We start from the raw sequence: 72,089 nt of genomic DNA, 5'->3' as shown, positions 1-72,089 counted from the left end.
GTTGGGGATTCATCCATATACTAGTAGAAAAGGTGACTTAATTGGTATCTTTTCCTGATTAGCAAGATATCAGGTTTATGCCAAAGTTTTCTTCTTTTCAAATTTATTGGGTATTACAACTCTGTTTATACTATTCATAACAGAGGTTTTCAAGGAAAGTGTGAGATATATTGAAAGGCATATGTCATAGCCTATTTGTTTATTCGAGGATTTAACTCAACTCAAATAAGAATGTAACAAGTAAATAGTGGATCTACCATCAAAGAGATCTCACAAAGTAACATCTGTCAAAGGATTCAGAAATAATGTTCATCTACAGACTTGAGGAATTACTTCACCGGAAGAAGTTCAAGAAATTGTTCAAGCCTCAGTGATATAAATCAAGATTGTGGATTTAATCAGGTGTCAGAGATCTTATCAGGGTATCAAACAATTACAAGGATTTAATCTGAAGGAAATCAAGTTATCAAAGTCAGACATGAAGAAACGTCACGGAAGTTAGTCACTCATGAACCAGAGAGTACATCGAGTGTCAACATTGAAGTGGTGGAATTGATTCATAATTTTCAGAAGAATGGTTGTTATTCAAGAGTAGTATTAATTCTCTATTAATTAATTAAGTCATATAATTTAATTAAGAAAATAAATTATATCTGCAAAGATTAATTTATTGATTAATTGAATTAATTGATTAATTAATTCTGAATTAATATTATGAATTTTCAGAATTGAATTTGAATTTATATTAAATATTAATTCATTATGACAATCAATTGAACCATTATGACAATCAATTGTCATACCGAAAGTCATACTAATTCAAATTGATTGTCATACCGAAAGTTCTACCAGCTATGGGATTGTCTTGCTAGTTCAACAGATTGTCATGCCTATTGCCATGCCAGTTCAAGCAATTATCATACCGATTGGCATGCCAGTTCAAGCAATTGTCATACCGATTGTCATGTCAGTTCAAGCAATTATCATACCGATTGTCTTGCCAGTTCAAGTGGATTCTGTTGATTGATTTATTTTAAGACGAGAGCAGCAAACATTCAATATACACATTCAATACTTAACCAACTCAAGAACAGAACAGAAGCAGCCGCCCAAAACATTTCATCTCTCTGCTGAATTCAAGATCATTAATTTATAGCTATTAAGTTAAATCCAAACCACTAGAAATCATTCTCTTGTTCTTGTGTAACTATCTAGCGGATCAAAATCCCTAGAACTTAATCTCAAATTGCTTCTAGCATTTGATCTTTTTTATTGCAAAAATAGAAAAAGTTCATGTCGAATTTATTCTAAATTTGTGATAATCTATTTGAGATTAATCCCTTATAAACGATACCGTTGTTGTAACACCTTTCAAGTTTAATAATAGTTTTATTTAACTTGAATTTTGTTTCAATTTTTTATTCTGCATTAAATTCAATTAAAAGGTAGAGTTTATATTCAACCCCCCTTCTACAAACATATTGGGACCTAACAATTGGTATCAGAGCATTCTGATTAACGAACAAATCAAGATCCTAGACTTTTGTGATTTTTCAACTCCTTGAATTTTTATTTCTTCAAAAATTTATAATGACTTCACAAAAAGTTGGAACCGTTAAAATTCCACTATTTGATAAAGAAAATTTTATTATGTGGAAGAAGAAGATGCTCTTGTTTTTACAAGTTGCAAATCCCAAATATCTGGACGTGTTAAAGAAGGGTCCAAAAATTCCGATGGTTATTGAACCAGAGGTTATAGAAGATAATGTTGTAATTACCAAAGCTAGAACCTATGCAAAAGAGCCTGAGGATTTTACTCCTGCTAAAAAGGAAGAAGCCTTCTTGGATGCCAGCCTTCAATTAATTTTAGTTGATTCCCTTGATCCCTTGATGAACATACATGTGATGAACTGTAAAAATTCCAAACACATCTGGGAAACTATTGAGGTGATTAATGAAGGAACAGAGGAAGTTAGGGAGAACAAGTTAGAGATCCTAACCTCTGAGTATGAACATTTTAAATCCAATCCGGGAGAAGGAATTATTGAAGTGTTTGAGAGGTACAATGCATTGATCAACAACCTGAACATAAATGGAAAATATTATTCATTCAGGGAGGTCAACAAAAACTTCCTTTTAACACTGCCAACTCATCTTGAACATAGAATCACTGCCATAAGAGAAGCGAGAGATCTGAGTGAGATTTCTTTGGAAAGGCTCTATGGTGTATTAAAAACCTATGAGTTGGAGCAGATTCAGCAGAAGGAATTCTACGGGAAAGTTAGAGTGGTCAGCACGTCTACTGCTCTAGTAGCTGAAGGTCAACAACAACAACAACAATCTCAACAGTCAGAGAGAATGGTACAGTCTTCCAAGGCTGAGGAAAATATAGCAGAATATGATCCTCCTACTACAAATCAATCCGGTGATGATTTTTACTCCTTGGAAGAACTGGAGCAATTGGAAGATGAGTCAATGGCCCAGATTGTCAAGAGATTCTCCAATGTCAGATTCAAGAGGAATCCCAAGTTCAAGTACAAGTCCAACTACAACAGATTCCAGAAAGGTGGATCTTCATCCTCTAACACCAGCAGTGGTGGATACAAAACAGGGATGGTTGATCGGAGCACCATTCGATGCTTTAACTGCAATGAGTTGGGACACTTTGCCACAGAATGCAGGAAGCCAAAGCAAGAAAGGAAGAACTCTTATGATTCAAATCAGAAGAGTAAATCTGAAAGGGATTATCTGGCAAAGGGAAGAAGCTGGGATGATACTGATAGTGAAGATGAAGAAGATGGGAATCTTGCTCTTATGGCTATTGATGGAAATACCTCATCGTCAAGAAAAGAGGTAAAATTTACTGATCCTGAATTAGTTTATCATCTAGGAGGTTCCTTAGATTGTGCTCATCGTGATAATGAACTGTTAAGTCAACAGATCAAAGACCTTGAGAAAGAGGTCAATGAATTAATACTTGTGCACATTAATCAAGACAAGTTAAAAGAACAAGTATCTTTTCTAGAGAATAGAGTTAACTGTTATAGACAACTCGAAACTATTCTCAAAGACAAGATCACCGGTCTTAAGACTAAGGTTAAAGCTTACTTTAATTCTTGTTTGAAGGCTAAAGAGTTCTACAACAAGCAAGCTGTTAATCAAACATCTGGAATAGGTTTTGATTACAATGCTGCTATTGGAGAATTAGGCATAAACTCCCCTCCTCATGTCTGTGCTAAAGGTAGGGAAGTACCACATGTGCTTAAGGGTGTTGATAAATCCCTCTATAAAGGATCAATTGCTGAACCATTTGATGAGACCTCCTTTATTATTAAAGAAGAAATACGTGATGAAGATCTTGCTAATGAGAAGGTTGTTTCCAAGTCAAGTGTGTCAAAAGTTCCAGTCAAAATTGTGAAAGCAACTGAGACTAACTCAGACACACACGAGTTGGATAACAAAAATGCCATGTCTACCATGCATAATTTGCCTGTTGTTAATCCCTCTCATAAAGTATGTGGTGTTCCTAATTGTATGTCTTGTGCTTTCAATTTGATGTATGCTTATTTTAATGGTAAGTATGTTTCTAGTGATAAGACTACTCCTCGTCAGCATATGAATAATAGGAAGCATGATAGGTCTAAGACTGCTAGTCCTCCTAAGGCTAGAAAGGAGACATTTGTGCCTAAGCCTAAACAGAAATTTGTTAAGGCTGTTTACAAGGTCAAATGTCCAGTCATTGAGAAAGTTGAGAACATGAAAATTAAGAATGTTGTTTTGCCTGACAAAGGCCAATTCTAAAAGTATGTCGGACCCAACCAAGCTTGGGTTCCGAAGAAGGTCTAATCCATTTGTAGTGCTGGGCAGTAAACAGGTGGAACCGGTAGTGTGGATTCTTGACAGCGGATCGTCAAGACATATGACCGGAGATAGAGCCCTGCTATCAAATATGGTTGAGAAAGCTGGCCCAGTGGTTACCTTTGGAGATAACAGCAAAGGTTTAACTGAGGGATATGGCTGTTTGCAAGCTGGAAATGTTTTCATTGATAATGTTATATATTGGTCTACAAACAAACCTGTGCACTCGAACAGTTTTAGGAGAAATTCAAACTTCTTTCTACATTAGTGATTTCTTATTTTATTAAAATCTTTTGAAATCACTATTGTACATCATTTCTCTCAAAAGATTAAATGTATAATTTTCATTCATTATAGATCTTAAGTACATTTTATCTCTATATTGCCATATGTTCTATGATACAGGTTCAGTCTCCAATGGCTTTCTTTCATTGACAGTCATGAGGTTGAAAACCCACAACTTCTATCCCAGACTGTAAAGACAAACATAGAAACAGAATCAACTAACACTCTCTTACCACTAAAATGAAGTATGAATGAGCGTGAGGGAGATAGTGCCTTAGTGCACCACATAAGGAAGGTTCTGAAGTCAACCCAACAGCTCTGTCTCCTACAAAGATGAGTAGTATTTAAACCGAGACAACTGCTAGCCCCCATACATCTTCTGAAAAAGATGTAATGGCTGAAAAGGCACAAAAAAAATTACTAGATTCATCCTCTCAACAGGGTGCGTCTATTGAAATTTGCTTGTCGGCCAGGGTATCCGATGTAGTGTCACCACCTCAAACATAAACAATTCTTGATGCACAAGGAAAGGTTACACACACAAAGGAGGATTTGACGGAAATAAGAGTTTCGACCATCTTAAGGTCAGATTCGATTGTTCAAGGTTCTTTAATGGACCAATTGCCTTTATAGGTGTTAGGAGAGGATACTGATCCAAAAGCCATATGTCAGTGGTCAGTGTCTTCCTCCCCAGGCTTAAATCTCCTGGATGCATCTGCGGATAGTGGATCTGACATAGGGCCAGATCGGCAACTTGTTGACAATGATTCAGATATTACCTGATGAGTCACAAGGAAATGTCTTCACAGACATTAGAAGGGAACTTTGATCTTTATGCTAAATTCGTTGGATTATTGTTTATCTTCCCAGAGTTCAATTCTGGAACCCAAAAGGGAAACTAGCAACTTATAGATTATGACTCCGATTCATCTGACGATTTTAACAAGGATGAGGATTTGCGAACTTCCATTGCACCACCTGTGACCTCCTTAAGGATGGCTAAGGTGATTTTCCTTGCAGGTACAACTGAATTTTGGAGCTATGAGAGGAGTGATACACTTATGACAATGAGTGTAAACACGAGTGGAGAGAAGAGTGAAACACATGTGAGGTACACTAAACAGAATCGCACACTCACAGTGAGGAAGAAAGAGAAACTACTTGTTATTTCTTCTCCAACCAAGTGAAATATGAGAACTCCTTCAGACAACAGCATACATTCCTTCTCTAAGGGGGAGATAAAAGCTTAAGTAATAGTTTGGAGGATTCCTCAACTAAGGGGGAGAAATAGCAGGGAGGAAAGAAAAAGGTAAAGCATATGTACACTACACCACACCATTGTTGTTTATAACTATGGATCCTATTGTACGGGAGAGGTGGTAAACACAAGGTGATTTCCTAGTAATCGGAAGAAGTGGTTTGGTTCATCACTATTCTTCATAAGGGAAGAAGTTGTTTTCCAAAAGGGGAGTACCATTGGTTTTTATCTGCGGATCCTATTGTACGGGAGATGTGGTAAACGAAGGTGATCTCCTTTAAACAGTTGATTTTCATAGGGGGAGAAGCAAGAGAAATATGAGCTTCTCAACAGGAAATGTGGTTGTACAAAAGAAGTTGCTGATAATTACTTCAGGACTGAGAAGTATTATCTGGCAGAGATTTGAAGAACCAATGAAATGAAGATGAAACTACTTGAAGATATGTTCAGTCTAGAGGAACATCTATTTAGAATCTGGAAAATGTTAAATATAATCCAGAATTTTTCAGCTATTTACTTTGCATTTCTGTTTACATCTTTTTCTTATTTATTAGTTGAGTTATCCTCTAGGCATTTGTTGTTATTGTCTAACAAACAAATAGGGGGAGATTGAAAGGCATATGTCATAGCCTATTTGTTTATTCGAGGATTTAACTCAACTCAAATAAGAATGTAACAAGTAAATAGTGGATCTACCATCAAAGAGATCTCACAAAGTAACATTCGTCAAAGGATTCGGAAACAATGTTCATCTACAGACTTGAGGAATTACTTCACTGGAAGAAGTTCAAGAAATTGTTCAAGCCTCAGTGATATGAATCAAGATTGTGGATTTAATCAAGTGACAGAGATCTTGTCATGGTATCAAACAATTACAGGGATTTAATCTGAAGAAAATCAAGTTATCAAAGTCAGACATGAAGAAACGTCACGGAAGTTAGTCACTCATGAACCAGCCAGTACATCGAGTGTCAACATTGAAGTGGTGGAATTGATTCATAATTTTCAGAAGATTTTCAGAAGAATGGTTATTGTTCAAGAGTAGTATTAATTCTCTATTAATTAATTAAGTCATATAATTTAATTAAGAAAATAAATTATATCTGCAAAGATTAATTTATTGATTAATTGAATTAATTGATTAATTAATTCTGAATTAATATTATGAATTTTCAGAATTGATTTTGAATTTATATTCAATATTAATTCAGCATGACAATCAATTGAACCAGTATGACAATCAATTGTCATACCGAAAGTCATACTAATTCAAATTGATTGTCATACTGAAAGTTCTACTAGCTATGTGATTGTCTTGCTAGTTCAACAGATTGTCATGCCGATTGTCATGCCAGTTCAAGCAATTGTCATACCGATTGTCATGCCAGTCCATGCAATTGTCATACCGATTGTCATGCCAGTTCAAGCAATTGTCATACCGATTGTCTTGCCAGTTCAAGTGGATTCTGTTGATTGATTTATTTTAAGACGAGAGCAGCAAACATTCAATACACACATTCAATACTTAACCAACTGAAGAACAGAACAGAAGCAGCCGCCCAAAACATTTCATCTCTCTGCTGAATCCAAGATCATTAATTTCTAGCTGTTAAAGTTAAATCCAAACCATTAGAAATCATTCTCTTGTTCTTGTGTAACTATCTAGCGGTTCAAAATCCCTAGACCTTAATCTCAAATGGCTTTTAGCATTTGATCTTTTTTATTGCAAAAATAGAAAAAGTTCATGTCGAATTTATTCTAAATTTGTGATAATCTATTTGAGATTAATCCCTTGTAAACGATACCATTGTTGTAACACCTTTCAAGTTTAATAATAGTTTTATTTAACTTGAATTTTGTTTCACTTTTTTATTCCGCATTAAATTCAATTAAAAGGTAGAGTTTGTATTCAACCCCCCCTTTTACAAACATATTGGGACCTAATATATATATATATATATATATATATATATATATATATATCGGGATTTAATGAAGTATCTCGTAACTTCATTTCTTTTGAATTATATTTTAAAGATTGATTCTATTCAAGTCTTATCTTGTAGTCTCATCTATGTGGTGAACTTTTGAAACTGATTATACCCTGAACGGTGGTAGTTCAAGTAGTATTCGGAAAAGATATAAGTATATTGGAGTATCTTGTAACTTCATTTTTTCAACTTATATCTAGTTAATGATTATCTTATGCATGACAAGGATTTTTGGAAAAACGTTGGGACAAGGTTAGATATACGAGATCACCTTGCAATGATATTTTTATAGAGTTATAAACTGGAACTCTGTGTATATTATGCATGGAAGATGATTTCCAAGATTTTCAAAAGTATATATACATTTATACTGAATATTTTGTGACTTGGTCGCGATAAGATATCAAACTTGGTTCATTTCTTCTTGACCAAGACTTTCGTGAGTACTATTAGAATGCTCATATATTGTTAATTATTATACATGTTATTTCGGTGGGCTTGTTGCTCACCCTTGCTTTATTCTTTCATCACACAACAACAGCTAGACAAGATGAACAGAACCAAGCTCCCAATTCGTAAGCGGATAGGAAATGTTCCGCAGTTTCCTGTAGGCGTTGATGCCGTTGTAGCTGAGGTAGGAACTACCAATAGGCTAGGCTTTCAACTTTTGATGTACCAGACTTATGTATATTTATGAATTGTAATAATGGCAAAGAATATGTAAATTTATTCAGAAACCCTTTTGGGTTGTAATAACTTTTAATTTATGGATTCAAGGACTTGTGCTTATTTCAATTTCATCTCTGAGACTATAACGTGTTGTGGTGTGTGTTATTGTGGGGCACATCATGAGGTTATTTATTTAATTAAGTTAAGTGATATTTATGGAAAGAAAGACCGTGACGACCTGGATTCCTGACCCCGGATCTGGGGGTGTTACATAGTTGTTGGGAACAAACTTGGCTCCATCATAGATAAGATCCTTAGGTGCCATATCTGTAAGAAATTAAGTGAAAAGTTATGTGTACGAAAGGTGTTTGATAAAATGCCTGTAAGAGAGTCCGTCAGAAAATAGAGAGAGAGAGAGAGAGAGAGAGAGAGAGAGAGAGAGAGAGAGAGAGAGAGAGAGAGAGAGAGTAAAAGACATAGATACAGTAAGAGTAGGTAAAAGATTGTGAAATCTTTTAACTCTAATATATATACTCTTTCCACTCAATGGCTCTTTTTGGAAGTAAAACAGACATTTGACACCTGTCACGCAGTAAATAGTCAAAATAGTGGTTAGTGGGCACGGGAAATGTGCAGTAATTGTTGCTCACATGGTGTTTTCAAAACAAACACGCAACCCATAAACCAAATGATTATCACTGTTTTTATCTCACTTAATCATTTTCTGATAAATATGACTGTTATAGTAAATACCACAAATAAGTCAAGTAGATAAATAATGCCACGTAAGCATCAGAGTTTCCATCAGGATTTGCATCAGAACTTGACTATTATCAGAATTTAACGGTCATCAGAATATGGCTCATGTACTCAAAAAATGAATGACTATTTTTGTGGTTCTTCACACAAATACTGACTGGTTTCTTCAGAGTTTAATCATCAGAAATTTCATCAGAACTTGTCCTCATAATTTATGCAAATAATACTTAACTGTTTGTCTGAAACAACTTAATCACCACAATAATTTTCATCATTCATATGGAGTGAGAGTGTGTGTATTTGCAAAATATCAGATAAAGATTAAAGTCTAATAAACTTCAGTATATCTTAGAAATAAGGCATAACTAAGAAAAGTGCTTAAAATCTGTCTTTAATTTTGAAGTCTACTATAAAATAAATTTGTGCAAGAATCCACCTCAACTGTTTGTGCTCATTTTATGCATCTTTTGAAATTCTTAAGACAAGGGCTTCTCAGTGTAAATGAGTTACACCTGCCATCAGAATTTATGCTGTTATTAGAATATTTCTCCAATAATCAGAGAATGTGAAAAGTCACCAAGAAAAATTTGCTTTTCTAATGCATATTACTTAATACCAGCAATGCACTTGGGTCTTCCCTTTCACATATTTACTCTAGATCTCAAAGGAGTACCTGATTTCAATTTTTTTCAGCTCTTTATATATCATTTTTTATATCATTTTCTTCAGATAAGTGAGGCTTATCAAGCATGTAGTTCATCCTTAAGATTTACTGACATCAGAATTTGAAAGATAAGAAGCAAGAATCTAGTTTGTGACTTAGTAATAAGATACACAAAGTAGATTTGACTAAGCTCAAAATCAGAATTTGCTTGTGTTTGGAATTTCCACATAAACAACTAATTCAAACATGGGATATATAGTATATTAAAGACTACTACGCCAGCATCTAACAAATAATCCTCATTGGAACCCATTTTATACCAATAATAGATTTGTTCTTTGGTCTTGGCACTAGGGTCCAAACTTTATTTCTTTCAAATTTATTTAACTCCTCCTACATTGCTTGCACCCAATCAGCATCTTGAAGAGCTTCTTCCACTTTCTTTGGTTCAGTCTGAGATATAAAGGAATGATAGAGACATTCATTTGATGTTGTAGTTCTAGTTCTGACACCTGCTTCAGGATCTCCAATTATTAAGTCAGGTGTGTGTGCTTTAGTCCACTTCCTTGCAGATGGAAGTTGATCTCTAGAACTGGATTCTCCCCCACGATTCAAGCTGTCTCCATCAGCATTTTCTGATGCTCCCCCTGAAGTTATGCTCTCTAAGATTCCAGAATTTGAGTTGGATCCTTCAGGAATTGAAGAATCAGAGTTTTCAGAATTATCAGAATTTGGTTTATCAGCACTTGATGAATTTGAACTTGAAGAGCCAGTGGCTGGTTCTGATGCTTCTTGATAGTCTTAAGATGTGGTATGATCATCAGCTTGCTCCCCCTGAATAGGTGCATTTTCCCTTGGAGCAGTTACCACAGTTTCAATGACATCAGAATTTAACCCGTCAGAACTTACCGGATCAAGATTTATGTCATCAGAACTTACAGAATCAGAATTTACATCTTCATTTTCAAATCTCAGCTGATCATGATCATTGAAATCTTCAGGTCCAGTAATCTTTTTATCATCAAAGGATACATTGATAGATTTCATGCCAACCCTTGTTCTTAAATTGTAGACTCTGAAGGCTTTTGTGGAAAGTGGATATCCAACAAAAATTTCTTCATCAGCTTTTAAATCAAATTTTGACAGCTGTTCAGGATGAGTCTTAAGAATAAAACACTTGCATCCAGATACATGAAAGTATTTCAGATTTGGCTTCTTTTTCTTCACCATTTCATATGGTATTTTTCCATGCTTGTTGATCAGAGTTGAATTCTGTGTAAAACAAAAAGTCTGCACAGCTTCAGCCCAAAAATAGGTTGATAGTTTTGCTTCATCAAGCATAGTTCGTGCAGCTTCAATAAGAGTCATGTTCTTTCTTTCTACAACTCCATTCTGCTGTGGGGTTCCAGGTGCAGAAAATTCCTGCTTAATTCCATACTCTTTGCAGAACTCTTCCATGATTGAATTCTTGAACTCAGTGCCATTATCACTTCTTATTATTTTAACAGAATCTTTGACTAACTTATCCAGCTGTCTGACATGATCAGTTAGAGTAGATGCAGTTTCATTCTTCTTGTGCAAGAAATACACCCAAGTGTATCTTGTGAACTCATCCACTATAACCATAGCATATTTCTTCTTTGCAATAGACATGACATTAACTAGACCAAATAGATCAACATACAGTAAGAGATAAGGCTCAAGAATTGAGGATTCAGTTTTGCTCTTGAATGAAGATTTTCTTTGTTTTTCCTTTTGACATGAGTCACAAAGACCATTAGGAGCAAATATTGATTTTGGCAGTCCTCTCACAAGATCTTTCTTTACTAGCTCATTTATGTTGTTGAAATTTAAATGAGAGAGTCTCTTGTGCCAATTCCAACTTTCTTCAATTGATGCTCTGCTTAACAGACAGATTGCAGAACCATCAGAATTTATTGAAAGTCTAGCTTCATATATGTTACCATGTCTGTAACCTTTCAGAACCACTTTGCCTGTAGAATTACTTACAACTTCACAGTGTTCTTCAAAGAAATCCACATGATAACCTCTGTCACAGATTTGACTCACACTTAGCAGATTGTGTTTAAGTCCTGAGACAAGAGCTACTGTTTCAATTTTGACATTCCCAAGATTGATATTGCCATATCCCAGAGTCTTTCCCATGTTTCCATCTCCATAAGAAACTCCTGGGCCAGCTTTCTCCATAAAGTCTGATAGCAGGGCTTTATTTCCAGTCATATGACTTGAACATCCACTGTCCAGAACTAGGATGTTTTTCCTATTGCCCTGCAATCACAAAGACTACTATTGGTTAGTTTTAAGGACCCAGACTTGCTTGGATCCTTTGGCCTTTTTAAGTTTGTTAGCATTTGCAGCAAATTTAATTTCAGAGTTTATGCTAACATGCTGTTTATCAGACTTTGCATCAGACTTTACACTAGAAGGAATTACACTAAATTTCTTTAAAAAAGGTTTTATTTGATAATAATCATAGTAAAAACTATGATATTCCTTACAAGTATAAATAGAATGCCATAAACTACCACAATGAAAATAAAGATTTTGTGGTTTAAACCTAACAGACTGACTTTTAACTCCTGATCTAGGAGGTAAAGAGTTTATATCTTTATTTTTCCTGCAAAAAGAAGCAAGATGGTTAGAGTTTCCATAATTATAGCATTTCTTTCTAGGAGCATTATGAACAGGCATATAATTATTGCTTTTATTCACACCTTCCTTTCCATTCCTATTTTTCCTAGCTTCATTAACCTTGTTCATATTTTTAATCTTTTTTAGCTTATACTTAAGCTGCTTCTTTGTCATCAAACCTATGTTTACTGAAGCCGGTTTGTCCTGTTTTAATTTGTCAGAATTTGACTTTTCTTTGACTTCTGTCTTAGAATCTTTCATCTTTTCAGAATCAGACATAACAGTTTTTGCTACAAACTTAACAGGATTAACTTTAGGCTTTTCAGCTTTCTTGGTAAAGTTTGGTTTAGATGACTCAATTTCCTTTTCTTCTTTATCATCTAGGTAACCTAGCCCTTCTTTCCAGTTTCCACTACTTAGTATATTCTGAGTTGTTCTGCCAGAGTTAGTCCAAGTTTTGATGATTTCTCTTTCCTTTTCTAATTCAGCTTTTAGAGATTCATTCAGTTTTAGCAATTCATTCTTAACATACACAGAATCATCTCTTTCTTTCTGAGTTTGATGAAGAAAAACTAACTCCTTTTCTAAGTAGTCATTTCTGTTTCTAAGAGCAAGATTTTCAGATGTTAATCTTTCATTTGTTAAAGTCTGATCTCTAAAACTAATGAACATGGTTTTAAGATTAATCTCAACTCAGTAATATCATCTGTATGAAAAGCAAGAGTTGAATGAGGTACCTTCAATTCAGCAGTTTCAGAACTGCTATCAGCATTTGCCATCAAAGCATAGTTCACCTCTTCTTCAGAATCTGAAGTGTCTGCCCAGTTTTTCTTCTTTGTGATAAGTGTCTGGCCTTTATCACCTTTTCCTTTCTTGTAGTCAGGAGAGATGTGGCCTCTTTCACCACAATTGTAGCATTTGACATTTGAGTTGTCTCCTCTGTCAGACTTTCCTCCTTTGCCTTCAGACTTTCTGAACCCTTTCTTTTTCAGAACTTCCACATTTCCTGGAAAACTTCTTTCCCTTTCTGATTTCTTGTAGGCTATCTTTGTGATACCCTTCACCATAAGAGCACACAGTTGAATCATCATCAGAATTTGATGATTCTGAATCAGACTGTATGATGAGAGCCTTTCCTTTGCCCCTCTTTGAGACAACCACTTTAGGAGATTCCTCCTCAGCTTTAAGAGCAACTGTCTTTGACTTCCTTCCTTGCCTTTGGCTCCTTTGATCCATCTCAAGTTCATGAGTCTTGAGCATACCATAAATTTCATCAAGAGTAGTTTCAGTAAGGTCATAGTTGTCTCTTATGGTAGTAGACTTCAAATCCCAATTTTTAGGAAGAGCTAAATGGAATTTTAGATTTGAATCTTCAAGATCATATTCCTTGTCCACCAGTGATAGATCATTCAAGAGTTTGGTAAACCTGTCATATAAATCAGTTAATGATTCATCAGCTTTTGAATCAAAGTGCTCATACTCCTGAGTGAGTATTGTCTTCCTGTTCTTTTTGATGGCTTCAGTTCCCTGGCATCTTGTCTCCAAAGCATCCCATATCTCCTTTACAGTCTTGCATCCAATTACCCTGTTTGACATGACATTGTCAATTGCACTATGCAGCAGATGCCTTACCCTTGCATCATTAGCAATAGATGAGATGTCTTCAGTTGTGTAATCACCTTTCTCCTTTGGTATCATCTTTGTTGGTTGATCAACAACTGCAACAGAAAGCTTGGTAGGCTTATATGGTCCATCATTAATTCTATCAAGGTGTTCTGGATCTGTGGCTTCCAGAAACATAACCATCTTTACCTTCCATATAGGATACGCAGATGCTCTCAGTATGGGAACCCTAATGGTTTCATATCGACTGTGTGTTTGATTGTTTTGAGTGTCTTGAGTTTTGGTGGGCTTAGGTGGAGTTTGTGTTTCTTCAGACATGATTGTAAACCGGATCTCACTGTTTGTATATCAACAGAGTAGCTCTGATACCACTTGTTAGGTCACACAACACTATAGAAGGGGGTTGAATATAGTGTTTATACAATCAAATCGATTTAGAACACAAGTATGTAACAGTAATCAAGTTTATTCAATATAATAAGCTCTGTTACAAAGTAGATTAAACTACTCTCTCAGTGATGAACAATATCACTAAGAGCTGCTAGGGTTACAATAAATAATCTTCCTCGTGAATGATAACACTTATAGTGTAAACCCTAAGCTGTGTTTATATAGTACACAGTTACAAGATATCTTCTAATTGATATGGAATATAATTCTGTCTCCTAAAATATATCAATCAGATATTATCTTCTACAAGTCTTCTAGTCTTCCAACTCTAAAGCATATTTTCCAGTGTTTTAGTCATGATCCTCTCCTGTAAATCAGCTGCATTCCTTATTTGAAGTACCCGCACTTAAGTCCTGATATAAATCCTGACGGCCTTAAGTTCTGATATAAGTTCCGACTTCAGTAAGTTCTGATTTCCAGTAAGTCCTGATAAGTCCTGATATTAAGATCTGAAACTAAACATATCAGATTAGTTATGATATCACAAATATATCTAACACTTTGGCCACAAGAGATAAAAAAAAAATTCTTTCTAGGTTTATAATGTTTGCTTTAAACCATAAAGTTCAAGACATTCATTTACGTAATGGTATAGATAGAACAAAGATAGGAAATTATAAACAGGTGTCCAAAATTCTATTTGGCTCACTTATTATAAAGAATAAGGTACCTGTAAGTCTTAGAATCACTCCATTTATGTTGGGGAGATTCAGGACTTACCCTTACCCTATGTCTGATATGAGGTCTAATGTTCAAACTAGTACAGTTATGGCTCATGTGCCTGTGGAAGAACAAACACATGAACACCAACAGGGGCCTTCCCAAACTAAGACCCTTCCTTCTTTACCATTAGAAGCTAGGAAACCAACCACTTCATCCTCTTAAAAGGGTGAGGTGAGTAAAAAGAAGAGAAAACAAACACCCTTGACTATTATCAATGAGAGTGGTGAGGATCAAATACCAATAGAGTCCAACCTGGTCAAAAAACCAAAGAAGGTAAAGAAATCTGAGTTGACCACTCAATTAGCTACCTTTACATCCTCTCAAAAGGATGTAGTTGAAAAAAAGGGATTAAAACAGACTCTAGAGGCATCCTCTCAACAGGGTTTCTCTATTAAACAAAGCACTCTCCCTAGTGCATCTTGTAAAGAGTCTGCACCACAACTTGAACATATTCAAGTTTATGAAAGAAGGAATAAGGATGACACACAAATTGAGAGCACATCTTTTGAAGCTCTCTCATCTACTCAGGGGGGGCTGCCAACACTCAATTCTCATATCACAAATCTTATCTCTTAAATTTCTTCTACATATAATGAAATACTTGAATCCAATTCTCAAGTATTATCAAAATCAAGTGACACAGTTCAAGAGACTATGCTCACCACCCAGGAACCATATTCAGTTAGGGAGAGGCTACACTCTGGGGTAGACCTTGATGACACCAAAAAAAACACAGGGGTTTCATCAGTTTTTATTGAAGACCCTGTGGTTGTAACAAATGCGCCTTCATGTACAAATCAATCTTCACAGATTGAACGGTTTGAGGGTAATACTCCTGAGGGAGAGCTATCTAACTCCTCTACAATTCAATTGGAGGTTCCTTATATAGGGACAACTCCCCTCAAAACCTTGGTTGAGATTGCTTTGCCAATTGAAGCTAGGAGTCCAATTGTCAATGATCCGATCATTGGGGAGACAAGTCAAGCACATTCAGGTGCCAGTTCTTTGCAAGAAGAAAAAGGATTTGAGGTCATGGTACATGACAATAACCTAGTCAAATCCCCTCAAATTCAAATGGAGGTTCCCATTACTGGTGAACAACCTACTGTTACAACCACAGTTTCTACTGTGTGTTCAACTGTGATTCCAATCATATGGTTACCTGTCTCTTCACAACCCTCTACCTCAAACAAAACAGATATACCATCTACCTCTAACCATACACAACAACCCTCTCACCTCATCTCACAGTAGATACAGGATGCTCAAACTCATCCAATAACCATGAATGATCTTCTAGTGGACCAACTCTCTGGCCTTGCCAATATTACCCAATAGTTGCTTACAACTGATATGTCCAATCAGGATTATCAGGCTATCTTGCTTTCTTATAAAACAGATGTTAAAGAAAAGCAACAAAAGATTGTCAATGAAGCTGAGCAAGATGTAAATGTTGACGCTCAGTTATATAAGGATTTTAGCTTGGAGATGGATGAGGTTTTGGCTAGGTTTAGAGAAGAGTATGTCACTATCCTAGGAAGCAATGCCAAGACTCTCACTCCATGGGAAGTTTATGATGCTGTTAAAGAAGTCTAGAAGGCACAACTCAAAGCTTTTCACCTCATTGGTAAAGCACTACAACATACTCTAAATAGTCATCAAGATAGGATCAGGAGATTGGTGAAAGATACACTAGATGACCTTGTGCCAACTCGGGTGGAAATCAAGAATAAATCTAACAAGTTTGCTGAGCAAATGGCCAGGTTTGATGTCACTGGTATGGAGCAGAGCATCAAAAACCTAAAGTAATCTTTTCTGGCTTTGCATGAAGTTATCCAAAATCAAATCATAAATAACAATGACACAAGGGTCAAATTGGATCAACTCCACCAAGCCAGATATGAACCCTCAGCTCTTTTAATGGAGGGAATCAAGGAATCCATTCAAGCCACATTTGGTGCTCCTCTCTCTTAAAGCTCACAACAACCAATATCCACATCAACAAATCTCCAAATCCAATCTCTTCAACAACAAGTCTTCAATCTTCAAGCATCAAATGATTCACTCACAGCTCAGGTCCAAGCTCTTACTACTGTAGTGCAGAGTTAACAAAATGACATCAGGACCCTAATAGACTCCCACAAGCATCTCTAAATGCAAAATTATGTCTCTTTGGGAGCTATTATGGGTGCCTTGAATGTTCCACTACCTGCTCTACCTGAGGCTGTTAGACCAGAAATTCCAACTCCTCTACTCCTGCCTACTATCAAGACTAAGGGGGAGATAGAAGCTAGAATTAAAAAATCCAAAGAAGCTGGTCTGCAATCAAAGGAAGCTGGAAAATCGACATCCCACTCTGGTCAAAGTTCTGCACAAGTAAAATTTTTTCAAGATGTTGGAAAAGAGAGACTCCAAAAAGCTGTAAAAGGACCCTGTCAAGACAAGGAGTTCAATGAGCTATTAATGGTGCTAAGAGTCTCTCTTCAAAACAACTACATAACCTAAAAGAGAGCTTTTACCAACAACATCAATTTTCTAAGAGTGGTGATAGTAAAGGTTGGGAACTTTTTGGAGAAAAGGATAGTGGCCAATGTCAATGACTGTGGTTTGGACAGATGTCTACAGGTGTCTCTCTCAAATCTTCAAACCATGAGAGCATCTGAGCTGGATGTCATAATTGACAGAGTTAATCCAGTTATTCCAGAGGACACCCAATTGCTCGATGAACTTAAGAATGCTCAGATAGTTGCTTTTCCTGAAGTCTATCTCCATCTAAGCAAGGGGGTGACCTATATCTGTCCACAAACCAAGAAGTGAAAATACTTCACAGTCACAAAAATTGTGTGAGGGGAAATCTAATATTGATTATGACAGTGGAAACTGATCTCAAGACCAAGAAGAACAAGGCAGTTGAAGATGGGGAGATGATCAGGATGTTGGGGAGATATCTACATAATGCTGAAACCATGTTGCTAACTACTCAGTTCAACACAAAAGATGACAAGGATGATGATGAGTAGAAGAATGATGAGCAAAAACCTTCTGGATCAAATTCAAGTCAATCTTCTAAAGCAATTGGCAGAAAGGTAGAAGAGAAGAAGCCGAATGAAAAGAAGAGGGATGATATAAAAAAAGGAGATGAAAGAAGGAGGAAAAAGGGTGGAGAAAAAAGGTGTCAAGAAAAATGTCCTACAAATCCAAATCTCACAAACTCAAACCACCAAACCTAGCCAAACACTATCTCAACCAAACCTACCTCAAAAGCCAAAATACTTGTATAAACAAACTGCAAACACCCTACTCAAGATACCAATCAGATCAAACCATGTCACATTAAAGAAAATCACAAACCTACCTTCATTCAAGCCTCCAACCATAACTCAATTCAAGATTGTTGGAAGAAAACCAAGGAAAATGCAAGCTGGTGCTAGGGTTATCTGGAACTTTTTTAATCAAACTGACTTTCTGCGACTAAATATGCGCATCACAGATGATGACTTTTTCCAACATTAGCTGAAAAAATTGTCAGAGTTTGGGTTGTATCTTTAGCAGAAGTCAGAATCTACTACATGGATAGCTCCTTCATTTTACTTAGCAGGACAGTAATGGAAACCTTCTCAACCACAGAATTGAAAATAGTGATCAGCTTGATGAAGGACAAGGACACTAGTACTAGAACGTGGAAGGTTGTGATGTCTGAAAGGTGGAAGGAAAGGGATGAAAGACATGCAATATTGAAGGATGAAAAAAGAGGAAATGGATAGAAAATATGCAAGAGAGATAGAAATGTTTGAGCAGAGGTCTAATGAACTCAAGGAAAGGGGTTGAGTAGAATATCAAAGGATGAACACTTTCTTAACATATTAGTTGGCAGATTCTCAAGATTCAGAGTTGGTTACCTTAATGGTTACTCATTGGATGATTGGCTCAAGATTGTTGAAACTCTAAGAGGGGCTGAAATAATAGAAGAACTCCAAGTGCTTGTAATCCAAAGGACCTCATTAGAAAACAACCAGGCTATGAGAAATTCATGAGATGGCTGTAACTATTAAACTTATGTAATCACTCAATGTACAAAAATTATATTTGTTAATCTGTCAATTTTATGTAATCATTTTGATTTTAACTTGGGGTTAGTCTTGTTATCAGGCATACATTTGTGATAAGCAATCTTCTCACAAATTAGGGGAGATTGTTGTGCAAAACAAGTATGTATAATAACAAGACTAAGTCACATTGACAACCGTAAGATTTAGTTGTATGATAGTCTAAATCTGTATTATGTATTGTATTTCTTGAGTCTGTAAAAAGGTTTGAAGATTAGATTGGAGTATTTTTCTATAAACAGTTTCAAGCCTAAGAAATAAACTTTGGAAAAAGATCAAACAAAGATCATGTCTCAGAGAAAAGATTTAGAAGTTTGGAGTTGAATAAATCTGTTTTATGAAAAATATTCTAAGTCAAGATATCGACAAGTCACATATCAAGTTATATCGAGAAGTCATTCGAGAACTCCAGAATGACTTATCGAGAATTCCAAAATGGCTTATAGAGAAGTCTCAGAGATATCGACAAGTCAAATGAAGATGTGAAGATTGGAGATATCGACAAGTCAAATTCTCATTAGAGATCTCAGAGATATCGACAAGTCAAAATGTATATAGAGATCTCAGAGATATCGACAAGTCATTTCTACATGTAGAGATCTAGAGACCTCGACAAGTCAAGTACACTTATAGAGAACTCAGAGACCTCGACAAGTCAAATACACTCATAGAGAACTCAGAGATCTCGATAAATCATTATACTTATCGAGATGTCACTACTCTATAGAATATATTGGAGATCTTGATATGAACCTCAAATACATTAATACAGACAAGTTAAAGATTCAAGATTATCAATCAACAAACGATCTATTCACTTACATTGGAAAGTTTACAAAAGCAGCTTGAAGAGTGCAAGATCAAGGGCCAAGATTAACTGACAAAGGATGGTCACAGACCTACAAGAATTAGAAAGATTTACTAAGCCAAAAATAGAAAGAAATAGACATTACTTAGAAAAGGGTTTAGTACATCTTATTGTATGTTGTGTAAACCCGTGTTTACTAATCTATAAAGTAAACACTGATCCTTTATTTTCAGAAGTAACAAAACAGATCTAAATTTTCTTGTACTCTCTCAAGGAAGAAGCTGAGTTCTTATATTTTTAAGAAAACAGAAATTGTAACAAGATAAACTTAATTAATACAAATTAAGTGAGTTTTGAAATATTGTACTTGTTGTATAAATTCTGCTAACACAATATTTATGCAATTAAAACTGCTTTGTTCACATACCATATCCAAACTGTTTAAAAGGCTAAAAATCAAGAAAACATATTCACCCACTCCGTGTTGAACTAAATATCCAACATTTTTTTTGTTAAGTAAATTTATATTCATTTAAACATTTGTAATACTATTTTAAAAAATGAATGCTTGACTATTTTAAAGTTAACCATCTTAATATTCTAGCTTTTGAGATTATAGATAATTTGATTTTCTAAAAATTATATTGAAATATTAAGAATAAGAGTGAAACATTGATTTTGCGTTCGTTGAACTTACATGTTCTATAAGAGTGCCAATTAGATAGAGACGCAAATTTCAGATTTATGATTTATGAAGAAACATTAATCCTGTGAATATAAAGTAATCGATATTTGTAGTAATTTGTTTGATGAAATATGTATACATAGATAGATATATAAATTATTTAGTAATGAAGAAAACGAACGAGTACGTGGGATGACAAAGAGATTGTCTGTGAAATATGTTAAAACTTTGATTATACTCAGCATAGCGAAAAACATAATAATAAATATTATCAACAGTAATATAATAAGCTGCATTTTAACATGAAATACCTCTCTAATCAATACTTAGTAAATTATTACGGTCCAATTTATAGTGGAATAATTCACAACACGAACTCAAAATCGATTACATATCAAGTTTGTAAAATCATATACATGTAACATGTAAAATCTAACCACAAACAAAATACATCACATAAATTGTCATATACAATATTTGTTTCTAAATATGATTTTCGAGAGCAAAAAATGAATGATAAAATTTGATTAAATTCCATAAGAAAGATAAACCAAAGTTCGATCAGGCAGGACTAGCCCTAGGCAGGCCCAAATTTTGTCTCTCATTTTCTGGTTTGCACTACCGCTCGAGAGGGCAAACTCTCTCTCTCTCTCTGTTTGTATATATCTGTATCTATATTATATGCAAGTACCATAAACATATATTTGTGGATTCAAGAGCAGATCTATACAACAATCCTTCTGTTTGTGTGCATATATTATATACACACACACTCCTATATATCTATCCTGCCAAATACAGGTGCAATAAGAAAGAAAATGAGTGTAGATCTGGCTGCATCAAACTCTCATGGAAATCTTGATGAACAGATTGCTCAGCTTATGCAGTGCAAACCCTTGTCAGAATCTGAGGTCTCTCTCTTTCTCTCTCTCTCTCTCTCTCTCTCTCTCCCTCCCTCTCTCCCTCTCTCTCCCTCCCTCCCTCTCTCCCTCTCTCCCCCCTCTCCCCCCCTCTCTGTATAATTAATCAATTTAAATTCATGGGTTAGATCTATATTGTTTTAGTACTAGCTGCACCTGAAAAATAATATGTTTGTTTATGTGTATGTATCATGAATTGCATAATTTAGGTATAGTTTTATTTATTCTTGATATGGGTTATATGGAATAGTTGATTTCTTGAATTCTTGTTCAGGAACTTTAAAGGTCTGATTTTTTGTGTTTGTTTTTGAATTTTTGATGGCCATTTATGTAGTAGCAGTGATATTGTGACTGTTGTTTTGTTTAATTAGTTGAGTTTGGAATTCTTGTTGGCGCGAGATTCGGTTTTTGTTGTGAGTATAGTTGTTATTTTCTTGAATTCGTAGCACAGAATCTTTAAAGGTCCGGTCTTTTTGAATTCCTGATGTTCTTTGGATAGTAGTTGTGGAATTAGAAGTTGTAATTACATCATTACAGAGAATGGATGATTACATAAAGGTTTTTTTTTGTGCTTGGTCTCGGGTTATTGTGTGTGTTAGTTTCCTGTTTTAGGGAAACACTGAAAATTAAATTTTCGTATGAAATGAGTTGGTTGTTTTCGGATGTTTTTATTGATTTGCTGGAAAACAAATCGCTACAGGCCAATCTCCCATTTTTCTGAAAAAAATTTGGCCTGTCATAGTCGAAATCTAGTTGGAGTCTTGATTTTCGTACTTTCTTATTGCACATGCCTCCTAGTGTCGGATCAAATCATCGCCTCATCAGTTATATATATTTCAGAAGTATGTCGTTGGAGATATACATCGACTTACTAGTTATTACTTGATTGTGTTCATTTTGCAATCTTTATGTGGGCTACATATTAACTAACTTACGGAAGTGGTCTGGAATATCAAATAACTCACGGAAGTCGAAACCAATTTAACAATAAGTCTCGTTCAGCTAAACATTGTAAAAATTGAGTTAAATATCAAATACCTTGCTCTAGTGGTTTGAACACAGAAAATAGCCTATTAAAGTAAATATTTAATCACTTATTCAAAAGATAATAATATTACCCATTAATTTTTATTTCATTATGCTAACTTCGTTAAAGAATCTGTTATTAATGAAAAACAATTAAAATAGTAATTTATTTTAGTTTGGGATACGATGCTTGAGTTAATATAATAAAATATATTAGGATAAAATGTTAACATATGTTGAAGTAAAAATATTATTAGCCTGGATAAATTATAAGAAATTATTAGGATAAGATGTTCAAGTTAACATAGTTTTAGAACAATATATTTAATACATTTAAGCTATTAAACTTAATAGAAATTTTATTAATTCATTCAGCCCTTAATTTAACGAGTTACTTGATATGTTTAAGCCAATTGTGTGAGGCATTTAATACTAAACTCATTTTTTATGGTTAATTCTAATGAATGTTTAACGAATTTAAATTGAGTTATGCATTTAGATTAGATCGTCCAATGTCATTGTGTCTCCGGGAATAAAGTTGTTCATTGTTCTTCAACTTGTTGGGATTGACCCAGGGAAAATTTAGAATCGGCCTAATGAAAAATCGATAAAAATCTTTAACTTGGTCGTTTTTTCAGAATTTGATCCCAATACGACTTTGTTCCTATTGGGGGGGGGGGGGTTACAGGATTGAATTCCTTTGGGTGATGATCCGACAAGTCTGTTAAAACCTTACTAGGTCGTGATTGAAAATCCTCTCCCCCCATCTTGCAATCAATTTCTTTTCTTCTTCTGGGTCATTGCTCTCTTTTTGTCTCGTATGTTTCTCGTTGGACAAAGGCAAATAATGCCACCTTGGCTCAGTTTTTACAACAAGCCTTTACCTAAACGTATAAGTCGGTTCAGTTTCTACCCATTAATCGTAACCGAACTGCCCGGAACAGGTTTTTTCGGTTCGGTTAACCGTATGTCGGTTTCGGTTTTTTCCGGTTTTATACTCATTTAAAAATATTATACATATTTTATAATAATAAGCTTGAAAAATTATAACATAAAAAATATAATTTTAGAATTTACAATTACACACTTTATATTATTATAAAATTATAAAGTGATTTTATACAAATTTAAAATTGAAGACTAACAGCAGTTTCGGTTTAGACTTTAGAGAAGTAAATGTCACATTCTATCATTACAGTTGAAGGTCGTACTAGGTTTTGTTTAGAAAATAAAGTATTATATATCTTTTTTTAAACCAAAAGTATTATATATCTAATATTATTATACTATTAAAATAAATATTATATTATATAAGCAGTTCGGTTTTCCGGTTCGGTTATAGGGATAAAACCGTAACTGTTACCAAACCGTTCCATCGGTTCGATTCGGTTACAGTTTTTTCGGTGTTTGTAGGTTTTTGTTTTTTTCGGTGTGGTTTTTCGATTTTTCGGTCCGGTTTCGATTTTTGTTTCTAGCCACCAGTCTTGGACTAAGTTATATGTCAAACTAACAATATCTAAATTGGAGACAATAATAGAGAATTAAAAGGAAAGTTAAGAAGCCCACATGAATATCAGCCAAAGAGTGCTTGTGTCTCGAAATCGGAGCTGTTGCCTGTATTAAGTTCAGCTACTTGGGCTCTCAAATATCGAATTGAAATGTGTAGTGCAACATATATGTATTCGAGAATGAATTTCCTTGGTATGCAGACTCTTGCATTTGTTAATGATTGTTATGGAATCATAATAAGTAAAAAATCACTAGATAGTTGAGTTCAGTTTTGAAGATGATGCCGTTGGAAAATGGTAGAGGGAAAAAATAACTCTTTACTGAGGACATGTTTCCGTTGCATGTAATGTTCGAATCAGATTCTTCCCTTTCAAGTGTCCGGTGTTATTTAACATTCACAAAACAAGCTCACTAAATCCAATTTGATGAATATATGTTAATTTTGGATACGATGTTTAAGTTAATATAAAAGAATAAAATATAGTATGGTAGAATGTTAACAATTTTTCAAGCAAATTTATTATTAGCTTTGATAAAATAAAATATATTATTAGGATTGAACGTTTACATTTATATATTTTTAGAATATTATGGTTAATAATGTGGTCGTGATTGAGAATCCTTTCTCTCCTGCCATTTTGCAATCAATTGCTTCTCATGTAATTAATTTTTTCTCTTACAACTAAATTCTTCTTTTGGGTCATTGCTCTCTTGAGTCTCATATGTTTCGTTGGATAATAGTCAATTAATTATATGACCCTACGATAGTTAGTAGACTTAGTTATACGTCCAAGCAACAATGTTTAAATTGGAGAGAATAATAAATGAGAGGCAAACATAAAGAGGTCCTCATAAACGTTAGTCAAATTGTACTGATTATTTTACTGATCGATTGTTTCGTTCACTTTAACATCAGGTTTATTGCCCAACACCCTTGACCAAATCCTCATCATAACTTGAAAGAACCATAGAACCAACAATATAAGTTAAATGACTTAATTATATGTCAAAGCAACAATATTTAAATTGGAGGCAGTAATAGAGAATTATAAGTAAACATAAAGAGTTCCGCATAAACATTAACCAAAGAGTACATAATTATTTTACTTATTTTACTGATCACTTGTTTCACTCACTTTACCAACAAGTTCAATGCCCGAAACGCTTTACTGAATCCTCACTGCGACTTCAAAGAACCATATAACTAATGATGTACGCTTCTAATAGGAATTTATTCATTAGATGGGACCAAGTGAGCTTCATTTGTGAATGTTGAACAACGCTAGGCTGTGCTTGAAAGGGAAGAACATTCTTGGTGAAACATGACCTGCAACACTCACATTTCTTGGGGAAATATTTGTTTGTATCCCGTACCGTTTCCGAATGGCTTCATCTCCAAAATTGAATTCTATTATTTTGTGCTTTGCACTCATTAAGATTGCACGACAATCATCAACAAATGCAAGAGCCTGCGAACCTAGGAAATTCATTTCCGGATACATATTTGTTACACCGCACAAATCTATCCGATATTTGAGATCCCAAGTAGGTGAACTTACTAAAGGCAGCTGCTCCGATTCCCAGACACTGAGCACTGTGTCAAGCACTCGACAATAGTGAAGACTACCTTTTGCCTCTCCTAGGCAACCGGGTTGTTCCCAAGACAATGATTTTTTTATATTTTTTTCCATTATTGGTAACTCGACAAGACAACTTACATTATCATTCACATTGTATGCATATAATGAATGATTCCTCAGCTCCCAATATATTATATTATTTAGGAACACCCCCTTGTAAGTACTATATGGTTTTGCCTGGTTGAAAGGCACTTGGGTTTCAATTCCATCACCCCAATTCATTGCCTCAGATGAAAAAATCCTAGATTTGAAACACCCGACGGACTCCGTAACCAAAAGAATGACCTTAAAATGATCAGAAGTTGAAGGATCAAAAGCAATTCCGCACGCAAAAATTTTGACAAAATGGAATGTCCAGTCGAGGGGTATAAATTTTTTGGTTAAAGGGTTAGAAATAACAAGTTTGTTCTTGTTAATTAACCAAAGAAGGAGGCCATTACACGAATTTGTAAGAAAGGCAGGGGAATCAAGAAATCCCAAACAAGAAGGCGGGTCACTGACAAATTCTTCACGGGGAGAAATAGGTACATACTGAAGCTTTTCGGGGTAAACCAAACTGGATTGGTAGAAAAATCCGGTGATTGATGGTCTCTTCTGAGCATAAAGCTTAGAAAATGCTGTGTTTGAGAGTATAATATTCCAGAATTTGGAAACGCTTGTGCAAATAGAGATGGACTTTGCATCTGAGTTTGACATGATTTCAGAACAGAGTTCTTTTGGTAGTGATTCAATTGGTGTTTGAGATGCCATGGCTGGAGAGAAACACGAGGTTTAGATAGCTTTGTGATGCCGTTGTTCAATAGCTCAGTAGTAAAGTAGTAATGGAGTAGAGGATACATATACTCATAATATATAATCTTTATGGATATTACAGATATTATATATGATATCTACTTGGATTTAGATTGTTAGAGATATTTAATAATTTGGGGATATGATACCATTTATTGTATATCGAATGAAGATGATAGTTTTTCTTGGAATATTTTGCAAGTTGTAAGTCGTAACATCCATATTAGTCAAACCGAAAGCGTTTTTCTTCATTTTTTCCTGAATTTTATATGTTGCTAGTGTTATTGAACTTTCTAAATAAAGTTTTGGTACAGAAAAATATTTTTCATTTTTCGCTGTGGTTATTGATTTGTAATTTTGCTTGATACAGGCTAGGATAGGCCTGTCAACATGCCAGATTGGGATCGGATCACCCTAAATCCATATACATATCCGAATCCATTTTTTTTTTTGGGATAGGATCCGATCTGATAGCGTTGTTTTTTTAGACTGATCCATATCTGATCCGTTAGGATCTCGGGTTATCGGATTGGAGGTCTGACCTATTTAATAAATTATTTTTTAAAATTATTTTAAATAAAAAATCAATTTAGTCAAAAAAAGTTTTATTTTTTACTTTTTTACAAAGTAAAAAGTAAATATGACATTAGTTTACAAATTCAAATTTAAATTCAACATGATATCATTTATGTAATATATGTTTTGTATTTATTATATATATATATGTTATAAATATATAAAATATAATATAGATATAACGTATTTTGATCGTTAGTAGATCAGATCATACTAAATGCATATTCGCTCATTATCGGATCGGATCGGATCATTAACGGATCAGACTTTTTTTGAAGGATCCATACCCGTTTATTTAGATACGGATGGATTGGGCCGGATATCGATCTATTGACAGGCCTAATATATATTTTTGGCTGTACTCGTTGGCTTGTTGGGTTCACAATATTAGCGACTCACAGTTTTAGATGGTAGATTAATATTTTAAGGATGTGTAATAGTAAGTCATAGAACTTGGAGTTGTAAAAAAAGGAAATCAAGGAATGGAAAGTACAATTTTTTTATACTGGATAATTGCAAGTAGTTTGAATGATGAAAAACTAAAGAAATTCCCTTGTGTTAGATAAAGTTTTGCTGTTGTCTATTCTAAAAATCCTTCTGGCTGAATGTGATGTTGCTGAAATCCCTGAAGGTGGCACTTGTTCGATTTTTCAAATTTAAGTTCATATAAGTACTAGTGTGATGCTTGGTCTCCCTTTTGTTTTTTATCATGAGTATGTATATATTTTTAAGAAGCTTCGTTGCAGTCTTGAGGAAAATAAATGCTATTTACTTCCTAGTTGTTAATCCGTGTTATGGTTGCTCTTGAAGTTTTTAAACAAGCATCATCTGTATTCTTTTAAATTTTAACATGTGTTTGTGGATGTAGGTTAGGGCATTATGTGACAAGGCTAAAGAGATACTAATGGAGGAAAGTAATGTCCAGGTACACATCTCTTTTTCGGTTTTTTTTTTTTACAATTGTTGTTTTTATTGATGGCCTTTATATTGTATACATAAGCAGCTACGGAGATATGCGCTATCTTTTCTTGAAATTGTTTTAAGTGCAATACGAAAATGTTCTTGTTACATAAGTAAATTTTATTACACCTGAGTGCACACTTCAATTTAAGATTTTAATTGGATAAGCATCTTTTGACAGATGTATATTACCAAGTAACAAAACAAAATTCTTTTATATACTAACAAGGACTCTATAGGTCTATATTTTATGACTGAGTCACATGCCATCATGATAATTTTTTTGAAATAATCACTGGTGACTGCTGAAGATGTATGTGATTTCTAACAGGAATTGAGCAATGAAAAAACAAAGAATGGAGAGAGAACTGGGTATGATCTTGATCAAGATCCTGTAGTTTGAAGATATATTAAATGATAAAATCGAGAAATAGAGAAAATTTCTCTGTTGAAACTTGAAACTGAGGAAATACCATAGAAAAACTCTGAAGAATCAAAGTTGGAGGGTGAAACCTTATTTTGTTGACCGGAGTGCAAACTTGGAGAGAGGGTTTAGAAAAAAATTATTATCTTGCACAACAACCATTATCTCAACTTCTAGAACATCCATAGCCATCACTTTGTGCCATCTAATTTAGGGCCATTCTTCTTCCTATGCCGTCTAGTATGTCGTAAATAGAACTATGCATCCGACAATGTTATAAAGCTGTAAAATGAGATGATCCTTTCTTCAGCTGCTTTCTGTTCCCAATACTATGAAGACCGACTTCCTCTAGTTAACTACGCACAAAGTCCTTTAGAGTTTTTTGTCTTTAGGTTGAACAATTTACTTGAGAATTATTGCTTCTTCCACTCGTGATGAACTCGTGAAAACTTGGGTATTTTCTTATATATATTTGTCCTTGAACTTCCTTTTAAAGAGCAGTAGTTCTAGCTTCTATGCTTTATGATCCTAGTATTATCCTGTCTCTGAAAGACGTTGTACCAATGTACTGTACTCATGGGCCATCTTGCACATCAGATGCTTTGGATCCTCTTTACACATATTGAAGCACAATTAATTTTGTGCCTACCATGAATAGGAGGAGCTCCTCTTTATTCAAACTCTCATTATATTCCAAATTGCAAGATCCACCCTTAGTCATTAGCTCTTTACGAAGCTTGCAACCAGAGGCAACCTCAACTCTGTTCCGGTTGTCCATCATCGTTAATAAAGGATCCTTTACAATGTATATATATGTGTGTGTGTGTGTATATATATATCATTTTTTTAGAATTTTTCATGCATCATGGACTTTGTATAAATACTAATCAAATTGTTGAATTTGAGCCTGTTTTATCAATCACTGACAAACACTAAACAATGTAAAGACCTCAAGCTATGGTGATAGGAATAATAATTCCCAAGAGAGCTATTTTAATTTATATTCATTTTCAAGTTGTTAAGTCCTGCATATGTAACATACTTTTACGCAATTGAGCTAAAAAAATTTGAGTAGAATTTTTCCTTGAATTTTTCCTTGTGACTTGCATACTAATTGCTTCACCGGTATTTGGGCTTTATTGATTTATATTTCTCGCCTTGTAGCCTGTTAAAAGCCCTGTAACCATTTGTGGAGACATCCATGGGCAGTTTCATGATCTAGCTGAACTCTTTCGCATTGGAGGAAAGGTATATGTCTATGAAGTATCTGTTCATATTTGTTTTTGGGTATTCTAAACTAGGAAAAAAGTAGTTATAAAGTATAATCTATCTAAATCAATGGAATTGAAGATGGAGTGGGATCTTATTTTTTTGTTGTAATCTGTAATAGTAATCTTGTTATAGTTTGATTGAAGCTGAAATCCTATATGGTGCATTTTATGTGGAATTTGAAATGGTCACATGAGCATCTTCGTAGACCAACTTGTGACAGTTTCCTAAATGCAGATGAAAGTCCCGTGTTTTCATTGTTAATTATTATTTTTAAGCAGTTAAAAGTTACTAGTTGGCAATAGATTGCTTCAAAAAAAGAAGTTGCTAGTAACTATACATAATTGTCTCTTTGAATGAGAACCGTGGTCAGTTCAGCTTCTAGTGCTTAAATTTTTTTTATTCATATCTATATGCATCGATCAGTTGGATTATCGGAGATTGCATGCTGGTATCTTTCTTTGAAAGTTGTGCTATGAGTTCCCTTATTCATTTATGGGCACATCCTTGTTTTTCTGTTTATTCCTACTGTGTCAGATCAAGGCCTAAAATTAAAGTACAAAATAGGTTGTTGTATTAGCATGATGGATTTATTCATATTAGGTCTTAGTACTCTTGATGATCCATTGACGGAAAAGAAAAAAATGAGGATAATATGAATAATTCAAGGCCTTGAAGGAAAATCTTAGCACAAGATTAAGGCCTATGCACAAATTTTTAGGCCTTGAACTGAAGAAAATTAATATTTGGGACTTCATTATTTAGTTATACTTAATCATGAGAGAAGATAAGGTTTTGATTCACAGCTACAAAAAAGAGCATAAATCATAATTCAGCAACACACATTCGTCATATTTATAAAAGAAGATACAGTAGTAATTTTTTTAATTAAAAATTTGAAACTTGGATGTTTTAAAATCTGTGCATAGCATGGGTTAGATTAGAAGCTAGTAGTGACGAATATAATAGATGTTTAGGAGAAAATGCAGGCAGACGGCGGGGAGAGCAGGAATGTAATGTTCAGTTAGTGGTTACCTATGCCTACCTTTTTAATCTACTTATTGCAATTGCCTATCTTATTGTTTCTGCCATTCTAACATTTAATATTATCTTCAGCGTATTTAGCTTATAACTACTCTAAGTTCTCTGCTTCACAATTATGGCAGTGTCCAGATACAAATTACTTGTTTATGGGGGATTATGTGGATCGTGGCTATTATTCAGTTGAAACTGTGACGGTAAGATTTTTGATTATATCTATCAGATATAGGAAAAGTAAATATCTTTGCCGATTCAGTTGTTTCAGTATATATTTTCTCTTCTGTGGCCGCGGCATACTTTTTCTGGAAACTGTTCTTACACATCTGAAGATGCACTTATTTGCCCTGCTCTTCATAGTTAAAACAGTTTAAGTTTATTAAATGGCCAAGCTCAATATTCTTAGCCTAGTAACAACTTCTGTGACAACACTTCTTAAATTACCTTCAGTTATACACATGTTGTCCTAAACAACTGTACAAACTACTAAACTGACTTGCTTTTCTGCTCCAGCTTTTAGTGGCTTTGAAAGTGCGTTATAACCAGCGAATCACAATTCTCAGAGGAAATCATGAAAGCCGTCAGGTATTTATGTTGAAAAACATATTTCTTGAAACTGTCAAAGGTTTAAATAAACAAATTGTCATGCTTTATTAATGGTTCTCTAAAGCCCCACAATTTAATAGTTAGTGTGGATAATGACTTGTCACAAGATCTGCGTGGCTGGGAATACGTCTTTTTGGGTGTATAGATAGGTTTTTTTAGTGAATTCAGTTGTGTAAGGTTCTCCATTCAAGATATCTTCTTATAGTGCATGATAATGTTTTCACCCTCGTACTTCACAGTTTCAAATGGACACGCCTTTATGGAAAGGCAGTTTTTCCCTCTGGAATATTATTGTTTGGGTACAAGTTGCAAGATATAAGATATGATTTTCATTTATTTTTTTTGCTGGTTACATAACATGTAATTGATACTAGTTTTTATAAAATAGTTGGCGGGTTGTAATGCAACATTGCAATATATAAATGCATGGTTATAGTTTATACACATAAAAATGAGCTCATGGTGAAAGGGTTATAGTTTATACACATAAAAATGAGCTCATGGTGAAAGGGTTTAAGAAGTAATTTCATGCACCTAGTGTTAGGAACCTAGTGTTAGGAACTGTAAGTTGCTAGAACAGAATTCAGAAAGTGACAACTAAATTGAATGTGTTTTTGTGTTTTTATGTGATTAATATGCTAGAAGAGTAGAAGAAGCAGAGAATTAGAGATAGAAATCAGAGATTGAGATAGATTGCAGAGGAAGAAACAGTTTAGAGAGAGAGTTTTAGAGAGAGAGAATTGGTGGAAAAGGATTTTCATTTTTTGTTATCATATCATAAACAACATTCAAATTACAATTGATTGAGTATTTATAGGGTAGTGGCCCTAAATGTTACTTTAAAGTGAAAAATGGTCCAAAATGTCACTTCTGAAAATTATGGCCCTAAATGTCACTTCAAAATGGTACATCGTGTAGCGTTTCATCACTTTACCTTTTTTTTTAATAATGTGCAAAACGTTAGATAATGTATGTGTTTTGGTTCCAAATGCTACATCATGTACCGTTTTGGCCCCAAAACACTACTTTATCTAGCGTTTTACACATGTAATTTTTTTTAAAATAAATATTTTTAACCTCAAATAAAAATTTGTTAATTCCTAAAATACTAAAAAATTATTTAAATTATTTCTAAAACCCAAAAGGGGATTGGGGAAGCCTAAATTCTTAAAAATTATTAAATTAAGTTATATTTTTAAATTTAAAATTGTTTAATTTAAAATTTACATTTTTGGTTCAGGCCCTAAACCCTAGCTTAATTTAGGGTTTAGGCTCTAGGGTTTAGGGCCTAAACCCTAAATCGGTGTAACGTTTATTAATTTCTTTTTTAATATTTCTAAAACCTAAAAGGGGATTGGTGAACCCTAAATCTTAAAAATTGTTAAATTGTGGTATAATCTTAAATTTTAAAAATATTAAATAAAAAGAAATATAAAAAATGTAACATTAAGTGATATTTTCGGACCCCTAAACAATACACCAAAAGAAGCTCAAAATAATAAAAAAAACAAAATAACACAAACCGTTACATAACGTTACATGAAGTAACGTTGCCATGTTAAAAAAATAAAAATAAATAAACAAAACGCTACATCGTGTAGCGTTTGGATGTAGCGTTTTGGGTGGTTTTCCAAACACTACACGATGTAATGTGGTGAAGTGACAATTTGGGCTATAATTTATAGAAGTGATATTTTGGATCATTTTACACCCAAAAGTGACATTTTGGTCCATTTCTCGTATTTATACTAGTCCTTTCCTCATAACTAACTAATATGCTAAAAGATTAATATGCCCTGCTACTAATGTCTTATCTCTTATCTGCTAGAATATGCATTTACTACTGCTTATTCCTAACACCTAGATACACCTAAGATATTTTTTCTATTATTTTAATGAAATCTGTGGATGATAATTGGTTTACGTATTCATCTGCAGATTACACAAGTCTATGGTTTTTATGATGAATGCCTCCGAAAGTAAGTTTCTTCACTATATTTTCTATAAGGTCCAACTCTATCTAGGTGTTTTGTAGCTAAATGTTTGAAGATTTCTTTAATTTTTGTACATTTGTACTCTCAAATATCAACCTACCGTAGCAGCAGATATGACTTGAAATACCTACTCTTTGACAATAATAATGTGCTTATGCTCATTCGGAATTTAGAATTTTGTAATACAGGCTTGTTCCTTTGTTTTTCTAGAATGAAAGTTGAGGGAAGCAGAGAGAGGTGAAAGAACTTTTATCGGTGTCCTCTCGAGTTCTAATAAGGAGAGGAAATTGAAGGGATGTGATAGAAGAGATCAATAAGTAGAATAGAAGGTTATATTTGGAATTAAATAAATTCAAAAGGATTTCATATCCCTATATTTTCTATTTCATCCTACTTTTGGAAAGAAATTTAAACTTTGAAGGTAATTTTAGTTTCCTTGTTTTTGATTCCTCCTTACTTCGAACTCGGGAGCGGGGAGACACCATTAGGAATGCTAGCTTTAGCAAATTCTCTGAAGTCCATCTTCGAAAAAAAATCCTTATTCGGATCTTTAAATTAGTAGCCGGAGCTTTTTCTGCCAGTGGAGAATTAGAGAATGCTGCCAAAGCCTTTGCTGCTTACATGTATTGACCCCAATGTTCTTTTAGTCAGCAAATTGTTGGTTTTGCCTGTTTGCAGGTATGGGAATGCTAGTGTTTGGAAGATATTTACAGATCTTTTTGATTACTTTCCTCTGACAGCGCTGGTTAGCATTTTTGTTCCTAATCTTTTTGGGTCGTCTTTAACAGCAATTCCTTCGCAATGTTACTATGTTTATTCTATTTATAGATTATTAAGGTTATTCCTTTCAATAATAGAATAGCTTATATTCCTCTCAATTAGAGAATGAAGTAAATCTGTCTTAGTTCGGGCTATCGATAAGTTTGCTGCTCAGCTCTTAGATGTTTAATACATCTAGCTAATTTGACCAAAAGTTCTCACACACATGGTACAGAATTTTGGCCAGCTTATATATATGTCTAAGGTAAATTAAATTAATGATTCAATTCCAATATTTTATTAGAATCCTTCTATCCGAATAATATCAAATTACAAATACAACTGCATAGACATTCTATTATCGTTATGTGATATGTAATCTATTACTTCTATTTCACGTAAAATATAAATCAGTTACTCTATATCATTGGTCTAATATAACATATATTTATCCAATATCATTCTATGATTTATTAACAAATACATTCCCGGCATTTATGTATAATTTTCATATTGAGAGCCTGTTTGGCTTATCGGCCATAACTGAAGTGATTTTTGACTTTTAAGGTAAAAAAAACGTATGTTTTTTTTAATGTTTAAAATTGGCTTAAATTTTTTAAAAACAGCTTTAAGCAGACCTTGTTGGGAGGTATATACTTTATATATATTTAATAACTCATAAGTTACACAAAACGATAAAATTACCCCAATAGATACTTGTTTAAAATTTTTAATTTTCACTACTAACTTTAAGCACAAGTCATTTTTCTTAAGTTTACCAAACAGGCTCTAAATATTTGATATGTGTTATACTTTATTTTGTTGTATTATATATTCAAATATTATCCTTGACTAATAATCTAAAGATTTAACAAATAGATATGCAGTAACATTTTTATGTATGAATGAAATTACTCGGTATGTAACTTTATAATATTGTTAAACGTGAATATCTATAAACTAACTATAACTTTTGGATTATAGTTATCTTTGAAATAATTTTAATAAGAATAATTACTATTTAAACTTATTATTGCATTATTTTTTCAATGTGAATAATATAATTCTAGATTTAAGTTAAATATATATTGTTTTTTAAAGGAAGTTATAATTATTGTTAATTAGGAGTATCTTTAATAGTATTAGATTCTTTTATAATATTTACTTGGTCTTCTATTATATATAATATATATGTCAAATTGGCCTGTGCTTTGCATGGGTTATTACTTATTTGGTAGTACATATAATAAAGCCAACAGTCTTAACTGACTTCTGTGAACATCGTTTCCACATTTTATCATTACATTGACACGTCTTACTATGAAACTAGACATTATGTTCTTAAGTAGCAATTGTTAATTCAGTCATAATCTGTTCATCTTCACAACAATAGAAGCAGAAAAATAATTTCTTTTTTGTCAGGGAGTGAATAAGTTCCCATTGCTGCGAGAAATAATATTTTCAGTGTCGTTATTTCCACTTTTGCTTCAGTTTCTAAACAGGAGCAACTAATGAGCTTGACAACCTTCTGCAAATGATATCTGACCTTACAAAACTTATCCGACTCACTACTACTTTAGGAGTTTTATCCCATAGTCTTCTTTGATGCACTGTCAAACTTTTTAGCTTGTAATATAAATTTGTTTAAGTTATCATGGCTTCGAGGTCAAAATATTCTTCGGATATATATATTTTTTAATCCAAATATTTTTTCTGTGTTACATATACTTCTTTGCCTTTCAGCTGCCCTGCTTAGGAGCCAGCATGTTATATTATATGCAAAAGGAACCTGTGATCCTCATCTTCATGTAAATGCTAGGTTGAATCGGAGATATTTTGTCTGCATGGAGGATTATCCCCATCTATTGAAACACTTGATAACATCAGAAACTTTGACCGTGTTCAAGAAGTCCCACATGAAGGCCCGATGTGTGATCTTTTGTGGTCTGACCCAGATGATCGCTGTGGTTGGGGTATATCTCCACGTGGTGCTGGATACACTTTTGGCCAAGTATTATTTTTACCTGGTGGTTTACAATCTTTCCTTCTTTTATACATGCTGTGATAAGTAATATATATCATTTTCAGGACATATCTGAGCAATTTAACCACACTAACAGCCTGAAGCTTATTGCTCGAGCTCATCAGCTGGTTATGGAGGGATATAACTGGGGACATGTAATAATTGTGCTTTCTAAATCAAGTATATTATATGTATATTTTAACTTTTCATAATGCCACTAATAAATATGTTTTGGCTAAATATATACTACAGGACCAAAAAGTGGTCACCATCTTTAGTGCACCAAATTATTGTTATCGTTGTGGGAACATGGCATCTATATTGGAAGTTGATGACTGCAATGGCCATACTTTTATTCAGGTCTCTCTCTCTCTCTCTCTCCCCCCCCCCCTCTCCCCCCCCCCCCTCTCTCTCCCCTCTCCCCCCCCCCTCTCCCCCCCCCCTCTCTCTCCCCTCTCCCCCCCCTCTCTCTCTCTCGCCCCCCCCAAGTCAACTACATCACACTTGTCTGTCAAAAGCACTGTCCTCATCCTCAGTGTCCTTTTCAGAATCAGCATCTCTCTCTCTCTCTCATTTTTTTATGTTTATGTGTATGTATCATGAATTATACTCCCTCCGTTCCACCCAATGCTTTACATTGGGAGACTGAGGCTACATTGGGAGACTGAGGCTCGGCACGTACTTTAAGCTCTTATAAAATGTGGTTGTCTAAATTTTTTAATTTTTTTTCTTCTAAATAAAAAATATATTGTTCAATTTTTTATACAAGAAAAAAGAAAATTTTTAAAAATAAATTACGGAACTAGACTTTATAGTAGCCTTAAAATCTTGGTCAAGATTCGTTAAAGGTCCAATTTTTTGTTTTAGTTTTTGATGGCCATTTTTGTAGTAGCAGTGATACTATGGCTGTTGTTTCGTTTAATTAGTTGAGTTTGGAATACAAGTCAACTACATCATTCGTGTCTGTCAAAAGCACTGTCCTTCTCAGAATCAGCATATAAACTTCTAGCCAGCATCACAGGTCAAAACCAATAGACTGTAGTAACCGTTCCTGTATAAGATCCAAGAATAGCATATGCACACAGCACACTTCCCATCATACGTGTGCAAATAATATCCTAATGTTAGTTAATTACATTCATAAATATCGGAAATCAAAGATTTATCTTAAAAACTAAAGCAAATAAACTAAAAACTATTATTTTAATCTCGGATTTGGACCGATGAATAGTGTCGGTCCAAATTTGGGCCTGCACTGTTCAACGGTCCGAATTTGGACCGAGATTTAGGCCACTGTTGGGTGAATTTGGAGTTGCTTTAAGGGTTTTATATTCCGAAAACTTGTTGCTTGCCACATGGGTTTATGTGTTAGGCATATTAACAGGGCAACTATGTTTTGTAGTTGGTTCAAGCCCTGACGCTCCACTAAGACTGTGAATGATTAGAACTAATAATTAAATGAATTTGAAAATAATTACATGTGTGTCTCATTTATAACTTTCTTGCAGTTTGAGCCAGCTCCGAGGAGAGGAGAACCAGATGTGACTCGAAGAACTCCAGATTATTTCTTATGAGCAGTCACATGTGTTTCTTGAAGAGTTAGATTTACAGTATTTCAGATAGGAATGGACTGTAATGTGTAGCTTAACTTTTTGTTTGATCAAAAGCATTGTAAAACGGAGAAGCTATAGGATACTTCAGCCTGATTTTTGATTTAACGTTCTTTAGGATTTCTTGGATTAAAAAATGAGATGGTTAGGCTGTAATGTATCATCTAAACCAAGGTTTTTTTAGCAGTAGTTTTGTTGCAATTAGCTCTACGGCTCTACCTATAAAAGTGAACTTTTTTCTTTTAATCCATTATATTTGAGGGTGAACTTATACAAGTAGGAAACAAGTTCTTAATCTATATTCTAGCTTTTTATTCTCATCGTCATTACACGACTGAAAGGTGCACGAGGCACATAGGCACAAACGATCAACTTGCTGAATAGTGAGATGTTGGGGAGAGTGTGGTTCGGTTCGGGGCGGTTTTTAGCCGAAATCGAAACCGCATGTCCTCGGTTTTTAAAATTAGAAACCGAAACCATCGGTTCGGTTTCGGTTTTGAAAACCTCGGTTCGATTTTATTCGGTTTCGGTTTTAAAACCGTATCAAATAAAATTAACCAAACAATTATGAATACAAAAATTTTTAAGTATAGGAATTACAAAATAAAATTATTCAAAAATTAAAAATGCAAAGTTTTCTTAATAAATTATAAGTGAAAGAATCCAGTAGCTGTCGGACCATAATCACAAGTCCATTAACATGATAAAAAAATAGAAGGCTCAGTCTCAGGCTCTCAGCCATCTGAGTATTTTCTTAATTGATTCCAATATAAAAGAATTAGAAATATTAGTATACCAGTTACAACTAAACCCACATCCTTGAATATGTATGAAAAAGTTATGTTTACTATCTATTCGTGCATAAATAACAAAAAATATACAGTTTTAAGTCTTCAAACAGAAAAAAATAACATAGCTATAAACTAGAAAAATACGCATACTTATTAATTTTAGAAAATTATATTATATGTATAAATATAAATATATTAATTTATTAAATTTAATAATCAGATCGGTTTCGGGTTTTTTCGGTTCGGTTTTAAATGTTAAAACCGAACCACAAATCGGTTTTGGTTTCAGTTTTTAATTTTCCGATTTCGGTTCCGGTTCGGATTTAAGCGATTCGGTTTTTATCGGTTTTTAGCGATTTCAATTTCAGTTTCGGTTTTGATTTTTTTCGGTTTTTTGCTCACCTAGTGAGATGTTAGGCCCTACAATTGTTTATATCTCACATCACTCGGTTGTCCGAAAAATCTTCCCGCTAGAAGTGTCGGACATCGTACGAACAAACATTTTGGTGGGTTCACATTGGATTATACAAGTAGGAATGTTTTTGCGATGTTCAAAGTGTCTAAAAGTTTGTACAGTGGTCATGATTTTGAGTTAAAAGGTGAGTAAATGACTTTGATGATTCTCAACCTCTCACTTTTGTCAACGACTAAAACAACAAATTAGTTGAACTAATATGCATTAAGCACTAAAAGCAAGTAAATTCTCAAACCCTCTCATCACCATTCCAATTATCTTTCATTTTGGGGCCAAGAGGCCCTTCTTCACCTAATACCTCATGAGGAACATGACTTAATATCTTCTTAAATTCAATTTTCAACTCTCCTGGTAACATCTCCATCACACTATCAATATCGTAAGTAACATTTGGTCCCCATTGTCTAGCATAATTTAACCATAATGGCTCAACGACCGCGGATGACCCCAAGTACTTTGCGCTAACCACAGAAAAAGCTGCCCCGGCATCCATCACAGTATCACCTTTGGCCATATCATTTCGTATTCCAACTTCGTCCGTCCCTCCTTCTAAAACAAGCCCGGTGTGTGGAAATGCAGCGTGACCGTGCAATGACACATACACGACGGGCTTGCTGATATTTTCAAACTCAAGGCCTGAGGCACTCACCCATGTGCCATTATTATGTTGTGAAAAATAAACTTTTTTCAGTTCCCCGTCCAAATTGCTAATCCGTAATGCCACATGCTCCCAGTCACCAACATGTTCACCAATTTTTCCCAAGTGGACATTTTGAAATATCTCGATTTTAGCCTTTGCCGCCCCATTGAACGGATAAAAAATCCACACTACTATGTCAGTAAATGTGGCACCAAGCATAGGTTTAACATGTAGATATGCCTCAACATTTTGCAAATTACCTTTCTTAAGGCTGTCCCGGATCGTTTCATTGATGGGAAGGTCTAGCCAATATGCACCATCGTCCGTTCCATTTAGTGGGAGATTAGAGCCTGTGGCATTAATAGGAACTGGATTAGATTCATTGCCTTTGGTATACAATAATGCCCCGTTCTGAAAAAACCAACTCACTGAAGAGGGCAAGAACTGCTCATCAGGGTGAAAGTACAGTAGCGGTGAATAAGCTTTGATTAATTCTTGAATTTGGCTCAAATTTGGCATAGCTGATAAATTATTCCCGACGTTCTTCAGGCAAGGTACAGATGATGCAACTCCATTGGCTTGTACAACAAATGTTCCAGTTGAAACACTCAAGTCTATGCTCTCTCTGGATGCTGGCCTTGAGGTATATACATTTAATCCACTCTTTGATCCCCAAATCCAACTGTCAATTTCAGTCAATGCAGTAAAATCAGATCGCACACAACGAATCATGTCAAGGGGAGGCTTCTCTGATGAATTGGTTACTACGTGACCAGTAGGCATATAGCCTTGTGGTGGTATTGGTAACCAAATGTAACCAACCCCGTCTTGCTTAATGTTTTGAGACTCACTACTCCAAACAAGAGTGTAATTAGTTGGCAATGCTAAAGCTTCTTGCGATGCATTGTTTGTCAAATCTTTAGCAATTAAAACCCATCCAAAAAGAGGTTGATTGTTTGGTTGGCTATAGCTACCGAGCATAAAGAATCCTTTTGGAACCGAAGATGGTTCATAAAATGTTGCACCAAGATTATCTGGTCCCCCTTCAAGCGTAGCCCAAATTTTACTAAAAGATGAAACTTGAGATACTACTAGTCCTCCTAGATCAATAGTTCCATTGGCAAAACCGCCACCTATATAAATTGTAAACAACAAATTCTATGAATCCTTTGGCAGTGTCTGAACTGTGGGAAATTCTTGTTTGCACGTTAATATATCAAGAGCATCTCAAAGTGGAAAAAGTAATACATTTAGGAAACACTAATCACACATTATTAAAATTTGCTTTCTTTCTTATTTTAACAGCTCTTGCACAATGCAGTATGCAAGACTTTATTACGACTTTCTTGAACAAAATTAATATGTTGTAATACGATGAAAACATTAGGGAAGATTACCAGAAGGCCAAGTAGGAAGCGGGGAAGGAAGCTTAAAGACGGATTCTATAGGCAACGGCTGCTTGGTTTTGGTTTTCTTGAAGATATCCAATGGATTCCAACTCGTGCTTTCTTTGAAACTAGGAAAATGGGGAATCTTACCATTAAAAAAATGATGCAATGACTAGAGACATTAAAATTCATGAGACTAATGACATAAGCGCAATGGAAGAGAAAGATATTAAGCAAAGTATCTATAAATTTGTTACATATCTAGTGTGTTTTTTAACAACAACAAGCTAAAGCATAACAATATGTAATTGCATTAGAGTGATAGTAAGTATTCGATGTGATGTGAAATTAAAAAGTTATTGACAGTGAGTCAAAGGAGTTACTTACCTGATTAATATGATAAAGATGATGAAACATGAATGCAGCTTCTGAGATCCCATCATATGTACTCGTGTAGATTTGCCTATAGTGTTCCAAAATCCTGAGGAAGTACACAAAGACTGGTAAGAACACACACATAAACACACACACACAGGGAGGGAGGGAGGGAGAGAGCGGGAGAGAGAGAGAGAGAGAGAGACTGACACTCACACAGTGACACAAAAAACACACACACAAATAATAAATGGCAGGTAAAAAGAGATGATCTTAAAACCTGGGGTACAAGAATGGCATCACCCTGAACAGGAAAAAGCAGAATGAACAACATGAATCTTGACCAACATAAGACAAGGATTCATTATGGCAGCTATTTTGTTACCTTTATCATTTTGGTTTTCTGTACAATGACAAAGGTAAATTGGTCACTATTTTGTTGCAATTATCTGCTAACTGTACACAGTCTATGGATAGATTTCACGCTGATTGTAAAGAGAGATTTCAGGGATACTCAACTTTTAATGGCAATGCTTTGGGGGACCATAACAAACTCTATAAAGTTGCATTAAGAAAATTAAATTTATTTAATAAGGTAACATGAAATGTTATTCTATAACAAATATTTTGTTCATGCCGTGTTCCCGGGAAAAAAGAAAAAGAAAATAATATGATAGCAAAGAGTTTTAGATACTTATTTTTAGGCTACAAGTCATATTTATTATAAAAACTAATTTCTTCCTTTCACTGCCAAAAATTTTAAAGTTGGTAAAACATATTGATTTGCGTGCCAGTATCATCACTCTTCTAAAAAAAAGAAAAGATTTATCTTCGGATTGCATGATTGATCTCAGTACCCATCCCACCAAAACAAAAAGCTTGAACTTCAAAACTATGCGGACCACATTTTCGCATACTCTCGAAATCATATTGCTAGAATACCATAGAGTTGCACTTACATTATTTCGTAAAATAATTATTATTGTTTGGTTTAAAATAGGAAATTCTTTCATATGAGAATTGAATTTACCATGAAAGGCTTTAGCATCTATCTAGAAAAAAAAATTACTAATGATATTTGTGAATCACGTTTAGCAGTTATACCAAAATAAAAACGAATGTTAGGGGTTTCAAAATGGATCTCAAAATTTATTCAAATTAAACTTGACATATTTTGATTGGTGGAGCTCATATCAATATACGTGAGATCCAATTTATTTACAAGAAAATGATCATAGCTAATTAATATATTATCATTTGAGAACCGTTTCAAAAACGATTTTCAGAATTTTAGCATTTTTCGGAAATAAATTTACAATTAGACAATTTTCTTCACACTGGTATGGAATCATGTTTCCTTGTAAGTCTCAACTTGAGACTCTCAAGTCCCCACTCGGTAATTTATAAAATATAATTACCATAATATTCAAATATCATTCAAAAAATCTTTATATTTAATTTATTGTGCATATTAAACACCAACCTTTACTTGTTGTATATAAAGATGTAATCGAATCGAGCCGAGTTCATTTCAACAAATATTGAAAAAAACTTGAAGTATGATCGGTTCGGTTAGAATTCGATTCAATTAAATATATAAAATATAAATAAACCATTGAATGTTATATAAATATTTATAAAAAATAATTAAAAAAATTGAGACTCGATAAAGTCTTGCGAACATCACAATCCGAGTAATTTGAAGTTCGAGCTCGGTTAGATAAAAAAATCCGAATAACGAGCTTAATATGTGTCAATCAATCAACAATATCCAACTAGGGTAAAAACCCGTGCGAGTCATAGACATGTATTTATATCAAAATATTATCTCGAACGAACTTGCGCATATAAGAAATTAATTTTTGAATACGGTAAATGATTATTTTAACTTTATTTTAAATTCATATAGCAATTACGTAATAATGAATAATATATTTTTATAAATTTAATTACATTTCATAAAAATTTAAATAAATAAATATGCAATGAAATTAAGATGACATAAAGGTCATCACTGTATTTTCTTCTTTTTTTTCCTTTTCGAACAGATAGACAACTTAAGTGGTGAAAACTTATTTTTGTTGTAAAGTTCAATTCTCGCTCACCCCCGATAATTTTGATATTAGATACTTAGTTTAAGGTAGATAAACCTAATTTATAAAAAAAAATTAAAACTATACTATTATAATAAAAATACTTGTAATTTGTTTATAGGGATATGCATAGGGTCACTTCGGATTAGGAAGTGTTATTTGATCCCCGAACCCATCCTGCACCCCGAACGGATGCACCCCGAACTGAAATTCTATTCCCTTCCAGTCCTCACCTGAATCCTGCGGGGATTCTAGATATACTTAAGAATAGTAATCATGTATTTTTATTTTGTTTTAAAAAAATAATCTACTAATTCGTATTATACAAAAACATCAGTAATATCTCATATTTTTAAAACCAAATCATATTAAAATTGATTTACAATATAAAGAAATGATAAATTAAAAATCAGACAAATATTTTAAATTATAATGTTTAAAAAAATGATTAACAAAATTATAGATTATTTTAAGAATAAAATAAAATTTTATTAATTTTTTTATAATAATTAATATAATATAATATATAAATATGTTATTATGTATATATATATACACACACATATAATTGGAGTCGGGGAAATTGGGCGGGGAGACACTAATCCTAGACCCCGCCCGATCCTCGAATTTTTATAAAACCTTCCTCGTCGCTAGACCCGCCCCCCAAAACTTCTCGAAATTCCTGACTCAAACGGGCTGAGATCGATCGGGGTCAGGAGGGACGACGTTAATTCTCATCCCTATTTATTTCGTTACTAATTCGTCTCAATTCTCAATTGTTAACACTTGGGTTGACTAAGCGGGTAAATTAATAATAGTGCATTTTAGAACTAATAATAAACTGACACTTTGTTAGAAGATAATAACAAATGAAGTACACACAACAAAATATCATGATAAAAAATAAATTTTCCAAAATGAGGGTGTAAAAATGAATATTGTCTAATTTAATTAAACTTTCAGCACTAATTTTCTTATTTTAGTAATATACTTAATAACAAGTAATGAAATGCACTATATTTAATATATTATTTATATCAAATCAAATTTTAGAATTTAATTTTTCTATGTCACTACTCGACTAATCCAATTCATTATTCTAAAACTCGAACGTTTTAGCCAAGATATGGACCGAGTACACATAATTGAACTTAATCACGAGCTGATTTTTCTTTATTCGAATAAAAACCCGATTTTGATTCCAACTCGGGTCAAACTTGTATCTACTTAGATTAAATTTTAAGAAGTCTAAAATAAATATAAGGTAAAAAAAAACTGAACCAACACAATTACCTAATTATTTAGGAGTTTCACAAAATTTACTTACTCATCTCGCTGTGTAATATATATATGCCTGATTTTGTACAAAATTAACATTTTAACCTCCGTAATGAATTATAATTAATATTTTTTCTATTATCTAGGAGTGTTTATATAATAATGATAAAAATAAGAGTAATGCATATTGTTTCGATTGGTTTTGTAACACCCCCTTTTTAATAATAAAAGGAGATATTACTTAAAAATCCATAAACCTGCAAATAGAGCACTAATATATTTCTAAACAATAATTAAACAATCTAAAAAAAATCTCAAAAAATAATATTAAATCTCCAAACTGTCTAAACCAATAACATAAATCCCGAAATCTATAAATAATTAAGTCTAGATAATGATAAAGTCTGAAAACCTAAGAACAAAATAAAGGGAGCTCTCCATCACACAGTCCCAGATCCCCCTAAGCACCTGCCAGAAAAAGAATACGGCATGGGCCAAATGCCCAGTAAGGATTTGGAATACATTTTATAAAACAAGAGATCAGAAATAAATAATCTGTAATTTTTAAAAAAAATAATTAAGGCCGAAGAAACAAGGGGTTAGGATATTTCATATGTTTGTTAACTATACACATGGTCGCATGCTTTAATATTTAATTATTATTACCAGAATCCACTTTCATAACTTGAATTTAATATTTAAAAAAAAAACAATTTTACATCATTTTAGTTTATGACTAGCACATGCATTCAATTGTTATTCCCTAACAATACAACAAAAATTACAGACGGGGGGGGGGGGGGGGTTGAATGTAATTCTGGCTATTTTTTCAAAACATTTCTAATTTGATAAGTATGATAGTGTTTGATTTGTGGTTGTGCGGAATAAAAAGATGATAAAAATCAAAACACTAATTAATAAAAATAAAAGCTTTTAAAAACTTTCTGGTGGATTTGAAAGTATCCACCAGATATATATATATATATATATATCAAATGAGAACCCTGTGAAGTTTTGAATAGCTCACAGGTGCTTACAAGTTTGAACAACTAAATTGCAGAGAAATGCTTACTAAATACAGCTTGATATGTTTCTCTGAAAATGTGTGTGCTTAGTTCTTAATGTTCTACTTGCTACACTTGGTTTATATATCACCAAGTTTACATGACAATGAGACAAGATAATAAAACAAAACATATTTAGTCTAACTCCATGCTGCTTCACTACTCTATTCCAGCACCTTTGAATATCTTCACAATTACATGGAAATGATAATGCTTCTTTGTTCTCATAATCCTGCTTAACAGGCTGTCACATTCCTTTTGCATACAATCAATGCATGTGACTGTCAAGTCACTATCAACTGCTCTTTTGAATTTAAACATCCGTTGAAGCTTCAATGGATCATCCGTTGAGGCTATGTATGATCATCCGTTGATACTCTGGATGATCATCCGTTGAAGCTTTATCTGAGCATCCGTTAAAGCTTTGTGAAGTATCCATTGAGACTATTTTTTTTCAGTTAACTCTATTTCACTTACACAAGATTTCAAGACTTCATCTATCTCGCATATCAATCTAGTAGTCAACATGACTTAAACATTTCTCACAAATTTGGTTCACTAAGCTTATACAAGTAGGCAGAAATGTGCTACTACCCTTATTTTACATAAGCTACTCTTTCAACGGATAGTGAAGTAATCATCCGTTGAAAACTACAAAATCACTATATTAAATCTACTAAGGTGTTTTATTTATTTATCATCAAGTTCACAACATATTCCTAAAAATCTCCCCCAATTTACGTCTACTGGAATTGTAGCCATAAATTAAGAGAAACTTGATGATAACAAAACACCCTAAAAATACAGAATGAAAAGTAGTAGATAAAACTGATAAGTGCTACTGTATTTATTGTAAATTGAACAAAGTAAAGTATGCAAAGAGTTCTCACAATCATGATCAAGGTGCTCCTCTAGTCTGAGCAGATAAATCTATTTCCTTGATTGTCTGGATTTTTTCACAAGCCTCATGTTGTTCTCTTCTATTTGATTCTGGAGTTGTCTATGGAATTCAAGTTCATCAGCTTCAGATAAATTCAACATTTCTTGCATTTCCAAAAGAGTCTCATTGCTAGAGATACTCAGTTGGTCATCCAGTCTAAAGAATCTCCTAACTCCCTTATCATCCATGAATTCCATTAGACATTAAGGCCTCAAATGCACTTTCTTTCCTGTGAAGGGAATTGATAGAGTTTTTGGAAGTGCATCTTTGGCTTTATTACTCATCAGCTCCTCAATCTTCTTTAGAACTAATCTCCTTGCAGTCACATTGAAACCGAAGTTCTTTTTGAAAGATGAGTAGATCTTTATCAGAACAGATTGGCTTTCTAGAAGAATCCTGTGAAGTGGCCATATCAACTCTTTTCCTCTCTTGTATTTAAACACCATCCTTTCAGGAAGATGTTTGTGAGCATCAATTCCTCTTACTTCTTCCAATTCATCCAGGTAAAGATTCTAGTCTGAAAACTCCTTGATATCACAGATATACATAAGATCTCCCTTGTTGACTGTAGGTTTAGTTTTTGTTAAGGTCTGGGTTCTGAGAGTTATAGGTTTCACTTTCTTGATTACTCTTGTCTTTGTTTTCTTTGGCTTGTTGAAGATAGGAAAGTTTAGCTCAGGAATTGGAAAGCTATCCCAGTCTACTGGCTCATCCTTTGGAATTATGGGTTCACCATGAATATTCCTAGTTGGATCCACCACCATGAATTCTTCAAATTCCACTGAGGGTTTGAATGTCTGAGTTTAAGTTGTAGACTCCTTGGGAATGTAGTCTTTCATTTCCTCATCACTAAAGTCCAATTTTCTTTTGGAGGGGAGCTTGTTTCTGAATCTTCTTTTCTGTTATGGTTCCTGTTGCATTTTCTGATCTCGAGGTTCAATAATTATAGATGGTTGTGCAGAAATCTCAATTGTAGTCTTCACAACTTGAAGTTTGGCCAAGATACCAGCTTGCTCCTTATTTTGTTTGAGTTTCTTAGCATTTAAGGCAGCTTGCTTCTTTTCTTGCCTGATTTTTTCCTTCTCTTCCTTTTTAGCTTATACAAACTGAGGGTGTCCAGCCACCACACAGATTTCCTTACCATTTCTGTAAATCTTGGAAATTCTTCTTTAAGTACTGAATCAGCCGGATCTTTGAAAAATGTAATTGACCTAGCCAACAGTTTCTTCTCATCGGGCCTAGGTGTTTCATACACAATATGCATAGGATTTTTGTCTGAAAACTTTGAGCAGTTTCTTTTAGGCTTCAAGACTAGTTTTGCCTTTGGAGATTTTATGCAAGAAGTTTGGCCTTTTTCCGGATAACTCAAACTCATCTATTTTACAGAAATCTGCTTGACTTGAGAGTGATGATTGAAGGTTTTGTCTGGTTTCTGAATTGGCCCAGATTTCTATTGAATTTCTGCATCTATTTTCCTCCATTTTTCTTTTAGTTCTTTTTCAGCTGCTGCTACATGAATCTTTAGCAGTTTGTCATTGGATTCCAGTTTTGTTGCTGCTAGATTGATGAGATCAATGATGTCCATGGCTGGTGGCTTAGTGAAAGTAATTATTGCCACAATTACTTTGTTGACTTAAATGCTGAGTTGTTTCTCCCCCTCACTTGATGAACCTTTCTCCCCCTTTTTGTTAGCATCAAGTTGTTGAGTGGAAGGGAGTTGAGCAGCCACCAACTATTGGAGTAGAGCAGTCTGAGTTTCCTGATTAGCAAGTATCTTGGCCATGGACTTCTCTACATCTGATAATCTAGAGTCCATGTCCTCAACCTTTCTATTTAGATCAGCTTCCTTCCTCAGTTTCTGAGCTATATCAGTCATGGTGGTTCTAGGAAGTCTAGCATCCAACCTTTCTATGAAATCCTATTTTATTTTAGAGACTTCTTGCTTTATTTCATCCACACTTTGACTCTGTTGGAGAGCTTGAATCTTGTGCAGCTGTAGAGCTTCAAGATGTGCTGTAAGTAATCTCTTTGTGCTGGCATTTGTGGATGCTTGAATGGCTGTTTGGATATCATGAATAAGTTTGAATAATATGGATTGGAGATGTGAATATGAACATTCTTTGGTTAGTGTTAGGCACAAAGTATGTGTTCCATAATTCACGCAAGTATACGCATTCGCAAGTAATATAGAATGATTCCATAATGAGACTCTGATTAATTATATTTAATTACACTTACTCACCAATGTATGATTATTCTTCAATGCCAAGACAATAACAATTAAGATTGGTTAACTAATATTACCTACGAGAATTAAACACTTGAATTAACAATATTAAACATACATGAGATCCTAACCTCATTACTACTTCATTCAATAGTTATTGTTATTAACCTTAACATGTAATGGTGATGATATTAATCGAATAACATGAAACTGATAAACGCCAACTTTCATTGTACGAATACCATTCTACCAAGCATCCACAAATTAGATAGAAGTTGAATAAGCATCAATTATGTTGAGACCCTATATGTCTATTGAATTTGACAACATAACGATATAAGCACAAGTTATTCATGATGATTACACAGGGCAAGTAAAACGGTTAGAGTTACCCACTAATCATGCTTATAACACATGAACCTATGCTATCATGGCAAGTTTTAAATCTCAAGATCCAATGTCGCTTCACAAGAGATTAATAGGCTATCTTACATGTTCGCGACGCATATAAGATGAATAAGCACAACCTATACCAGATATCATACAATCACCACATACCAAGGTATTAAACAATTAACTAAAGAAATCCATAGTGAATCCGCTAGAATCCCATGATCACGATTAGCCCATAATAGAACTCATCGGCACCATGTGTTCATATGAAAGCCTGATAATAACACAACGATATAAAGCTGAAAAAATACTTAATAAATAATGAAGTACGTCACAAGAGTATTAAGGTTCAAAGCATAAAGAAAACTAGCATCCACAGTTACAACGAATTAAAAGAATCACAAGATAAACAAATGCTTGATCTTCTTCGTTGTTGCGTTCTAAAACGGTCTTCTCAATCTTCTTGCCTTCGCTCTCCTTGTTCTCGTTTCTTCTTGTTGAAAACGTCTTCCCAGATTGTTTATATAATAGCCCAAGAGAACCGGTGCCAACAGAAGCCCAATTGTCCTTGAATTAATAAAATCCTGATTCTGAAATTCCGCACGCACATGGTCGCCTGCTGCCTCCACGCGGCCGCTTGCTGGCACGCGGTCGCCTGCTCCTAGCGTGCGGTCACCCCTGGACTGGTTCCAAGTACTTCCTTAAGCTTTATTTGATGAAAACCACCTATCTAAGCAAGTTATACCCTGAAATCCAAAAACACTAGAAAACGCATCAAATACACAAAATACTTGAGTCCAAGACACCAATTCAAGTTGTTATGAGACACTCTAAGTGGTATAAAATGCCACTTATCACACCCCCAAACTTGAATCAATGCTTTTCCTCAAACATCACAGACTCAAACTCAGAATAAAACATGCATGAATGCAACTATATGAATGCTGCGATCCCCTCGCGATGACTAAACCAACCAACATATGACATATCAACAAATGCAATTAGGCGAATAAAGATCAATCAAATCACGCAAGCTAACATATAACTAGAAACGTGGTGTGTGCAAATACTTAACAGATATGCTTCGAAACTAGATCAATCATCATAACTTAATTATCCTCAAGGCAATCACACGCTTATACGAAGAATATATTCTAGACACAAAATGACTTATAACACTACAAGATTATTGGACTTTCTTACGGAATCATGCTTTTATTCAACACATAAACAAATGCTTATTTGATCGTGCAATGAGTGAAGTCCACAAAAGACTTATGCAATGGTACCCATTTAGCGAGTGTTAAGTTAGCGGATCCCAGACTATAAAAGCCTTAGGTCACTAGGCACAAAGTCCCCTAAGAACTTAATAACTCGAATACGAAAGAGCTCACTCGTGATCAATTGTGCATTAAACCATATTTTTTCTTTGTCTTTTTTTTCTTTTCTTTTCTTTTTTCAATTTCTGAGCAAGTGCGTTTCACTCCATCTTGCTCAACCCTAGACTACTCGTATACAATACGAGCCGGCTACTAGCCATTTGACGCCTAGCCACAACTAGCAATCCAATTTTTATCTCCAATTTTTATCTTTTCATGTCTTTTATCATTAAGAGCTTATCATGCATTCTAAGTATAAGCAATAGATTAACCTCAAAATCATCAAACCATGACAACTATCTAGTCCTTAAGCATACTCTAAGACTTAGTGAAATTACAAGTATTTCTAGCATGCATGTCAACCTAACAAGATTCAACATCACTCTAATATTATCACTACACTCGCATCAATATCACATATTAATCGATAAAGTAACACAAAGGGATCATGGTATATGCATGAGCTATATGATATGATAAATAAAGCTATAAATCAAAAAAAACAAAAAAAAACTATATGGCAAAAATATGCAACTAAATAAACTAAACTATCATGAATATGCAACTACATGACACACACACAAATATGTTCCTTAACTACCACCCCAAACTTAAAATCTTCACTGTCCCCAGTGAAGGTAATAGAAAGGAACATAGGGTATACCTACTCAGACGAATCATCATCATCACCCTCAGAGGGTGGAGTGTCAGGAGGTGGATAAGCCAAATCCTCACCATAAACGGGCCACTAGATGTTAGCTCCAAGGCCTCTAAATACAGTCCCAAGTGCCTGGGTGAGCTCCTGCGCAAACCGACTCTGCAACTCATACATCACATCCATCCTCCTCGAAAGCCTCTTGTACTAAACATCAGCCAATCCCGAACCATCTCCTCCCTGGACACTCGAAGAACCTGCCTCTCCCTGAGCCTGACTGGGCCTAGTCATGGTAGCACCAGCTGCTGGAAATCCTCCTGGAAGGTTATACCCCAAACCATGTGGCTCGGGCTCTTCAACCGTCCACTCCTGCATCGCATTCAAAGTCGATAAATCAATAAAAGCGGACGACATCTGCAGTTGCTCATAAGAAGGCCACTGGACTCCACATGTCTTGCAAAGCTTCATGACAATAGAGGCATACGGGATAAAGTACTACGATTTCTCCCTCAAAAACTTCAAAATCCCTTGGTAGATGTACTCACCAAGGTCCACATAATATTCATCATTCAGAATCCCCCATAACAACCTTGCCCTCTCCACTGTAACCTCATGTGCATGCGAAGAAGGAAGAATATTAGCACATATAAATGAATTCCAAGCACGAGCATACCTATTTATCGTGACAGCAGGAAAAGTATGATAATCATTGGATATCCTTTTGAACTTCCACACTGTGCCCATCTAATAGAGAGTAGCAATAATCAAGTCCAAATCAAAGTCCTCAGGGCCTTTAAATTCCAGTTCTCCTCCTGTGGTTTCCATTGTCGCTGTCCAATCACAAGGCGAATCGCCTAGGGCTGATATTCAACAGTAAGCCCATGAACAATAGAAAACCCATTCTTTTCGGCCTTGGCGTTCGTATAGAACTCGCGGACAATACTCATCGGAACCGCCTCAGGTGACTCGCAGAATATAATCCATCCCTTCTCAGCAATCATCGGCAGCAACTCACCATCCCTCCCTGATGGCAAGAACCCCATCTCCCTCATAATCGGCTTAGTCAGAAGCTTGACGTACTCTTCTTTAGCAGCCCTATCCAACAATCGGGGCCTCGCAGCAGTATTCCTCGAAGAATCAGTAGCAGTCGGATTGGTGTTGCTGCTACCCACGATTCGTGATCTCTTTGGGGCCATGAGAACTGAGAATAAGAGTTAGAGAGTTTATGTTTGGTCTGTATGAGAGATTTTGTAGAGTTGAAATCGTGTGGGATGTGTATGTAGAGGTTGTATGTATTTATAGGGAAAAATTAGGGTTATAATTTGATTAGGAGTGGGGATTGTGGCTAAGTATGGGGAGAATTCGTGGGTTAATGGGTGATATGGCTTCTGTGATTTTTTTTTTGTTTTTTAGGCTGAAAAACGATTTTTCAAAAGTCAGGGACGCACACGGTCGCGTGGTACCAGAACGCGGTCGCCTGCTGGCACGCGGTCGTGCGCTCTTAGCACGCGGGCGCATGCTAGGCTACTAGAAGAAAAATTCTGCCAACTTTTTTTGGATTATTTTTGGGTTTTTGGATAAAGTACTAAATTCTAAGGTGTCCTATGGTCTCATACATTGAGTTGCCTCCCAAGAAGCGCTTCTTTTATATCATTAGCTTGACGTGGAGTTATGCGATCAAGTTGACAATAAAACGGCACTAATCACTTCACGGTTTGCCGTATCCCCATAATAGTGCTTCAATCTCTGACCATTTACTTTGAATGCTTGGCCCGGATCGTTCTCAAAAATCTCCACCGCTCTATGTGGAAACACAGTTTTGACAATAAATGGTCCAGACCACCTTGATTTCAACTTTCCAGGAAAAAGTCGGAGACGAGAGTTGAATAGAAGAACTTGTTGCCCCGACACGAATGACTTAAGAGATAGCTTCCTGTCATTCCACCTTTTTACCTTTTCCTTGTACATTTTGTTATTTTTGTACGCTTGAAGTCGAAATTCATCAAGTTCATTTAACTGAAGCATTCGCTTCTTCCCAGCTGCATCTAGATCAAGGTTTAACTTCTTCAATGCCCAATAAGCCTTATGCTCAAGCCCTGCAAGTAAATGACATCCCTTACCATAGACAAGTTGAAATGGGGACATTCCAAGTGGAGTCTTGTATGCTGTTCTATAAGTCCAAACAGCTTCATCGAGCTTCAAAGACCAATCTTTCCTTGACGGACAAACGACTTTCTCTAGAATGCGCTTGATCTGTCTATTAGACACTTCAACTTGACCATTAGTTTGCGGATGATAGGCAGTAGCAATGCGATGATTCACATTGTAGCGTTGCATCATAGAAGTGAACTTACGATTGCAAAAATGCGACCCTTAGTCACTTATGATGACTCATGGCGTTCCAAACCTTGTGAATATCTGCTTATGAAGAAAACTCAACACTACCTTTGCATCATTAGTTGGTAGATCTTTGACTTCTACCCATTTTAAGACATAATCGACTGCCAGCAAGATGTACTGATTATTGCAGGATGAGATAAATGGTCCCATGAAATCGATTCCCCAAACATCGAAGACCTCAACTTCAAGTAGCACATTTAAAGGCATCTTATCCTTTCTGGAAAGATTCCCAACTCTTTGGAAATGATCACACCTTAAAACGAACCGATGTGCATCCTTAAACAACGTAGGACAAAAAAAACCTGCTTGAAGAATACGAGCTGCTGTCTTTTCACCACTATAATATCCACCATAAACTGTGGAATGACAGTCTCATAATATCCCCTCTGTCTCACAGAATGGGATACATCTCCTGATAATCTGGTCAGCTCCCTGTATAAACAAATATGGTTCATCCCACATGTACCACTTCACCTCATGCAGAAACTTCTTCTTTTGAGCCGCCTTCATATTAGGAGGCATTATATTGCTAACAAGATAGTTCACAATGTCTGCGAACCATGGCTCTTCCTTCTGAATTGTGAACAACTGCTCTTCAGGAAAAGATTCGTTGATCAATGTCTTATCATGTGAAGTAGAATCGGGATTCTCCAATCTAGAGAGATGGTCAGCTACTTGATTTTCAGTACCTTTTCGATCCTTGATTCCTCTAACTCGAATTCCTGTAGTAAGAGAACCCAACAAATAAGTCTAGGCTTCGAATCCTTCTTTGAGACCAGATAGCGGATGGTAGCGTGATCAGTGAACACTGTCACCTTTGTCCCAAGTAGATAAGATCAAAATTTTTCAAAACCATAAACTATAGCCAAGAGCTCTTTCTCAGTACTGGTGTATTTCAGTTGGGCTCCATTTAGCGTCTTACTAGCATAGTAGACCACATGAAAGATATTATTCTTCTACTACCCAAGAACTGCTCCCACTGCATAATCACTTGCATCACATATCATCTCAAAAGGTTCTCTCCAATCAGGTGCCGTAATAACTGGTGCTGTAATTAAACGCTTCTTGAGAGTCTCGAATGCTGCCAAACATTCATCATCAAATTTGAAAGGCACATCTTTCTCGAGCAAGTTGCACAACGGCTTAGATATCTTAGAGCAGTCCTTGATGAAACGCCGATAAAAACCCGCATGACCAAGAAAGCTCTGGATTCCTTTCACAGAAATAGGTGGCGGAAGATTTTCAATGATGCCCACCTTGGCTTTATCCACCTCTAGACCTTTACTAGAGACCTTATGCCCAAGAATGATGCCTTGTTGCACCATGAAGTGACATTTTTCCCAATTGAGCACCCGATTGGTCTCAACACACCTTTTGAGCACCAAACAGAGATTATTCAGGCATTCATCATTTGAAGTTCCAAAGACGGAGAAGTCGTCCATGAACACTTCGACATTATTTCCAATCATATCAGAGAATATAGCCATCATGCATCTCTGAAAAGTGACAGGTGCATCACATAAGCCAAAAGAAACTCTGCGAAAAGCAAATGTGCCAAATAGACAAGTGAAAGTACTCTTCTCTTGATCTTTTGGTGGAATGCAAATCTGATTGTAGCCCGAATAGCCATCCAGAAGATAATAATACTCATGACCAGCCAACCTGTCAAGCATCTGATCAATGAATGGAAGAGGGAAGTGATCCTTCCTCGTGGATTTATTCAACTTCCTGTAGTCCATGAATACCCTCCAACCTGTGACTGTTCGAGTGGGGATGAGCTCATTTTTCTCATTTGCTACCATAATAATACCTCCTTTCTTAGGTACACATTGCATGGGGCTCACCCATGAACTGTTAGAAATAGGATATATGATTCCTGCATCCAGCCATTTTAAAATTTCTTTCTTCACCACTTCTTTCATGATAGGATTAAGCCTTCATTGTTGCTCAACTGTCGGCTTGCTACCTCCCTCTAGCAAAATTTTATGCATGTAGTACGAAGGGCTGATCCCTTTTATATCTGTTATAGTCCATCCGATAGCCGATTTGAATTCTCTCATAATCCTCAAGAGCTTGTCCTCTTCACTGCATGAAAGGTCAGATACAATAATAACAGGCAAAGTAGATGCATCACCTAAAAAGCATACCACAAGTGTTCAGGTAATGGTTTAAGCTCCAAAGTAGGTGCTTCCTCAATAGATGGTTTGAGCTTTCCCTCAGCATTCTTGAGATCAGTATTTCCAAGAGATTCAAATGGCATGTCTAGCTTTCGTTTCCAAGGATAAGTATTTAGATATTATAATTGCTCATTGCCTTCATCATCTTCACTGTCAACATCCCCCAATAAGGCTTTTCCTAAGGCATCAGACCTTAGCACATGATCAAGTTCTGAAGTAACTACAGAATCGACCAAATCCACCTTGAATCACTCCTCATCTTTCGTAGGAAATTTTGTCGCATTGAATACATTGAATGTCACATCTTGATCTTGCACCCTCATAGTGAGTTCACCTTTTTGCACATTTATCAAGGTACAGCCTGTAGCCAAGAAAGGTCTTCCCAAGATTATGGGAATCTTCTTATTTTCCTCGAAATCCAGAATGACAAAATCTGCAGGAAAGATGAGCTTGTCCACCTTTACTAGCACGTCCTCCACAATGCCTCGTGGGTATGTAATCGAACGATCAGCCAATTGTAGATACATGTAGGTGGGCTTCAGATCAGGCAAATTTAGCTTTTTTGATGATAGACAGCGGCATCAGATTGATGCTTGCTCCCAAATCGCAAAGGCACTTATCGAATGACAACTTTCCAATGGTGCAAGGAATGGTGAAGCTACCTGGATCCTTAAGCTTTGGAGGTAATTTTTGTTGCAGCACGACACTGCACTCTTTCGTTAGAGCAACGGTATCAAGATCATCTAGTTTCACCTTCCTTGAAATAATACCTTTCATGAATTTCGCATAACTAGGCATTTGCTCCAGAGCCTCCGCGAAAGGTATGTTAATGTGAAGTTTCTTGAACACCTGCAAAAACTTACCAAATTGCTTGTCCAACTTTTATTTTTGCAATTGCTTAGGAAAAGGTGGTGGATGATAGAGTTGTTTCTCCCCTGTATTACCCTCAGGCAGAGGGCTCCGTTCCCTTTTTAGCACATTTGTGCGTTCAATTTCCAAAAGTAGCATAGTTGTTCAATATTTTCCAAAAATGGCACAGAACGCCACTTTAAATGGGGTTCTGCAGATGTTACCCAGATGAAGTGGCGTTCTGGGGTAATTAATATTTTTTTCCCTCCTCTTTTTCCTCCTCTCCCCTTGGTTGCCTTGGACAAACAGGTAGGTGGTAAGTTCATGTTTTTTGATATCTTTTATTAAATTAATAAATTTTAATTTTGCTGTCAATTTTTTTTATTTTGCAAGTGATATTAACTTATTTTAAGTATAAATTTTTTCTTTTAATTAAAAAATTATTTATATATAATATCTGTAGCTTGAAAAATGGTATCATGTGGGAATTTGCATGTTTTGACGAGAACTTAGATTCAATGATTTTAGAAGTGTAGTTATACACAATATATATATATATATAAATAATATTTATTTGATATAAAAGTACTTTACTCTATTTTGATCATTAAAAATTATTTTCAAAAATTTTACAATGATATTTTTGAGTGGTAAAAGAAGTGTGTAAAATAGTATATCATAAATTAAAAATGAAACTATTAATTGGGAAGGGAATACGTGAAACCAGTGAAAAAAAATCATTGAAAATAAAATAGGTTTATATTCAAATAGGTACAATTAATGAAACTATATAATAACATAACTAAATATAAAACTATAATATTATAAATAAAAATTCAGCATTTTATAATATTTAGAATAATCTATAATTTTACTATCATCCAATTTAGTGGGAGATTTAAAATCTAAAATGATTATCACAAATTTTTGTTATTTTGAATGAATATTAAAAAAAAAATTGTTTTTCAAGATTAAATACTGTTATGAAATTGCAAAATAAACTTGATGAAATATAATATTTTAATATTTTACAATTTTTATAAATCAAAACTTCTAATTTTACTATGCACTAATTTTAATATTTTATAATATAGAACTATTTTATTAAATTATAAACTGAACTCTATATATTTTACTTTTCATTATTGAGTGATTTGTAGTAAAAATTAAACCTTTTAACTCTATAAACATATTCGAAGAATATAAATTAATACATTTTATATTTGGAGATCTTTTTCGTCCTAGATAACACTAAATAATTGCTAAAAAAATTACAAAATTGACTAAAAATATTATGTAATTCTTGATTATGATGCCTCATAAAGAAAAATCTATTCCCCCATGACACCCTTTTTCAAGCAACTAAAACCATAAAAAAATATTTAAAATTAAAATAAAAAATATACACTAAAAATAGGTTTACATAACTTCCCAACAAAAAATATGAAATAAAAATAATATTTTGTGAACTAAATATGAGTGTTCCAAAATATGCACTCACGTAACAAATGCACACTCGCCTCGCATTACACCCTTTTTATAGAAACAAAAGTCATATATATATACATAACTTTTTAATTAAAATAAAAAATTTACACTAAAAATAGGTTTACATAACTACCCAACAAAAAAATGAAACCAAAATATTTTTTCTTTGATTTAATATAAGAGTTCAAAACACGCCCAATTTTTTTGCTAGCAAAACAAAAAAACACAAGTCAGAAACGACGAGGAAAAGAAAAAACATAAAAAAAAAGAGAAATTACCTGAGAACGCCACTTCTTCTGGGTAACGTTGACAGAGTTTTTATGTGCCATATTTGTCAATTTGTGTTGAACTATCCTGTAAAAATGAAAAACTCATTCAACTGTCCCATAAAAAGGACGGAGCACAGGCAGAGTGTGTTCAACAGTAGTCTTCCTTGGTTCCCCATCTTTCTCCTTTTGCAGTCCTTCTTCATCTACAACTTCTACATCTTTTACTTTTTCAGCATCAACAACTTTTTCAGACCTTAAGGTAACAGCTTTGACTTGCTCTTTAGCTTCCTTCCTTCTTGGCACTTCAGTATCGCTGGGAAGTGTGCCAGGTTCACGATTGAGTAAGGCATTGGCTATTTGTCCAATTTGATTTTCCAAGGTCTTGATAGAAACAACTTGACTGTAACACCCCCAAATCCGGGGTCGGGGATCCGGGTCGTCACGGTCTTTCTTTCCACAATATCACTTAACTTAATTAATAATAAATAACCTCATATTGTGACCCCACACTAACACACACCCCAACCCGTTATAGTCTCAGAGATGAAATTGAAATAAGTACAAGTCCTTGAATCCACAATTTAAAAGTTACTACAACCCAAAATGATTACTTGATAAGTTTACAGTTATTTGCCATTATCTGCCACAAGTTATAATTATACAATATTTGGTTCCCAAAAGTAGAATGCTTGATCTACCAATAGATCTACCTCTGCAGCTATAGCAGCTAAAACATCAACGGGAAGACGCGGGACGCTTTCCACGCGCTTGCGCCGGGTCTGCTTGAGTCTGGCCATCTTTCCTAACTGTTGTTGTGTGATTAAGAAATGAAGCAAGAGTGAGCATTACAGCTCGCAAGATAATATATAGAGTAAACAATAATGCAAGTATCTAAATGGATAACTTACTGGAAACCTTTATCAAGTGTAAGATAAATTACTTACTGGATATAAGCAAAACAAGGGATGAAGTTACCAAATACTTCTCTATACTTATACCATTTTATAAAGCTACTTGAACTACCACTGTTCAGAGTATTATAGGTTTCAAAAGGTCATCCATAGATGAGACCACAAGTTAAGACTTGAATAGATTCAATCTTTGATACTTTATTCAGTCCCGATATATATATCCACATATATATCTTTTATACATTTCCTGGAAACCTCTGTTATGTAAAGTATGAACAGAGTTTGTAACATCCAATGAATTTTGGAAAGGAAAAGAATGTTGGCATAAACCCGATATCTTGCTGATCAGGCAAAGATACCAATAAGTAACCTTTTCTACTAGTAGATGGACGAATTCCCCACCGGTCATCACCCTGGCCGCAATAGGACCTTATGCTGGACCGCCACTCAGCCACTTACGCATTTGATGGACTCCCACTGAGCCACTTACACTTGCATGGACGCCCACTGAGCCCATGTTGCTTATGCCGACTCAATAGATGGACTTACTTCCCGAACGTCGGGTAAGTAATCAATTCATTTACCAAAGCAGCAACCTCGTTGCGAATATAAAATACACCACAGAGCCGGATCCCTCAGGTTTTGAGCGAATATTTAAATCCCCTTTAAAAGGAAGATCTTAAATATAAAAATGAGTTTTGGGATCCACTCTAACTTTTAAAAATCATTTTGAAGACTCGAAAACACTTTAAAGAGTGTTTGGAGTAATGCTGATTTAATGAAATAAATCAGTCCCGATATATTAGAAAATATCTGAATATTATTATTTAAATAATATTCCCATAAAGAATAATCTTTATAAAAATAATTGAAGTAGAAGTTGTAAACTTATACTTGAAATGAATATTAAATAACCAAAGATATACTTATACGAAAGTAATATCTTTATTTGAATAATCAAAGTGAGTTTGATTATCGACACATTATTCTTTAATAAAATAAAGAATAATAATTAGTAAATAATCGGAGTCATAAGTCCTCGAATGAATATTCAAAATAATATTCATTAATAAAAATAAACGGAGTCATAAGCCCTCGAATGAATATTCAAAATAATATTCATAAATAAAATAAAGTTATTGAATAAACCTTATTCGATTAATAGTTTTGAAAACTATATCTATATATATATATATTATACTCGGGAACATCGACTCCCGGTTTTAGAAAATGTTCACCTTTGGGTCCCCTATACTCAGGGTATACGCAATTACTGCTTATCTCTAGCATAGGTATTATGCAACTAATAAGCAATTAAATCAACAATTAGATATCAAGATTACGAAACAAACATGCATATATACCATATCACATGCTCCAATATATCGCAAGATTTGCTAATAACAATCATGCACTTATCACAAGATAATGCATATACATATATTTACATCACAACAACAGTATAACAGGTAGAAAACTTGCATGAGCAACTGGGGGTGACAAATGGCTTGGGACGAGTCTGGTAACCTATAAACAACATATAAGTTGGAATTAAACCAAAGTCTCTTATGAATCTATACTTTAACCAATTAGATCTAACACTCGCTTTTGCGCTTAACGGTTCACTTAAGTCGCTCGAGTACCCTCGGCTCCACCATTTTTAATAAATTAACCATTAAGGGTTTTAAGGCGATTCTTTCGCGAGTGCCTTACCAACTGCCTAATAAACTTTACATAAATGATTCATACTCCAATTAGTCTTTAAGGTCTTTAACCTATGTTTCAAAGTAAGGTGAGGGGTAATGGTTCGTTCGTGAAAAGCCGTTACTTAAAACGGTCGTTTCTCCTAAACCGTACATCGGATTCAAACGAACCACATATAAAAATGAAGCTCGTAACATGAACTATCTAATCACGGCAATGGTCAAAACATAACAGTGAGTTCTCGGGTTCTGATGTTTAAGAACAAAACAGTCTAAAGTAATTCGGACATTATGACGGCTATGTTTACGCGATTACCAATTTCTATTCTACTCAATTCAACCACAAACCATCCCCAATTCAACCATACAACCAAACTTCACCCATACCTCACTACAAAAGCCCCAACACCTCAAGTTATCCAATTTATATTATTCTCAAACATGAATTAAAACTATACTTAAGTTCATTAATCAATAATCCATGAATTACAACTCCAAAAACATCACAAAACCAACTACTCTCTACATACACAACAATCAAGCCTCTCATGAAATATAACAACAAAACTAAACCTAATACTCAAAGTAAATTTAGGGTTTGGAGGGGTTATACCTTCCTTGGAGAGTGGAGAATCAAGTAATTAGCTTGGAATCACCCTTAAAAGTCCTTATCCAAGCTTAATCTAAACAAAAACTCAAGAACAAAAATTTAAGTTCTTGAAAAACACTATTCACCCTCTTCTTCCATGATTTTTAGGAAGAAATTGTAAATGAATTTGAAGCTCAAACTTATAGGATAGCTATATCTATGCATAAGGAGTATTAGATAATTACCTCACTAATTAACAAGGCTTGGATCTTAGATTTTGAATTTTCCTTCTTGAAATAATGCAAAAGGCCGAGAGCTTTGCTTGCAAAAAGGGGAAGTCAACTTGTGTTTTGGTGAAATGAATTGTTGGTTGGTTGTTTTTTTGGTTTTTGTTTTGATTTATTACTTTTAACCATGGTAACTTTTGTGTGGTTCTTAATCAACCAACAACACACTTTGCTTTGGTCATGCTTATGTCACCTTGTTATGTCATCCTCCCACACTTGTCCTCTTATTATTGGTTTGATGACATCATCATCACTAACCTCTTTGATTAGCTTCTAATTACTTGGCTAATGACCGCTGATCTGTTATACGGTTCGCTTAACTTTCGTTTTCGTTTATCGTTTGAGGGATCATAACCGGGATCTTATTACTTGGGTTCCCTTAACCTTTCTCAATACATTAAATTCCTTTTTATGATCCTCTCTTATAATCCTTTAATTTAAATCCTTTTTATCCTGTTACCTTATACTCAATTCTTTCGGTATTTGGTGAATTTTCGGGAAAAATCAAAGTGTTCGAATTTGGATTCTGGCGATCTTTACATACACTTATATATCATATAGAGTACCAACAAAATCTCAAAATATCCATAAAAGAACCCCTACATAGTGTGGCATGAAAAGTTTTCTTATTCAGCAATATCAGCAAAAACACTATTCATAAGGGTTACAAAAAAGTTCAAAATTTTGGGGTTATTACAGTCTCCCCTCCTTAAAAGGATTCCGTCTCGGAATAAAATAGAAAACAAATGGGGATACTTTTCTAGCATTGCGCTCTCTAGTTCCCAAGTGGATTCTTCCACATTATGATTCTGCCATAGCACTCTGACTAGCTTGATTACTTTGTTCCGAAGCACCTGCTCCTTCTTATCCATAATCTTTACTGGTCTTTCCACGTAAGTCAGATCCGGTTGCATATCCACCTGCTCGTACTCCACTATGTGCCTGGCATCCTGATGATACTTCCTTAGCATTGACACATGGAACACATTATGAACTTTTTGTAGATTCGGGGGTAAGGCTAGCTCGTAAGCCAACTTTCCAATCCGTCTTAGTACCTCAAAAGGTCCAATGTATCTTGGGCTTAGTTTCCCTTTCTTTCCGAACCTCATTAATCCCTTCCAAGGGGATACTTTTAGTAGTACTAAGTCCCCTACTTCATACTCCTTGTCCTTTCAGGCTAGGTCTGCATATTTCTTCTGTTTGTCTTGGGCTGCTACCAGCCGTCCTCTGATAAGATCCACCATGTCTTTGGTCCTTTGGACCACTTCGGGTCCGAGCATCTTCCGCTCTCCTACTTCATCCCAGTATAAGGGAGATCGACACCTTCTTCCGTACAGGGCCTCATAAGGCGGCATTCCGATACTAGCATGAAAGCTATTGTTATAAGAAAACTCGATCAACGGTAAGTGATCATCCCAACTTCCTTTAAAGTCTATTGCGTAGACTCTCAACATATCCTCTAGTGTCTGGATGGTCCTTTCACTCTGCCTATCCATCTGGGGATGGTAAGCGGTACTCCTATTTAACTTGGTCCCCGCACATTCTTGAAAGCTCCTCCAAAATCTGGAGTTGAACCTGGGGTCTCGGTCTGAGACAATGGACACTGGGACTCCATGTCTCGTCACTATTTCCTTAAGGTAGATGTCCACCAGTCTATCGACTGTGTATCTCTCATTGATAGGAATGAAATGAGCTGACTTTGTCAGTCGGTCTATAATCACCCATATGGCATCATGGTTGGCTTTCGTCCTTGGTAAACCGACAACAAAATCTATGGCTATCTGTTCCCATTTCCATTCGGGAATCTTCGGGGGTCGTAAAAGTCCACTGGGTCTCTGGTGCTCTGCCTTTACTCTTTGGCAAGTCAAACATTTGCTTACCCATTCTGCTACGTCCCTCTTTATGTTGGACCACCAGTAATACTCCTTCAAATCCCTATACATCTTGGTGCTTCCCGAGTGAATGGAATATCTTGAACTATGGCTTTCATCCAAAATCTCGTCATTAAGCTCTTGAATGTTCGGAACCCAAATCCGGTAGGAGTACCTCATTATCCCTTTATCATCTCTCTCAGTATGGATCTCTTCTCCAGTCATTGATTATCTGCCTTCATTCATTACTTTCTCTTGGCACAATCTAATCTTTTCCAATAACTCTGGTTGCATCGAGATCTCAAACAGCTTTTCAGTTCCGGTTCCGGTTACCTTTACTTCTATTTCCATTCTCTCGAAATCCTTTATCAATTCTTCCGAAGTCATTATCATTCTGAGTCTTTCCTTTCTACTAAGGGCATCAGCCACCACATTGGCTTTCCCCGGATGATAGAGAATCTCACAATCGTAGTCCTTGATTAGCTCTAACCATCTCCTCTGGCGCATGTTGAGCTCTTTCTGTGTAAATATGTACTTGAGGCTCTTATGGTCTGTGAAAATCTCACACTTCTCTCCATACAAGTAGTGCCTCCAAATCTTTAAGGCAAAAACTATTGCCGCGAGCTCAAGGTCATGAGTAGGATATCTAATCTCGTATTCCTTCAGTTGTCTCGACGCATACGCAATCACCTTACCATGCTGCATAAGCACACACCCTAATCCTTTGTGCGACGCGTCACTATATATCACAAAATCTCCTTTTCCGTCTGGCAATGCCAACACCGGGGCCGTTGCCAACCTTTTCTTTAATTCTTGAAAACTGTTCTCGCATTTTTCCGTCCATTCAAACTTCTCTGTCTTACGAGTAAGTTGTGTCAAAGGGGCTGCGATCTTCGCAAAGTCCTGTACAAATCTACGATAGTAGCCGGCCAATCCTATGAAACTCCTTACCTCCGTAGGTGTGGTTGGCCTTTCCCAATTTGAGACCGCCTCTATCTTGGAGGGGTCGACCAATACTCCTTCTTTATTGATCACATGTCCTAAAAACTGTACTTCATTCCGCCAGAATTCACACTTCGAGAATTTGGCATATAACTGTTCCTCTCTGAGTATTCCTAGAGCTATCCTCAAATGCTCTGCATGTTCTGCCTCAGTTCTTGAGTAGATTAAAATATCATCGATAAAAACTATCACACATTTGTCCAAGTACTTCTTAAATACTCTGTTCATTAAATTTATGAAAGCCGTTGGGGCGTTGGTTAATCCAAAGGACATTACCAAGAACTCATAGTGCCCATACCTAGTACGGAACGCGATCTTGAGAATATCTTCGGGTTTAATCTTTAGCTGGTGATATCCAGTTCTCAGGTCAATCTTGGAAAAATAAACAACATCCTTTAGCTGGTCGAACAGATCGTCTATTCTAGGTAACAGGTACCTGTTCTTTATGGTTAGCTTGTTCAACTCTCGGTAGTCGATGCACAGCCTCATGCTCCCATCCTTTTTCTTAACAAATAACACTGGTGCTCCCCACGGAGACACACTGGGTCTTATCATACCTTTATCCAAGAGTTCCTGCAATTCAGTAGCTAATTCCTTCATTTCTAACGGGGCTAATCGGTAAGGTGCTTTTGAAACTGGCGCCGTCCCTGGGGCCAACTCAATAGCAAATTCAATCACTCTATCGGGTGGTAATCCCGGAAGGTCTTGTGGGAATACATCTTCAAACTCGTTGACTACCGGAATATCTTATAAGTTGGGCACCTCCTTCTGCGTGTCCACCACATAGGCTAGGTAAGCCTCATTTCCTTTTCATAGCATCCTTTTGGCCTGGGCCATGGTCAAAAATTTCCGCGTCTGCCTCTTTCCCCTAAATATGACTTCTTTCTTTCCTGAGATATTCAACTTAACTTTCGTCCCCTTACAGTCTATCTGAGCATCATTGCTAGATAGCCAGTCCATTCCCAAAATTACATCAAACTCCCCTAATTTAAAAGGAATCAGATCAACACTAAAAGATTGTTCCCTTATGCCTAACTCACAGGCGGGGTGAATCTGGTTAACAGAAATAACTTCATAATTTTCTATTTCTACTTGTAAGGGTTTTATTAAGGGTTCAGCCTTAAGTCTTAATTTACGCGCAAAGTCCTTTGATATAAAAGATTTAGTTGCTCCCGAATCAAATAAAACGTTTGCACTGACTGAATTTAGAGAAAGGGTACCTGCTATCACATCTGAGTCTTTCATAGCATCCTGGACTGTCATGTTGAAAGTCCTCGCGGTAGGTGGCTTATTGGAGGCAGCCCTGCTGGCTCCTAAAGCTGCTGGTTTGTTCATTGGGCATTCCCTCTTCCAATGACCCGGGCGTCCACACTGATGACAAGTGGTGGTTGGAATGACAGCAGGGGTTGATGAAGGGCACTTAGTTGAATAGTGACCCTCTCGACCGCACTTAAAGCAGGTTACTGGATTTTCTTTACACTCTCCAGTATGCATCCTTCCACAAGTGTTACAGGCTGGCAATGGGGGTCGAGATTGGTTGGAATAGGACATTCTTGACTTCTGGCCGCTCTGGCTCACATTCACACTCATTGGCCGCTTAAACCCAGTGCTCTTTCCCGGTAGGGACACTGCTCCTCAATTAAATCTAGTTGGGAAGCTCCTTCCTGCGGAACCTCCACCCATGCTCATACTTTTCCTCTTTATTCCCTTCTTCTCTCTTTCCTTCTGCATCTGTTCACTTCCGGCTTATACAATTGTTGCCTTTTGCACCAGGGTGGCATAATCAGTAAGCTCAAGGATTGCCACCCTATTCTGAATCCACGGTTTCAGTCCCTGCTGAAACCTCCTATCTTTCTTTTCCTCGGTGCTCACAAACTCTGGCACAAACCTTGATAACTCAGTAAATTTTGCTTCGTACTCTGCTACAGATAAGTTACTCTGCTTTAGCTCCAAGAACTTGAGCTCCATCTGGTTTTCCATAAACCTCGGGAAATACTTTCCCAAAAATAACTGACTGAACCTTTCCCAGGTTATAATAGTATTTGTCTCCATATTTTTCTTGGCCTCCCACCAGTAGTTGGCCTCTCCTTTCAGAAGGTAGGTAGCAAATACAGTCTTCTGTGCCTCATCGGCACTCAGAATCTCAAAGGATTTCTCCATTTCCTTTAGCCACGCCCTTGCCTCAACTGGGTCGGCTGATCCGTGGAACTCAGGGGGCTTAAGGGACTTAAAAGCCCTGAAAGAGTTTGCCACAGCATTGTTATTTCCTTGAGGGGGTGGGTTGGGTTGGCGTTCCAAGTTCTGCCTTAGTAGTTGCATAAACTGGCCCATGGGATCCATGCCTGGGTTTGGTACTGGTTGCTCAACCTCAGTTTCTCCTTCTTCAGCCTCTATCTCAAATCCCTCAACATCATATGTTTCCTCCTCCTCTTCATACAGGGAGTCATCCTGTTCAACATAATCCTCGTCTTCCTCTTCACTGTGTTCCTGGTTCCTATCGTCCTGTTATGGCTTCCCTGGTCCTCAGATCCAGGGTTCGCCCTAGTTCCAATCTTTCTTAGCGGCATGATACTGATAATAAAATTTTTTTTTGGGAAATTCAACGTTAGGTCACAATCATACATAACATTGTGCCTTGCACAGTTCTATAATGGGGAGAATGTATCTCGCAATTCTATTATATTATGACAGTTCTAAAAGAAGTGCAGTAATAATAATGATAAAAATAGTGATCTCGTCACTAAGGAACTGAACTGAAAGGAAACAAATATATACATAATGCGAAAAATACATAGTTTGGTCTGTTCAAAAGTACAACAGTGCTACAGCCATCTGCCCAAAAGTGATACACAAGAGTCTATCTGTCTAGTCAGAAAAAGGGATGTTATATACAAGTCAACTATCCCGGAAAATTGGCTCTTACTAAGGCCTCGACTAACTAGACAACTAGACTATCCCATCGTCGGTCCTGAATCACACACCGGAGCGGGTCAGCTCTCATACCCTTTCCATCGTACGACGGAAGATATAGTCGGCCTGCCGCCTGGAGATCCTACCATGCCTGTCCCCCTGGAGCGATCGGAGTCTCGCTCGGGACGTGAGCTTTATCCCCGTCAGCTCCCTCCTCAAGGATCGGGGTATAGTAGCCCTAGTCTCATAAGCTGGGGCACGCCTGCCCGCCCTCTCCGCATCCAACTCCCTCCTGACCTCATCCAGTCGGGCCTCAGCAACAACCACTCGGGTCCTCAGCACATCCTGAACATAGTCGTGAGCTAACAAAGACTGCCTATGGGCAGGGTCGAGAGGTGGTGAATCCGGAGCCGCTGGGGGTGCCTCCTCAGTCTGCCTAGGCTCGGGAGTATGGGTCTCTGAGCTGTCATCATAGGGGCTCCAAGATAGTGGTGGAGGGGTAGGAGCTCTGACCACCGGGAGTGAGGGTAAAGGGGTACCAGTATACTCCACTATAGCTCCGACATGCTCCTCAGCTACTGGGACCTTATCTGGGTCCTCTTCATCTGAAATAGCAACAACCTCTGTCTCTAACTCCACTGAGGGGTCCTCCTCATCCTCCTCCATCTCAGGCTCCTCCTGATCCTCGGCATCTAGCAGTCATCATGCTCACGCTCGAACATCTCAGGGTCCTCTATCTCATATGCCTATACATTAAACGAGCTAAGTTACTATCATGATACTTATAAGGGTTCCCGTAAGGGTTTTAACTGTCAGCGCTACTTTAAGTAGTCCGACCATGAACTTGGCAAGAGTTCTTATTATCTTTGTGAGTTTATTATTATATCGTCGCATCATCTCTGAGGTTTATGACGCTTAGCTCTGATACCATTTCTGTAACACCCCCAGATCCGGGGTCGGGGATCCGGGTCGTCACGGTCTTTCTTTCCACAATATCACTTAACTTAATTAATAATAAATAACCTCATGCTGTGACCCCACACTAACACACACCCCAACCCGTTATAGTCTCAGAGATGAAATTGAAATAAGTACAAGTCCTTGAATCCATAATTTAAAAGTTATTACATCCCAAAATGATTACTTGATAAGTTTACAGTTATTTGCCATTATCTTCCACAAGTTATAATTATACAATATTTGGTTCCCAAAAGTAGAATGCCTGATCTACCAATAGATCTACCTCTGCAGCTATAGCAGCTACAACATCAATGGGAAGACGCAGGACGCTTCCCACGCGCTTGTGTTGGGTCTGCTTGAGTCTGGCCATCTTTCATAACTGTTGTTGTGTGATGAAGAATTGAAGCAAGAGTGAGCATTACAGATCGCAAGATAATATATAGAGTAAACAATAATGCAAGTATCTAAATGGATAACTTACTGGAAACCTTTATCAAGTGTAAGATAAATTACTTACTGGATATAAGCAAAACAAGGGATGAAGTTACCAAATACTTCTCTATACTTATACCATTTTATAAAGCTACTTGAACTACCACTGTTCAGAGTATTATAGGTTTCAAAAAGTCATCCATAGATGAGACCACAAGTTAAGACTTGAATAGATTCAATTTTTGATACTTTATTCAGTCCCGATATATATATCCACATATATATCTTTTATACATTTCCTGGAAACCTCTGTTATGTAAAGTATGAACAGAGTTTGTAATATCCAATAAATTTTGGAAAGGAAAAGAATGTTGGCATAAACCCGATATCTTGATGATCAGGCAAAGATACCAATAAGTAACCTTTTCTACTAGTAGATGGACGAATTCCCCACTGGTCATCACCCTGGCCGCAATAGGACCTTATGTTGGACTGCCACTCAGCCACTTACGCATTTGATGGACTCCCACTGAGCCACTTACACTTGCATGGACGCCCACTGAGCCCATGTTGCTTATGCCGACTCAATAGATGGACTTACTTCCCGAACGTCGGGTAAGTAATCAATTCATTTACCAAAGCAGCAACCTTGTTGCGAACATAAAATACACCACAGAGCCGGATCCCTCAGGTTTTGAGCGAATATTTAAATTCCCTTTAAAAGGAAGATCTTAAATATAAAAATGAGTTTTGGGATCCGCTCTAACTTTTAAAAATCATTTTGAAGACTCGAAAACACTTTAAAGAGTGTTTGGAGTAATGCTGATTTAATAAAATAAATCAGTCCCGATATATTAGAAAATATCCGAATATTATTATTTAAATAATATTCCCATAAAGAATAATCTTTATAAAAATAATTGAAGTAGAAGTTGTAAAACTTATACTTGAAATGAATATTAAAGAACCAAAGATATACTTATACGAAAGTAATATCTTTATTTGAATAATTAAAGTGAGTTTGATTATCGACACATTATTCTTTAATAAAATAAAGAAAAATAATTAGTAAATAATCGGAGTCATAAGTCCTCGAATGAATATTCAAATAATATTCATTAATAAAATAAACGGAGTCATAAGCCCTCGAATGAATATTCAAAATAATATTCATAAATAAAATAAAGTTATCGAATAAACCTTATTCGATTAATAGTTTTGAAAACTATATCTATATATATATATTATACTCGGGAACATCGACTCACGGTTTTAGAAAATGTTCACCTTTGGGTCCCCTATACTCAGGGTATACGCAACTACTGCTTATCTCTAGCATAGGTATTATGCAACTAAAAAGAAATTGAATCAATAATTAGATATCAAGATTACGAAACAGACATGCATATATACCATATCATATGCTCCAATATATCGCAAGATTTGCTAATAACAATCATGCACTTATCACAAGATAATGCATATACATATATTTACATCACAACAACAGTATAACAGGTAGAAAACTTGCCTGAGCAACTGGGGGTGACAAATGGCTTGGGACGAGTCTGGTAACCTATAAACAACATATAAGTTGGAATTAAACCAAAGTCGCTTATGAATCTATACTTTAACCAATTAAACTCTAACACTCGCTTTTGCGCTTAACGGTTCACTTAAGTCGCTCGAGTACCCTCGACTCCACCATTTTTAATAAATTAACCATTAAGGGTTTTAAGGCGATTCTTTCGCAAGTGCCTTACCAACTCCCTAATACACTTTACATAAATGATTCATACTCCAATTAGTCCTTTAAGGTCTTTAACCTATGTTTCAAAGTAAGGCGAGGGGTAATGGTTCGTTCGCGAAACGCAGTTACTTAGAACAGTCGTTTCTCCTAAACCGTACATCGGATTCAAATGAACCACATATCAAAACGAAGCTCATAACATGAACTATCTAATCATGGCAATGGTCAAAACCTAACAGTGAGTTCTCGGGTTCTGATGTTTAAGAACAAAACAGTCTAAAGTAATTCGGACATTACGACGGCTATGTTTACGCGATTACCAATTTCTATTCTACTCCAATTCAACCACAAACCATCCCCAATTCAACCATACAACCAAACTTCACACATAACTCACTACAAAAGCCCCAACACCTCAAGTTCTCCAATTTATATTATTCTCAAATATGAATTAAAACTATACTTAAGTTCATTAATCAATAATCCAAGAATTACAACTCCAAAAACATCACAAAACCAACTACTCTCTACATACACAACAATCAAGCCTCTCATGAACTATAACAACAAAACTAAACCTAATACTCAAAGTAAATTTAGGGTTTTGAGGGGTTATACCTTCCATGGAGAGTGGAGAATCAAGTAATTAGCTTGGAATCACCCTTAAAAGTCCTTATCCAAGCTTAATCTAAACAAAAACTCAAGAACAAAAATTTAAGTTCTTGAAAAACACTATTCACCCTCTTCTTCCATGATTTTTAGGAAGAAATTGTAAATGAATTTGAAGCTCAAACTTATAGGATAGCTATATCTATGCATAAGGAGTATTAGATAATTACCTCACTAATTAACAAGGCTTGGATCTTAGATTTTGAATTTTCCTTCTTGAAATAATGCAAAAGGCCGAGAGCTTTGCTTGCAAAAAGGGGAAGTCAACTTGTGTTTTGGTGAAATGAATTGTTGGTTGGTTGTTTTTTTGGTTTTTGTTTTGATTTATTACTTTTAACCATGGTAACTTTTGTGTGGTTCTTAATCAACCAACAACACACTTTGCTTTGGTCATGCTTATGTCACCTTGTTATGTCATCCTCCCACACTTGTCCTCTTATTATTGGT

At 35.4% G+C, this 72,089-nt stretch overlaps 2 protein-coding genes across 5 annotated transcripts; one reads left to right on the top strand and one right to left on the bottom strand.

The window, feature by feature from the left end:
* Positions 1–21,079: 21,079 nt before the first annotated feature.
* LOC141689942 (serine/threonine-protein phosphatase PP2A-2 catalytic subunit-like) lies at positions 21,080–37,883 on the top strand. 2 transcript variants are annotated; one of them, XM_074494474.1, is made up of 11 exons: positions 21,089–21,442; positions 27,863–27,919; positions 29,543–29,626; positions 30,814–30,885; positions 31,199–31,270; positions 33,230–33,270; positions 33,964–34,030; positions 35,864–36,055; positions 36,133–36,222; positions 36,320–36,427; positions 37,576–37,883. In XM_074494474.1, the coding sequence occupies exons 1-11, from the start codon at positions 21,350–21,352 to the stop codon at positions 37,639–37,641; spliced, it is 942 nt and encodes a 313-aa protein (XP_074350575.1). In that variant the 5' UTR covers positions 21,089–21,349; the 3' UTR covers positions 37,642–37,883. The 2 variants fall into 2 exon arrangements, with proteins under 2 accessions (XP_074350576.1, XP_074350575.1); XM_074494475.1 differs by lacking the exons at positions 36,133–36,222; positions 36,320–36,427; positions 37,576–37,883 and having other exon boundaries at positions 21,080–21,442; positions 35,788–35,927.
* A 1,107-nt stretch (positions 37,884–38,990) lies between these two features.
* LOC141688874 (hypothetical protein At1g04090-like) lies at positions 38,991–41,878 on the bottom strand. 3 transcript variants are annotated; one of them, XM_074492998.1, is made up of 4 exons: positions 41,627–41,878; positions 41,359–41,452; positions 40,981–41,099; positions 38,991–40,716 (listed from the first exon to the last, which is right to left on the bottom strand). In XM_074492998.1, the coding sequence occupies exons 2-4, from the start codon at positions 41,412–41,414 to the stop codon at positions 39,173–39,175; spliced, it is 1,719 nt and encodes a 572-aa protein (XP_074349099.1). In that variant the 5' UTR covers positions 41,415–41,452; positions 41,627–41,878; the 3' UTR covers positions 38,991–39,172. The 3 variants fall into 3 exon arrangements, with proteins under 3 accessions (XP_074349099.1, XP_074349100.1, XP_074349101.1); XM_074492999.1 differs by lacking the exon at positions 41,627–41,878 and adding an exon at positions 41,563–41,587; XM_074493000.1 differs by lacking the exons at positions 40,981–41,099; positions 41,627–41,878.
* Between the last annotated feature and the right edge of the window lie 30,211 nt (positions 41,879–72,089).

Source organism: Apium graveolens, chromosome 10 (genome assembly GCF_009905375.1).
Source record: "Apium graveolens cultivar Ventura chromosome 10, ASM990537v1, whole genome shotgun sequence".
NCBI lineage: Eukaryota > Viridiplantae > Streptophyta > Magnoliopsida > Apiales > Apiaceae > Apium > Apium graveolens.
This window is presented reverse-complemented; position numbering and strand designations above follow the sequence as displayed.

What these genes read in the sequence shown, in the direction of transcription:
- LOC141688874 (XM_074492998.1), bottom strand. Translation starts at nt 41,414, where the DNA reads ATGATGGGATCTCAGAAGCTGCATTCATGTTTCATCATCTTTATCATA. An exon ending in ATCTTTATCATATTAATCAG is followed by an intron (nt 41,100 to 41,358) that starts GTAAGTAACTCC and finishes CCATTTTCCTAG; the next exon opens with TTTCAAAGAAAGCACGAGTT. An exon ending in GCTTCCTACTTGGCCTTCTG is followed by an intron (nt 40,717 to 40,980) that starts GTAATCTTCCCT and finishes CAATTTATATAG; the next exon opens with GTGGCGGTTTTGCCAATGGA.
- LOC141689942 (XM_074494474.1), top strand. Translation starts at nt 21,350, where the DNA reads ATGAGTGTAGATCTGGCTGCATCAAACTCTCATGGAAATCTTGATGAA. An exon ending in GAAATCATGAAAGCCGTCAG is followed by an intron (nt 31,271 to 33,229) that starts GTATTTATGTTG and finishes ATTCATCTGCAG; the next exon opens with ATTACACAAGTCTATGGTTT. An exon ending in CTGGATACACTTTTGGCCAA is followed by an intron (nt 36,056 to 36,132) that starts GTATTATTTTTA and finishes TATCATTTTCAG; the next exon opens with GACATATCTGAGCAATTTAA.